This window comes from Lutjanus erythropterus, chromosome 16, assembly GCF_056507025.1.
Source record: "Lutjanus erythropterus isolate fLutEry1 chromosome 16, fLutEry1.hap2, whole genome shotgun sequence".
NCBI lineage: Eukaryota > Metazoa > Chordata > Actinopteri > Lutjaniformes > Lutjanidae > Lutjanus > Lutjanus erythropterus.
Window position 1 is genome coordinate 7,653,601 of NC_139332.1, and position 72,089 is coordinate 7,725,689.

Consider the following 72,089-nt stretch of genomic DNA (forward strand, 5'->3'; position numbering starts at 1 on the left):
TTTAGGGTGTTTACAAGGTTCATTATTAAAAAGTAGGTCAACTCAATTTATGTGAATTATTAATGTTATAATATCCTCTGCTGCTGGCGATGTTTTATGGTTGGACCATATTTTTCCACAGTAAAAAACTTAAGTTCCACCATCACTATGATTTTTCTGATTTGCTTCGATCGACGTACTCAGCCGGCACACACCATTTACTCAGTGACATCATTAGCTATCCCGTGATGGAGTGTTTGCCACAGACGTACGCGTATCGACTGTCACAGTTTACCATCCATCCTCTCTGTGGATGGCCCGAGGCCACACATCTCTTTGGCGTTTGGGGAAGTAAAGGCGTTTCAAAAGCTGTAAGATGATCTGTCAAGCACTTGGTCTGAAATACTCTGAAGCACGCAATCAATATTCCTGGAATGAGACGTCAAACTCTCTCAAAGTGTCTGGAGAGTCCACCGACTTTGAGTCAAACTTCAATCAATGCGAAAGTGGTTGGATCAATTTGTGTTCAACAGCGAATACGTCTTCCTTCCCTTCCTTGCTGATAAAAATGGGGGATGAAATTTGGTCTTGCTGCACCTCTTTCCTGTAACATTTCAGTGACAGAAGTATAATCACGACCAAACAACTTCTCCACTGCTTGCTGCTGAATCATTTGTAACAGTGATCTAGACATAGTGACTCATCCGTAAGGGGAGTGCACTGCAGTCTGCCAAGGACAAAGTGGGGAATAAACATGAATCTACTTAACATCTCTAATAGGAGTCTAAGTGCTGTGCTCTGACACCATGATTGCGTTGACCCTTTGCAATGGTGTGTCAGCAGAGATAAGCCATTATTTGTTCTGGATAAGAAATCATCTGCCATTACTGTGTTCATTTTAGTAACGCTGCAGTGGGCTTTTATGATTTAAACCTGTCCGACCTGCTCCAATGCACTGACACCAGTAATTGCTATTGATGTCTGGTGGGTGTCTAAATGAGGCCAAATTGAAGGCAACACACTGCTCTTTATCCTAACCCACTGAGGACTCTCTGTCCTCTCACATCATTGCCTCAATCTGTCTGTTTCCACTCTATGGAACCTTAAAGTCCACATGAAATAGAAAGCAGTGTCTATATTGACACATTTCCTGTAAAAACAGGAAGCAAGGGAGGGGCTTGTTACTGTACCCAATAGTGCTGAATGGGTGTAAACACTAAACACACCCCAGCCATGCAGCTGACTCCCGGACTCGGACTGAACAGTGCCTCCAAGATCGACAGACGTTTGAAGACAGGGAATGCAGGCTTACTTAGCTGCATGTTTAACCAAGCTAACATCAGTTGGTGGGTAACTACTGCAGCAACAAATAAAGCTGTCTTTCTATCAAGAAACTTTTTAAATGGCCTCAGCACTTTATTCCCCGTCGGTCCCCACGGCTATGGTCAGTCCCAGTCTGGCTGTTTTCACTGGGAAGCTGTTGAACCCAAACCATTTCCAGTTAATGGCTGCTAATTTCAAAAGAAACTCTGACCCAGACATAAAGCTGAGCAACAGGAGGCTATCAGAGAGAAAACCAAAAAGCATTTTCTCTATAAATATGATTATACTTTCACCGTGGACTCCGACTTGCATTGTTACATGATGTGATGTGGTGAGGAGCAGGGATTAATACTTTTCCCAAAAATGAGACATTTTTGTTTATTTCCAAACTTGACCACTTTAGTGTATTATCTGGTGGTATTAATAATTATTGAGGCAGAATGCCACTTCAACATTAATCAACATTATAATGAACATAATATAAACTGAATTTGAACTTCGCTAGAGCTGCAAGGATGAAATGCCAAGTTTATTGGCTGTGATTTATCACTGTCTGAACAGCCTTGTAAAAGAAATTTGTTAAAAGCAAGTATTTTGGTATTTTTAAAGTCATGACATTACGCTGAGACAGTTTCCATATTCTGTTCGCATTGATAGGCAACTGCTGCGCAATGCCAGCAGAATGCTCTCGCTGTGCGTGCCATAATGTTAGATATAGTGATATATAGTGATCACTCAGGACTTTATCTTAACCAGTCTAAAGTGAATGGTTCAAAGCACATGGTGCAAGGGTTTTAATTTATTCAAGGCGTGTCCAAATCCACCTTTGACATCTTGGGAGCACAGTGGGATACACCTTGTCAGCTGCACACAAGTGCCTTGATTAATTCATGGGTGTGTTTGTGCATAACATGCAATAAGCCAATCAGAAAGTCAGCTCTCATCGCAAGCAGATGCGCCTGGAGTGCAAGCGTTAGCAGCGTAATGGCGGAATTACTGGGAAGAGACAAAGAGAAAATATTTTCAAGCGAGGAGACAGATCTCCTTGTCATGTTCATTTTGTATTTTATAAATCATAATTGTTTAATTCATGTTTTTCTGGATCCAAATTGACATGCAGGCACAAACACTACAGCTGCTCAAGCTGTCATGCTGACTGATCTGTTAGAGATGACGTGACAGCTGTGATCTCGTCCTGTGCACACTTTGCATGTCTACTGAGATTTATTAGGCTTTATAATTCTAATAATAATTCCTTATTTGAGTGAGAATAATTTTAGACTCATACTGTTTATTTCAACATTTACATTTTATTTCTGATGGAAAATGTTTTCAAAGGACACTTTCCTAATCCACACTACTATGTGAGAAAAAAAAAAGGCCAAATACTACTGCACCACAGCCTTTACGCTTTGACCAGGTTTTAGCAGGTCTGTGGGGCAAGTGGTTTCAACTACAATGATCTGTGCACAAGATGCCAAATGCATCTGACCACACCTTTATTCCAGGATCTCCCAATCTTGGGTGCACAGACAGGCGTAAGTTCATTTGCTATCTTGCAAATGTGGGGAAAATGACAACTGTGCCAGTAGAACATCAATATCACCTTCGTCACTGGAACCATCTACTGTGCGCCGGGTGTAAGACGGGGTTAAAGTAAAGTTAAAAAGCTAAACTCTCAAAAAGCTCTCACTCACTTGGTGTGAGATTTCAGATGGATTCTTCAGGGGACTTTGTCAGTCTTTGTTTGTAAATCCATCATATGACGCCATCTGTGCCAGTATTTCACCCAGAAGTGTTTTGGATAAAGTATGAATCCAGTGGTCCATGTAGATGATGTGTCTGGCTTTCACTTGGAGTTTTGACTAAGATTCCAGATGTGGCAGCAAACCTCAATCCAGCATCCAGGTGGATGTCATATTGGTTAAAAGTGGTTGGTTCTAGCTTACATAAGCACACATATTTTGTTTTACAGTCAGAAAGCATGCATGGATTTTCCATGATTTTGACCAAAAAATACAAAGAAACTGACTTTTTCTATATTATTGGTCATACATTGACATACAGAGCTTTGCTTTTTCCTTTGTCAATTTGTTGTGTGTTTCAATAACCCTATGATAATTTTCTCCCTCTTTGTTTGCACGTGGGAATAGGATTGGTTGTGGAGAAACGACCACTCCCTATTTAAGATGGCTTCTCATGAACAAAAAACTGCCTGATGAAGGTCTAGTACCAAAACCTCACAAATAAATGATATATTGTGGGTTGGACAGTGTGCAGGAGTCCTTTTGCAACTTTTTGGTCATATATTGTGGAATAGATGCACAAGATTACTGTGGAATGTGATTAAAAAGGGTTTAAAAAAGGCCTTTTTCATTTAATCTCAACAGTAAATTAAAATATAATTTGTTTGGATAAATCCAGTAAACTTTATTGCAAAGATCCTCTGCACTCCTTCTGGTTCCTCCAGTGTTGCTTGCTCTGATTTTGCAGCCTGACAGGCAGCTGCTGCTGCTACAAAGATGTGAAGTTGAGAGACAGAATCTTAACAGTTTCTTCCCCACAGGGGAATTTAATTTGCCATACCCGAGAGAGATTCTCAGTCCACTACAATGTCACTGCCCTCCTGCGAAAGACCAGAGTGGGCTCTCTGACATGATATCAAAGACTTCTCTGGGCTCTCGAGTCTGCCAACTAAAACCCTTCGTTTTCGAGCCAGTGCATGACATGAAAAGCATCGAACAGTCACATTTCAGATGGAGACTACAGAGAAGGAGCATGTGCTGCACATGAAAACCAGAAGCTTGGAGCATAGCTGGCAAGAAAAAGAAGACTGGAATAACTGAAAATGCTATGTTTTTCTATTAACTTTGTCTTGGATTATGTCATTTACTGCACAGTACAGGCTTTAGTATCCTCAAAGCTTTTAAAGTGTTAAGTGTTTTTCCTATATTTCATGCTTCAGCTGTGACACAATTCCCACCTCAACTGATTTTGCACTGCCTACTTTAAGTTTCCATTTTAATAAATGTAACGCTTATTGCTCTCACTCATGTAATTTATTTTCCTTTAAATTCCATACATGCTGATGAAGTGTATTTTATAGGGTCACACATGGTGACCATGAGCTAATCTGTAATAACTTTTCAAAGAGTGACTTAGTAACTGTTGCCTTGACCTCAGAGGACTGCTACCAAGCAGCTTTGTAATATCACTGCTTTCATTACCATGATGGGCAGTGTGGGAGATGCCTGTGAGAGTTGCTGACAGACTTTAAAATAACTGCCGGTGCAATGGAGGATACACTATTTCAACGTGCCAGATCTCGGGGGAGGGATTTACAGACACATGCTAGTAGCAGGGAAGCTAAGGCAAAAGTGCGGATGCCATCCAGGGCAATTTCTGAATCAAAACTGTATCATATGCACTATTGTGTGTGTCACCTAAGGTCAAAAGTCGTGTCCACAGTGGCAATGTGTGAGGGCACATTAGTTACCTCTCTCCTGAAACACACTGATTGGATCAAAGGTTGGTTCACACTATACCGTGTTCCATCAGGGTGGATAGAGTGGCTTATATTTTAGATGTTCACTGGATATTGAACCGTGCAGCTTTGCCTTTAAATCTGTAGTTTCTCTTGTATCCTTTGGACCAGTGAGATTATGTGAAAAAACACAGATTCCTCATTTATTTCAGCAGCGTTGCGACTGTCACAGACGATTAAAAAAAAATGCAGCATTGTCTGTAAAACTGTAAGATTAAGGCTTCCATTTAATTACACGTTCCCATATGCACCCGTATGTATCTATACGCATCAATGCTGCCTCGCTTATCCTGCATCCATTTTGCATATTTAAACCACAGAAACTTTGATGTGATGATGGTGTTGGAGGAAAAGTCTATGTAAAGCAATAATAGTGTGTTTTGAGTTTGTCACTCCAGAGAAACCAGCCAGACAAATTTGAATGAATGAAAAGAAATCACAGTGTAGTGTAGCATATAAAATTAGGTCTCAAAATCATGAAAAAATGAGCAGTTTTCTGTCTAACTGTCAAACACCACTTCAACCTGAAAATTAAATTAATTAAAAACACTGATGATCCGTCTTGCATCTTTATTGGACATGTCCAGACATGTTTGAGCCACCAGAACCAGAGGACGGTGACAGGATGGTATTATTTTTCTTCTGTGTCCGGTTGTTGAAGCTTAAGTGAACTGCTGAGGTGTGTTCGTAACCGACTGTTACGGAGGATGAGGTGGTGTTGTTCTTATCTGTTTGTGATGCTTATATCATGTTGGGGGACCATGGCTCCGGCACATCACCGAGCCATGGTTCAGGTCCGCCTGAAAAATCCTGAACACAAATGCTGAATAACAGTTTAACGGTCTTAAGGTGAAAATGCACTAAAATTATTTGACTTTCCTCTACAGAGACTATAAGACCAACTCAGTTGTCATTTTGTTCCCATGTTGAGTAAGTGGCAAATGAACTTTTGCTCATCTTTCAGCCTGTGGATGTGACTTCCTTCTCGCTCTGCGCTGTATACATAATGGTGCTTTTGCTCATATGCAGTCAAATGGAGACATGTTGACATGACAGAGGATTGGGAGGCAGATGGTCCACTGGCCAAGGACCACATACCCGTCCTTCTGTGAAGACGAATGCTGCTGTAAACTTTGCTCATGCACCAGGCTGTAACAGACATCTGTAATCTCTTGTCAGCTGATCTGGAGACTAATGCTAACTGGTCAGTGTTAGTTTTTGTTTAGTTTTAGTCCTAGTCTTTTGACTAAATGGCATTTAGTTGTAGTCATATTTTAGTCATCCTGAATAGCTTTAGTCAACTAAATATCATACGATTTTAGTGAACTAAATGTACAGTAGATAGCTGATAAAATAATACAAACTCCACACTGTCACAAGATCATTATGAGTGTACTTTTAGTACATCATAGAATTTTATTGCATTTATGTTCAGCATTAATCTGAACAAAATTTATTTTCTTTAAGATAGAATCTATGTTCTATAATTACTGGATGTGTCTACTCTGACCGGACTGGTGTTCTTTAACCTGAGCTTGGTTACCGACCAAGATATTGGTTGGTTTTTAGCTGTTTTGTTATGCACAACTTGATGCTCAGGTTCAGTTCATGGTTATTTTTAAATGTAATTTATGCAGAAATTGCTCCTTTTCCCTTTCAATGTCTTTTTTTTCAGTCAAATTCAATTTCAGAAACAATTTTGTGAGTGAAAATTACAGAAAATAGTATTGTGTACCTTTTCTCCCAGAGTTATGTTCACAGAGTGCGCAGCCAGCGTGATTGTATGAACACACCGAGTACAACAATACAAGGGTCTGTGCTGGTGTGGTAATGTTGGCGCTAAATACCAAGAGAGCAGTTCATTTGACCCCAGACTGTACGACTCAATATGTTTTTTCTCCGTCTTGATGAGGCAATTTAATCATTCATTTAATCTAACTTTTATGTTCTCTTGTTTGTGTTGCATGTAATTACCCAGCTTGTTGCTGGATGAAGTCAACAACATTTTTTTTTTTTTTTGCTGCACTGTCCTCCTTTTTCTTCCAGATCCACAAACACAGCTCTCTAACTCAAACGAGTGATGGCTGTGTTTCTTCTGCAGGCTGTTGTTGGTGTGAATAAACCCTTAGAAGTTGGCATGTTGTTTGAATTTACCAAAAGTAATCCCTGTGTTGGCAGAACATGAAATAGTGTGATAAAATTTCATAATCCCTGTAATATTAACTTTTTTCTTTTGCCCCAGTATGTATTTTCATGTTTTGGCATCCGAGCAGCTGAGGTGAAATCTCAAAGAAAGTCGGTCTGACTGAGTCATCAAGCAGCAGAGTGATGTTAGCCACTGGCCATAGAATATTTAAAGCTGTTTATGTGGCATCCATTACACTGAATGAACAATGTAGCTATCAATAACATACAGATTTTTATTCTCACCAGGTATAGCCAGGAGGGGATTATGTGATTGCTTCATTGTGTGTATGTGTTAGTGTGTTTGTGCCTGTCTGTCACTACAACGCTTTGGTCAACAATAAAAATATATCAACAACCAGCCCAGAGACATATTTGTCCCCAAAAAAGGAAGAAAAATCTGTCTGGAGCTGCAAAACTATTAAATTCTCTCTTTTCCTTTAAGGCTTTTTTTTTTAAATTTGGCATCCATAGCCAGTTTATGGAGACTCAAGAACACAAGCCATTGTCAAAATTTATAGGAAAAGGCACTGAGCCATGGACATAGGCTTTGATGAACATTTTGGTTGATAAAATATTAAAGCTTTTTTGAAATCTGGTGATAAATTTGACGAAATCACTTTGCAATGTAAAAAAAAGTTTTGAGACAAACTCAAACTCTTCTGCTTTGAAATAAACTTTAAAAAGTTTTGCCAACCTATAATCTTTAGTAAGGATTATTTACTATTCTTCATCGGATACACTTGAATCTTTAAGTTTTAGAAACTAAAACTAAAAACAGAACCTGATTTGTCATGATTTTGGTGTCTGTCTCTAAACTCAAATATTTAAGTTTATCTAAAGAAGAAAAGTAAAGATTAGTAGTTGGTAAAACTTTAGAAGTTTAAGTTGGGCTCAAAACTTAAAAATCTATTGCAGTGCTTTACCTTGAAATTTTGAGTCATCTCAACTTTTTCATAGACTACAATGAAAAATGACAAGTAAAATGTTTTAAAAAAAATTAGCATTAGGGATTTCCATTAAATTTTTTGTCAAAGTCGCAGTGATCTACTGGAGAGGTGTTGAAGGGCTGTATGTGGCACCAGAGCCGCAGATTGCAGACCCCTGATCTAGCCCATAACATTGACTGCCATGAAACATCGATGGTCCCCAAACGATGAATCTTAATGACTCTCTTGATCTACTGACTTTTTCTCTAGCACTACTATGAGGTTGATATTTGTGGTTTTGAGGGAAATGTCTCAACTACTGCCATGAAGTTTGTGGCACAAATTCATGTTCCCGTAAGGATGAATTGAATAAGTTTGATGATCACCTGACTTTTTATCTAGTGCCACCATACCATCAGATCAAAATTTTTTAATTTGTCAGATAGTGTATGACCAAAATACCTGCAAAAATCATAGACATATATACTCAGACACCACACTGGCCTTTGGATTGCACGCCAAGTCACCACCATTGTGGCCTGTTCAAGACTGGACAAATGTGGGCCAAGAGTTTGAGCAGCCACCCTCACCCTAGTCAGTGCTGTCTGAAAACTGCGGCTGTAAGTCTTGACGTCACAAGGTGGCACTGTTGCGCCGTTTATTCCACAGCAAATTTTCCAATTCACTCTGTCACCTCCTGTCCACCACTGTTTTGAGATTTACTCCAAGTGGGATGCCATGTTTCTTAAATTTTTCTTTCACTTGCCCCACAAGGTTAGCATCGTAACGGCGTTCTGCATTATGTTTAAAATGTCAGCACTAAAACCACCTATTCTTTTAACTTGTTCATCTGTGCTGTTTATTTACATGTCAGGTGAAAATTAGCCAATTAGCCTTGAGTGATAATTAACTGTTTTTTACCGTTTGTCAAGTTTAGTGCGGTGTAGCTATGTGCGTAACTAGAATGCTGTATACAAGTAGACAATTGATTCTGTGTAAACTGGACAAGATGGCACGTTCACTTTTGTGTTTACTTGGTATTTTATTACTTTATTTTTTAATGTTAATTATTTTATGAGTAATAGATTTTTTATTTTTTGAGTAAAAGGTTTATTTCTTAAAGTTTATTTTCACTTGCCCCACAAGTTGATGAAGCCAGCAGCCACTGTGACAGCAGGCAGCCGAGATTAAGAGTGTCACTGTGAAATAAAGGGCAGCCAAGGTCTCAAATCAGGTCATAACAGTGTTTGACACTGAGACAGCGTGGCGGACACGCCCCCAGCGTTTCAGAGCAAACCGCTTATTACTTCATGATTTTATATGCCCAAGGATTTTTTAAAAATTATTCAAATTTGGTTGGGTGGTTAATAGCACGTTTCTGTGGTGTGGCGAACTCAAAACACATTTATTTCAGGCACCTAAACAGACAAGAAAATACATATTCATATAGAGAAAAAACAAACTCTAAATTTCTCACATGAGGCTTTCTGGGGAGCTCTTTTCTCTTTCAGGATTTCTATGTTGAGCAAACTACTCTGGAACACAAAAATGACAAATAACATGTGTTTTTTTCCTCTCAGCAGCAACAAAGCTCTTGTCAGATTAGGCTACTGTGTAGACATTAAACAGCGCTGGTGTTTGTGCCTCTGTAATGAAGCAGCAACTGAGGAGTGAAGGGTCCAAATGAGAGAAGTGGAATGGCAACATCAGGACGCTAATTAGGTAGCTTGTTTTGGCTGTAGAGTTTGGAAATGAGAATGCCGAAGGGGGTCTCCGCGGTCCAGAGTCAGCACTGCTTTGACAAAACCGAGCCTCACATCCTGCCAGGACCTAATCAGCCTCTCCTCCATCTTCCCCCCCTCAGTGTTCTTTTACTACAAAGTCTGGATGGGAGAAGACAGCTAGAGATGTGATATAAAAGATTCAATTTATTGTGCATTCTTTGTGCGGATATGGATTCAGCTGTGGTTCAGACGGAAACTGAAAAGACTAAATAATTGGAGTAGAGAGGATTGCATGTTTAAAGTTTACACAGGATGGACAGTGCTCCCTCCCAGGAAAATAAATCACACAGGGTGGGTAGTAATGAGATGTAAGTAATGCAAAGAGCACAAAAGTAGATTTTTTGGGGCTGAGCACTTTTCATGTTCCCCCCTTTTTTTTTGTACTTTTACTCAAGTATATTTTTCAGCTAGTAATATTATTTGTCACATATATATTTTCGTTACAACTATTTCGCTCCGAACACAGAGCACCTTTACAAATTGCTGCTGCCTCAAAGAAAAATAAGTCCCACCTGTCTTTTGACTATGATGATGATGGAGCCAAACACAGAACAAGAGGCAGCTTCTAGAGACAATCCCTGACCACATCTGTTCACAGTGCTGCTCTGCCTCCCAGAAAACACTGAAACCTCCAGTTTTAAGCTATAATATCTAACATTTCTGTATTAACATGTCCAAAAATGTTACGTATTCTGTTGAGTTGTGTACTTACATTATCCCAAATGTTTCCAACAATGTTCAAACAAAGAGAAAACCCTAATTTATTCACGGTAATGCAGTGTTTTCTAGTTGCTAGTTGTTACAACTTCTGGGAAAACACAGGATATTTTGGATACATCAGAGAGTGAGGAAGGAAGTCGGCACACGACTAAACATAACATGAGTAAAACTTCAATATTACCTCGTCCATGATAGGTGAGTCACGTCAGGTAGATTTTCATCAGATATGGCAGTTGTTTCAAAATTAAAACTAGCAGAGGTCACTCAGGAGAGTGGAGATAGCGCCAGACAAGAGATGGTGAAGCACCTACTGCAATGCCACCACAACTGCCAGATGCAACCAGCTGAGATTTGCAAAGGTCAGCCAACATTAACATGCCCCCTACATAAGTTGCCCTTAGCTGAAACAAGATTTCAAACTGAGGCAGTTGTTGATCAATTGCGGCCCCTAGTGGCTGGTTAATAAGAATGAGAAGTCAGCTGTCAATGGTCGTATAAAACAGAGCAGTCAAAAAATAGAGTTAGTCTTATATTTGGTTTGTCTCCACCAGCCAGTCAAGTTACTGTTTACATCCATGTCTGTCCACACTCTTATAATGTCTGTAGTGTAATTTGGAACTTACCACTATGTTGACCTGCAACTTTAAAGAAATTTCATAAAAGGTATTGAATGTATTTTTTGGCAAAATGGAAGTTCTCACTATTTGTGATATTTCCACTCTCACACACACACACAAGGTAAGCAATTACATGATCCCCTCCTGACCTCCATCTGATCGGGGTAATAACAACACCCATGATGCTAGCTACCTCAAAATGTCACCAAACTACGCCTTTTGTTAATGTTTTTATGTGAGAGAGACCATTTGTGGCAGAATCTACATACTGTGCATTGAAGTAAGTCGCATATACTGAGGGTGAAAATATAGTTAGCTAGCTAACGTTAGCTATGTTAATTTGTCATGTATAATGGTAATCTTTGGTACAGACATTAACTTATCTTGTAGCTAGTGGCCTGTTGGGTTTGTAAACACCCAAAAAAGATTAAAATTCAAAGTAACTTGTACTTTGTGTAATTTATTAAGCAGGTACTATTTTAGAGCCAGACAGATATATTGGTTGGCTGATATTATTAGACTATCACAGCTGTATCAGTCTATATTGGTGCCTGAAATGTGCCAAAATGAAAAATGAAATGTTCCACTTATGTATTTTAGTATTCACCAGATGTCATTTGGATGTCCACTACATATCTTTGTCACAAGTGGATCATTGCAACATCTGCTTTTTTTCATCCTAATGTCATTATCTGCATCTGTCCAAGAAATCCACCATCAGTCTGGCCTCAACTTTTTCACTTTTACTTGAGTTGGTTTCTGTAAAAGGACTTTTCACTTTTACTGGAGGCATTTTTTATGTTAGTAATTGTACTTTTAATTGAGTATAGATTTTCAGTACCCACCTGTGAAAACACTTTAATCTGCAGTCCTGCAGTAAATAATGTTTGATTTAGCCAAATGACAGCCAGCAAATATATTGAGTCACGATTCACAGTAGAGAAAACATCACCTAAATGCTGCTTTGTGAATTTGGTTGGCGCATGCTTCCCTCCCGTGCATCTATCTGCCGCTCTCACATAAGGTCAAAAGGCTACTTCACCATTTGAATGTATGAATCTGAAGGAGGGAGTAGCCCCGGGCTCAGATCTCATCTCCCGCTCACTTGCCAATCCAGACTTACACTTATCAGGCCTGTCACTCCAGTAATTGAAATGCATGACCAATTTCATTGCCCATATCTGTAATCTTTTTTCATTAGAGCAAATTGCTTTTTGATGGAACAGGCAATTTCATCATGTAAGCCCCGTCCCATGTGAACTGTAGGGGAAAAGTTGAAGAGGAAGAGGAAGAAAGACATCAATATGGATGCTGTATGCATTGTAAAGCTATTGGTAAAGTGGTCATGTGTGTGACCTCTTGACATGTAATAAACAGAGTCCAGAGGGACAGGCCTGAAGCTACAGACGAGTATATATAAAAAATACAGTAATGCTGTGTGCTGACTGCTCTTCTTTTTTTATCATTCAAGGAAATTTACTTGCTCACACGCAGCAGTGGATCAGACTGACAGCTCCTCAAACAAGCCATGAAAAGAAAATGTCACATGTAGGTTAATACTGGCTGGAGGCACAGCAGCGCTGCGTGATTTATATTTGTAGTTGTTTGGGCTCAGGGACAAACGTGAATCCTTTACTGTCACAAAGCCGACATACATGTTGGTGATCCCTTTTTAAAGTCTTCAGTCCACCTGTCAGGACAATTATATAGCCTACAGACGCTCTGAGAGGCAAGTGAGAAAACAAAAATCAGGTGATACATTTTCTAAGTCTGATCTAAATGTTTTTCTTCCCTTTGTTTATGAAAAAAGCTGTGTCTAGCAGGCATTTTTTTTTGCCAGAATCATTCTAAGTGTTTGTTATTGTAATACTTGTTTTGGCCACAAGAGGCTGGAGTGTATGGAGCCTCTAAAGGGACATGAGGGAGAGGAAAAAATTAATGGATGAAAATATATAGAAATAAATGGGTGGTGAAAAAACAAATCAATGGGGGAAAAAATCTTTAAAAAAAAATCCTGCCTTGAACAGGTTGTATAAAGGAAAAGTCAAAGTCAAATTAAAACAACCGATACAGATGCAAATATCAGTTAATGTAAGCTAGTTAAAATGCCATAAAAGACATAGCAAAAGTAAAGTTACCGAAGCTAGAAGTAGCTAAAGTATAGAACATGCCAAGCCTAGGAAAATTTAAACTTTTCCCACGTATTCTTTAATCACAAACACAGGAGATAAACCAATCAGGAAATGGGTCAACAGGATTTTTTGCCTCTTGGGGCTTCCATAGTTGTATGCTTTTAAATCAGAGACACAACATCTGCATCATTCATTAGACAAAGATAAACAGATTGTTAGTGACACATTTGTATAAAGGAGTATTAATTAAAAAAAATAACTAAATTAACATTAAAGCTATTGATACAGACACACATATTACTATACTAGTGTAAGCTAGTTATCATGCTCAGCTCATAAAGGTTGCTAATAAAATAAACAGACTTTGAAAAGTAAAATTCAAGTAAAAGCAACATAAATGTAAAATTACCAAAGCTGTAACGTTAAAGTGGTTAAATAACTTACATTTAATTACCTCTGTAATGTTGTAACATTGTGAATTTTGTGGTTTGTTCTTTCCTCTCCCTTCCGTTTTGTCCCGGAAGTGGAAGTTCACTTTCTTAGGAGAAAGCAAAAGTTGTTTTTTTTTTTTTATTTGGGTGCTCTGTAGAAGTGCAATTCTATTAAAACATGAATTATTTTACTCCTATTTAGAATGTGAGCTAGTGGTGCACTTAAAAATCCTTTAAAAAAAAATCACCTGCCAAACTTTTTTCTCCTGTTCTCACAGACGTAAAAAAGGAAAAAAGTAGAAAACTTACCCTAACAAAACTTTTTTTTAATCATCTATTTTTACATCATAAACACAAGAGAGAAAGGAATTAGAAAATGGATCACTATCGTATGCTTTTAAATCAGACACATGACGTCTGAGTCATTCATCCATTAGACAAAGATAAACTGGAGGAAAACTAACAGATTGTTAATGAGCTGTCAGTTTGAGTGAACCCTATGAAATGACACTGTGCTGCTGCCACCTAGTGGTGCCTAAACATATCATCTTCCTTCCATCTTTTAATTTTTTTGCAAGGCAGCTTGGGTGAGGAAAAATCCCTTATCCATCCATCATCTCTGCTTTGGAGGCATAAAATCCTAAATTAAATGAAGTGCAACTGAGCATCATAAAGAAATCCACATCATATAAAGCTTACATGTAATATAAACTGGACTGAGACTCTTAAATGTCTTACACTCTACAGCTACCAAATAAAAATGACTGGAAGAAATAAAAAAGGGAATTAGATAATAAAAGGCAGTTGGAACAAACATTTATAAGCAGCACCAGCAGGGGGCAGTGATGCCACATCAGTGAATATTTGGCTGGGTCAGACAGCAGGAGGATGAGGGGGGATGGAAAACTCATACAGTATACTGTATAAGTCACATTTCTTCTCCTCTGCATTAGTCAGTTCTCAGGTAAATCTCATTTCTGCCGCGGTCCAGAAAAGTGGCATCCTCCTACCCTGAGGAATGTGAAAATGAAGACTGTATCACACTTATTATGCCTCGGAGGTAAATCCAGGACAGAAAAGGTTCCATCCCCTCCTGGACTGTCTTATTTAACAAGCCTCCGAGACAGATGGTTTCTATAACCTGCAGCCAGAAAAGAATTTCTTCTTATTTCATTCAAGAACAAATTCAGTCATCTCAGGCAGATGTCTCTTTTGATGTCTAATTGAAAATGAATAATTGTTCTGTCCAAAATGAGAGGACAGGGGGAAGTTATGGTTTATGGCTTCATCCGGAGGCAAGAGGCAGGGCTGGATTAACCCACTAAGAGGCCCTAAGACAAAAATGAGTTGATATCTTGCACCACTACTGCCACCATCAACTTTCTGTGCATTATACTCTGTCACCTTCAAGTAAACAAATTTAAATAAGAATGTGCACCATGTGAGCAGGGTGTACATTTAAATGATGAAGGTATGGAGACTAGTTTTTCATTTTCATTTCATTTTCAATTGATATAGTCATAGTTGTGCATATTTGTAACTGATTGAATAAACATTAAGCATACCTAGAATGAACCTGGAGCTTCTGGGGACCCCGAGGGTCTAAAGGCCTGATTACACTCCCAAATGGGCAGCACACAGACAGCTGAGGACACCACGGCTTATAAACAGCCACAGTACAAGAGATTGGGAGTTTTGAATGTGTCTTTGTAATGTTGGATATTGTTATGCAGCAACACGGCTGTTGCTGTTAGCCTTCATGTATTTCTTTCTAACACCATCACATTTGTATTTTTAGATGTTTTTTATGTGTGTGAAACAGTGCATTATATGTATTTGTTTTTGTATACTTGCTGGCCTCAAATTGCCCTTTGAGGAACAAATAATGTGTTATAAATTGAATGGAAAATACAGAGCATCCAGCAGCGATTCATAGTGGAGGCACCTCACCTGAAACAAACAGCACCTCTGATAGTGTCAGAGGATGTTATTGCATTTTTATGAAATGGGAAAACCAGTGGGGCCACATAACATTCAAAGTGAGGTGATTGTTGAAACACTTCAGTATCATTTTGCATTTGTGTTTACTTGTTCTAGTTGTATGTAATGCCAGTGATGCAAGAGAAAATGACCAATTAAAATCAGTTAATGTATCATAATCAGGTACATGACTACTACTAATTCTGCAACAAATATTTTTTTATGTATGCACACATAAATGAAACAAAGGAACAACTACATTTACCCTTCTGCTACTATATTTACTGGGGATTAATAGTTCATATTAATACTAAAATTTATCCCCTTTCACATTATATATGGAACTGATGTAGAGTTTGTGATGCTACAGAAATTTCCAAGCAACAAACACGTAACTAAACCAGCTTAGACATGTCTTCAGTTTTTAATAACACAGTCAGATTTAATGGACTCATACAAATATCTAACTAAATAACTAGCAGTTACTATTGACTTTAGGTAACACTTTATTTGAAGATGTGTGCATAAGACTAAGATGATCATAATTTACATGACACCTGTCATGAACATGAAGGAGTCTTAATGAATATTTATGACTTGTCCTTAAGTTTCATTCTGTCAATTATGCCATTTCCAATGTAAAGCTTGTACTGTTTGAGATGTTATGAGATGTTATGACAAGTTTATGAAAAGTTTATATTAATCAAACAATGTCTTTTGTTATGACAGTTAACCAAGGCAAAATGTCTTTGTTATGACAATTTGACATTAATCAAGCCAACAATACCTTTGTTGTAACAACTTGACATTAATAAATACAAAATGACTTTGTTATGACTACTTGACATCAATCAATACAGCAATGTCTTTGCCATAACAAAAATGGCTCTATTATAGCAAACTGACATCAAGCGAGGAAGCATAAACTGTCATAAACATGCCATAGCAGGCCTAATTATCAAACTTAAATCAACTATTAAGCTTTATGCATGACATTTCATTACATTAAACTGTCATATGTGGTTTCATGTTCATGGCAGGAGTCATGACATAGTTATGATGGTGTTATGTCAGTCTTATGCACACCCCTTCAGACAAATTGTTACCGAACTTTCCATTCAAACTCAATGACGGACTTAGGAACAGCTGGTGCGACCCAAAATTGAAAAGCTGAACATATTTAGTATTTCAAGAGAAATGCTTTATTCCTTTTTTGTTCTCTTAATGAACAACTGACCCCTTAGATTTTTCTCATGTCTCCTTTGATGTCCCAACCAATAAATAATAAACAATAAAGTTATCAGTGTTTTTTCATCAGCGTATAGTAAAAAAAAAAAAAAAAGCATCTTTTGTTGCAGAATATTCCTGTTAACTATATTGTATCTAACCCCAGACTGTTGCTCTCGATTTCATTGGTCGGCATGCAGACTGGGCTGTTGTTTTCTGTTGTGGCTGGCACCAGAGCTCTCTGCGGGCTGACAGCTGATGTGCATTGGAGTGACAGGCCTGGTCTGGGGTCAGCAGCGGGCCAGTCATCTGGGTCCGTGAGAGACTCTTGACCTCGCGGGTCGCTCTTTGTCAGAGACGGCCCCTCACATGCCACGCACTCTGCATTTCATAACCTTCAATCTGTCCCTGTCCTTTGTTGCAGAGGAACTTCTGGTGGACCCCGTACCGTATACATTGAAGGACAGCTACGCGATGTTAAACAGAAGGAGCTGTGGCTCTTAATAACAGGTTACAGAATGTGTTGTGGCAAGCCATATAGCGTTTTATTTGGGCACCCCTGTGGATATATTTGAGAAAGTAATTGAAGGCAATCATAGTAATTCTCTCTGAAGAAGGTCCAAATACAATGTACCATTCAATATTAACCCCCTCTACATTCAGTCACTTCACCAGCTCTTGACTATGGAGTCAAAATGGGCAGTTTATCCTAAAATGCTTTAATTGGTCTCTTCTGATCATGTGATAAGAACATTGTAGGGCAGAAACAAGAGGGGTCAAGTTGCAGAGTCAAACCCCTCATGACTGAGTTACTTTTCCTTGTAACATCTAAAGCATGATCTCAGTTTCATGTGCCTTTGTCTTTTTTTCTAATTCAAACTATAGATCTTCCTGTTTGACGCTATCTCCGAGTTGGGGAATTTAAGGATTTGAGACTTGCATTGAGAAAAGACTTGGTATTTGTGACTTGAGACTTGACTTGGATTGGAGACAAATGACTCAAATGTACGTTTTTTTAAATTAAATATTTGCATTTTTAAGATATTGATAAGTTACATTTTGTTTTAAAAGATGGAGGGGGCTAGTAACAAAATAAAAAATAACTGGATTTAAGGATTTATGTTGTTAACTGGACTTGAGACACAAACATCTGTAAGCAAGGTCTGCATCTTAAAAATCAGCCACATGACCACCACGATGTGCAACTTCATTGGTCACGACAAAACCCACCAAAAGGTACGTGGATGTAAATTAACTATTGCTAACTTATTGGCTGGTCAAACCTTAGCTAGGAAGCTAATCTTAAGGGGTTTTTTTTATTTAAAAAATATGTTATTAATGTAAAATACATTTGGGGAACTGATTTGGTGCCATACGATAGAGGGTATGCACTGATGTTGCGTTCTCATTGGATCATGCCCCCTCAGGCAGACTGAGTGGCAAAACATCCTGCGACATGGCTGCCTTTAGACAGGACACTGCCTTTAGAAGTAAAACAAATGATTAACTATGTAAATTAAAGCCAGTCGGACCAGGTGATCCTCACAACTTACCAAAGACACGGTGGTCCATGGACGTCAACATGTAGCCAGGAATCAGGTGTTCTGACATTTATATGTACCTGATTTCAATATTGGGTAAATTCACAAAGCAAAGACAGGAAACAAAAGCCTGGATGTTTGATCATAATTTTACTTCAAAGTGGAATTTGTTGGAAAAATTAGTGACCACCAACACCAAAAGATATGTTGTTTGCATGTGGAAAAGTCTGTACAGATATTATTATTGTATTACAGTCATTTATTTGTTAAGTGATAGGTAACCTTAGTAGAGCTGATGATTAAATTAATCACCAACTATTTTGATAATCCATTAATGGATTACAGTATTTTTCTTAAGAAAAAAAGTCAAAATTCTCAGATTCCAGCTTGTAAAATGGGAATATTTTTTGGTTTCTTTACTCCTCTATGACATTAAATTAAATATCTTTGGGTTGTGAGTAAAACAAGACAATTATAGATGTCATCTTAGAATTCTGAAAACACGAATTGACATTTTTCACCATTTTCTGACTCAAGAAAACAATCAACCTAATAATCAACTATGAAAATAATCATTTGTTGCAGCCCTGAATCTTAAGGTACTATACGGTTTTACCCAAAAATCAACACTTGACTTGTGACTTGCTTGACCTGAGAAATGACTTGATTTGTCTTGAGTTATATCAGGGACTCAACTTGAATTATTCGCTTCTCACCACAATGACGTGGAACTTGCTCGACACTTGAAGATTAAGACTTCAGACTTGCACATGTGTGACTTACTCTCACCTCCAAGTTGTAGGTTTAAATTAACGAAATATTGAACGTTAGCACCAAAAATGAGGATACAGGATATTTATCCTACACGATGAAGCTATTAAACTAAGTTTTCATAACATGAATTTATGTCCAAAAACCTAACAAGTCCCTGAACGAGCATCATGACCCGAACAGAATCACTAATAAGGAAAATTTAGATCCACTGGCAGAGAAACACAGCAGGTCTCATTTATTAGTAGCTTAAATTGGATTTCAGGAGTTATATTTTGAAAAAAGTCCAAATGATCAGTGAAGTCATCAGTTCCATTTACACAGAGAGAGAGAGATTGACTTTAAAGGATGCCATATGTTCCTTCATCTCTCCCTGCCATCGGTCCCGCAGAAGTCACCGGGGCCAGATTGGACCGGCCGCTCCAATCACAGAGCAGAAACGGGGCTGATTATAGGGCAATCACTTGGATGGTGGAGATGACATCAGCAAACCAGAAACTGGCTGACTTTATTTGGTCTCGCGGGGACGGCAGTGAGAAAGGCCTGGCTAGGAGCACAATGACAGACCAGGGTAAACTGGGCTCAGAGAAGTTTTTGGTGATAGCAGATGTAATTTCAAACAGGGCTGGAGGAGTGCTTCAAATGAAAGGATGAAAATTGAAATTATGCACTGGCCATTTTGCAAGTATTATAGTGTGAATCTCTTTCCATGGACATAAAAGCTCCATCTGACAGTAGAAGCAGAGACGGGAAGTACAAGTATCTGTACTTTACTTGACTATTTATTTTATTTTTCTGAGGGGGCTGTTTCTTTTTTTATTTGCTCCCTACATTTTAGCATAAATATGTGTACTTTCTACTCCTTATATTTTCAAAACAGCCTCAATACTTACAAAACATCTTCAAGAACCTAATCAAGTCCAGTGGCCTACGATAAACCTTAGTGGAAGCGTTCTTACTTACTTTTAATGCATGGAGGGGAATTATTGATTATTTTCTTTTTTACGTCATTGTTTGCTGCCTTCTAAAAATCAAGACTGATTTCAATCCAAACTGAGGAGACAATAACACAGAGAAAAGATGAACAAGATCAAAACAATGTGAAAAGACAAAGACCCCATAACAAGACAAAAAAGACATACAAGGCGTATGAAAAAGAAAACAAAAAACAAAAGCATTTTAGACAATAGTGTTATACAAGACGTAACAAGATGAAAATGACGCACAAGACAAAAATGACATAATAAGACGTAACATGACAAAAACTATTTAAAATACTTAAGATGAAAATGACATAAATGATGTAACAAGACAAAAACAAGCTAAAAGACAAAACAAAAGCCGCAAAAAGATGAAAATATAACAATAAGAAACAAGACAAAAACAGCATAAAAGATGATACAAAATGAAAACAACATAAAAGATGTAGCAAGACGAAAATGATGAAACTGACGTAATGAGACAAAAACTACATATTAAGACAAACAAACAATGTAACAAGATGAAAATGGCATACCAAGACGTAATAAGACAAGATGAACATGACAAGACGCAAACAACATAACAATACAAAAAAATGCTGTTAAAACACAAAAACAATGTAACAATTTGCAACAAGACCAAAACAACATAAAAGATGATACAAGATATAAACAACATAAAAGACGTAACATGACGAAAAAAACATAACAAGATGTAAAATGAGAGAAGATGAACACGACAAGATGAAAACGACATAACAATACAAAAATTATGAAAAAGACATAACACGAAAAACACTGTTAAAAACTTAACAAGGCAATAATGTCATAAAAGATGTAATAAGACAATAGACAGAGGGAGGGAGACTCAACCGTGGAGAAAAGGTGAGAGAAACGAGACGAGAAACTAACAAGATGAAGGAGACGTAACAACGCTAAAAACTACGTAAAGGACATAAGAAGATGGGAGAGGCCTCAGATTAACGGTAAGATTCAGTTAGCTTTGCACAGTAGAACATTTCAGAACCTGTATTTTTCACTTTTACTTGAGTAAAGAATTTGAATCAGTACTACTTGAACAAACAATGTGAGTTGTTTATCCGTGGCCAGTGCTCTATTGTACTATATTTCTATACTTTTTGAAACTGAAATTATATAGGCTTCCTTCTTCTGGCTTGAACTATTCACCTCATCTGTGTTTATGGCTTGTTAGGCTGAAGTACATCTTCCTCTCCTCCTCTTCTTTGTCCTGTCTCTCCTCCATCTCCATCTCTGTCCCCCTGTGCCGCCGCAACGCTGTCCTCCTCTCTCTTTCCTCGCCAAAACCACAAGCCTGTACTAGAGCTGCAGACAAAGACACAAACACAAATTGGCAACCTCTGGGTCAAGCCCGCATGATAGAGACAGTCTCAGTGGCTGGGAGGAGGAATTCAAGAAAACGGACAAATACAGTTTTATTGCTACCTACCTAAAACAGTTAATTACATATGGTCACTGATGTGGAATCTTTTCTGTAGGCTGTCTGTGAACAAACTCTGTGGTTCTTTGCAAGCTGCCTATTTGACCTTCTCTGTGCATTTTCCTCACACTGGTAGCACTACATTGACACGTGCTGTGAGCCAGAGGTGGGAAGTAACTATACTCTGTTACTGTACTTAAAGAGATTTTTCAGGCGTGTCTACTTTACTTGAGTACCTGTTTTCAAAACAGGCTTGTTACTTTGGTTTCAATACATCTGAATGAAATTACTGAGTATTTTTATTTTGTGTCATTGCACGCTGCCCAACATCAAAACTGATTTAAACCTAAGTGGATGGGACAATAACACACTGAGAAGATTATTTTTTGGTGTATCCATTGGTGCGGAGCATATTAATTAGACAGACAAAAAAGATATAAAATAAAAAGACATAATGAAACCAAAAAATACATAACAAGACAAAAAAGATGTATCTAGACAAACAAGACATAACAAGGTGAAAAATAACATAAGAGACATGACAAGACAAAAAACGATGTAAAAGACATAACAAGATTAAAGAGATGTAACAAGACAAAAAACAACATAAGACAAAAAACAATATAACAAGAAGAAAAAAGACAAACAAATAAAGACATAATTAGACAAAAAAGTAAAAGACGTACAAGACAAAAGACACAACTAGACAAATTAAGATGTAATTAGATACCTAGATAACTAGATGGAAAACCACGTAACAAGACAAAAAAGACGTAATAACATTTAAAATGTTAGAAGATGCGAGAAGGAGACACGACCACGGAGAAAAGGTGAGGTTTAGTTGGCTTTGCACAGATACAGCTGGTAGAAATGTCCTTTCGTGTACTGCTTTTCACTTTTATACTTGAAGTACATTTCAGGGCCTGTACTTTTTCACTTTTACTTGAGTAAAGAAGTTAAATTTGTCTTTTTCACACGAGCATCTGTAGAACGTGTGTGCTTTTGCCTCCTCAGCTGTGAGCTGAGGATATTCACAGGCGCAGGGACACAAGGAGCTTCCAGTTTAAGGCAACAAAAGACTCCTTGATCATATTCACAACAGCCCCCTCAAACGTTTAGTGTCAGCAGCTGGTGAAGAGCACCACTCTTCTTGACACCGTGCATGGCCCTCTTATGCTCCCTCTTCACTTCACATGCTGCATGAGCCGGTGCCAAACTAAAAATACCGTGTGTTTGTAGTTCCACTATACAGGGTGTCAAAACAGAGAGCTGCACATAGGATCCATGTGTTTTCTGTTAAGGCACAAGACAACTCTACTGTGTGTGTGAGGAGCAGGGTATAAATGGAAAAGAGTACATCAACATAAACATCCACACACATATATGCATGCAAATAGAAACAAGACTAAAGCCTCATTCGCACGGGACTAGTATTTCCAGGACCTCATGTGATTTAGAAAGTACCCTCCCAGACTTCGTGCGGCGAGTTCGCACGGCATAAACAAAGTCTGTATTTCACTCATAGTTACTGACATTATCCCCAGGATATGATGTCAAACCTGTTGAAAAATGTTCCTTACTGCATGCTGCCACACATGTCATCCATGTCATCATCTTTCAACATTTCACACCTCTGATGGATCTGAGGACACTCCTCCTGTGAGCGGGTCTCCATGCTGAGTAAAGAGATGAGCTTCTAGAATTTGCACCCAAAACACTGTCAAAACTTTCATCTGAAATTATTCAAATTACCGCAGTGCAAATGTGCATGGGATTAATGTCAGCACATGACCTCAGCTAAATGTGGTGGAATTTTTTACCTTTCAAATTAAGGGCATGGCTGATTCTCATGGGATTAAAGGGACAGTCAAAAACACATATTTTCCCTCTTACCTGTACTGCTATTTTCCCATTTCCCCACTGTTTTGGTGTGAGTTGCAGAGATATCAGCTGTAGAGATGTGTGCTTTCTCTCCAGTATGACAGGACCCAATGGCACTTGGCTTGTGGAGCTCAAAACACCCAAAAAAAAAAAAGAAAAGGAGGGTTTGGGGGGATAGAAAAACTCAACAGCAATGTGTCTTTCCAGAAATCATGACCCACTTACTCAAGATAATTCACAGACCAGTTTCATGTTAGGACTTCTTTCCCAACCTTTTTTCCTTGGAGCCCCCCCATACTTGAAAAGCTAACTTCAGACAAAAATTTTGACAACCTCAGAGCAGACAAAGCTTTAGGGAGCTGTAGTTTTTGTTATCACCCTTAGAGGGGCCCGTACCCATGGTTGGGAACCAATGGAATAGAAAGTAGTTTCAGTAAATTCTAGTACAAAAAGAAACTAGTTCCTACTTTAAACTGCTCACAACATGCTTTCTGGATTATTCTGAATAATGGATTCATGATCTCTGTAAAGAGATATTGCTGTTGAGTTTTTCACATGAATTTGACATTCAAGCACCACAAACTGAGTGCATTTTAATCCCATTATATTGGAGAGATGGCAGACATCTGGCAAAAATCTGCAACTCACACCAAAACTATCTAGATGGATTAATAGCACAACAGGTAAGAGGAAAAACATGTGGTTTTGATTCTGGGGTGAACTGTCCCTTTATCTCAGCATTTGACTCTACATCCTGCTGCTTTTTCCTCTGTGAAACTCTGTCGACTTTCTCCTGCTGCTATACATACATGTGAGCAAAAAACTGGCTAAGTAGCTTTGCTAACATTGTCAATAGGCCTATACAGTATGTCACTTATACAGGTCCCACAGCAACATCTTTTAATTATCTTAAAAATTTGGTTTTCTTTTGAATATGAGTCTTGCATATAGTCTAAGTATGGGAAACAGTGAAGTTGAAAGAGGTACCAAGCTCGCTCATAAGGCTGGGTACTGGTACTCAACCCAGTAGTAGTATCGAAAATTCTCCAGTTAAAGGATACCTGCATTCAATCTTTTGGGTACTGTGTCCAGATCTAGAAAAAATTACTATTTGTCCTGCATGATTTGGCTCGCACCCAATCACAGCAAGCTGTCTTCTTAAAATAAAACATTCAAAAAATCAAATGAAGTGCCCCATTGATATTGGTAACACTTCAAGAGAAGTGGTATTGGCACTGGTATAATTTTATTTAATGATGCTGAGGCCTACTTGCTCAACTGTTGGAGGACGAAGCAAAAAGGGGTTGGACTTAGGAAAGGTCAGGTCCACAAGGTAGACTAACACGTGTTCCATGCAAATAGGACTTAAGAGTCAAGAGTGACATTAGTGGCTGTGTGAGGCTGTACTCAGGCACAGCTATGCTTTGAGTTTTGTAAATGGTATCATCAGCATGCTAACATGCTCACAAAGACAGTGCTAATATGCTGATGTTTAGCATGTATGAGGATTAGTTTAGTGTGTTAGCACTAGGGCTGGGTGTTGTTTAGACAGTTACCATACCTATACCAATACCCTTGAACTGATACCAGTACCACACTTTTCACAGGTTCTTCTTTGTAAAGAACGCTTGCAGTGATTGGCTGCAGGCAAAACCAAACAAATAGTATTGTCTTTTTCTAATCTGGGTACAAGAGGGATTTATTGCAGGTATCATTTGACTGGAGACGTTTCAATACTATTTGGTACTGGGTTATTTCAATCAATACCTTAAAGGTAGTGAGCACTGATACCCAAGTCTAGATAGCATGCTAACATTTGCTACTGTAGTTAGCTTAAACACAATGTCCAGCTGAGGCTGATGGGAACATTTTTTGTTGTGCAGGTGTCTGATCATAAACCAAGTTTTGAAAAAAAAAATATTTTAATCTGACAACTTCCTGAAACCAGCAATCCCACAAGCCTGCACTGTTAACACAATACTCTGCTGGGTGCATGAGGAGACATTAGCAAGGTTCTCTCTCATGTTTCTGTATTTTTTTTTTCATTCTTTGCAGTACTTCCCTCACTTTTTGTGTGTAAAATGTGTAACAACAGCCTTTGAGGAAGGACTGTCAAGAGCAACAATGATCCATGTTCTCCCCCTGAATGACGACAGGCTTTTTGTCACACCTCTGAGTGTAGTCATTCAGTTCTATTCAATTGCAACACTCCAACAAACTCTTGAAATCTGATTCTGATATAGTAGTAACATCTTAAGTTCCATCAATACAGTTACAAAAACAAGGATCATGCAGCCACAGCCACAATAGTTGCATTGATAAGGGGCAATTGATAGGTTCAAGGTCTGTATTGCAGAGGGGAAAAACGCTTTGTCCTGGATTGCAGCGACTGGAGCACAAGGTGATCTGGGTGAGTGGTTCCAGAATGGTTTTATTTGCTCTCTTACGTGTGTTTGGAACAGGTATAATCTCTTCTGCCTTTCAATATCTTTAGATGAAAACAAACCTCCGTGGCTTGAACACGGCATTTGATTGTGTGGTGACTAATCTCTAGAAATGAGAAGCATCTTTCTGTAATCAGAGCTCTGCTGGGAATTTGCCTCTGAACAGCCTCTGTTACCCTCTCATGTCAAAGTTGAATATCTTTTACCCTTTCAAAGAGCGGGGAAGGCCGTTTACTGGAAACAAATGCTGTTTTGGCCGAGGCAGCTGAAGTGTCTGTAGCTGCATTTCAGGCTTGGCTGCTCTTTAAGAAATAAGGGTTCCAGAAGGGTTCTTCCCGAAGGGCTGAGGTTCTACCCAGAAGTATTTGCTTCTAAAGAACCTTTGTTCAAGAACTGGTTTGTCAAGGGTGCTTTTTAAGACCTAGGGTTCCATTAAGAACCCCTTTCATCCAAATAATGCTTTGTGGTTTCATCAAGGGTTCTTTGTAACATAATATAAAAGAGTTCCCTGTAGAACCCCTTAGGTAGGTTGTTGATAAAACCCATGCAATATAAGAAGGTTCTTGGTAGAATCCATTGGTTCTCAGAAACACTTGGAATGTAGAAGGGTTTTCTGCAGAACCCCTTGGGTTGGTTCTTGTTAGCACCTTAAGAGGTGGAAAGGTTCTGGACTGAACCCCCAGAGAGCAGGTTGTTGAATTCCTTTAAGATTTCTGTTGTCAAGCATTCTACCGTGATATAAAAGGGTTCTCAGTGTGACCCCCTGAGTGAATTCCTGATAAAACCCTTGGAATATAGAATGGTTCTCAGTAGAACCCTTGGTTACAGATAAAACACTTGGAATAGAGAAGGGTTTTCAGGAAAACACCCTGGATGGGTTCTAGGTAAAAACCTTGGAATATAAAAAGGTTCACAGTCGAACCCCATGGGATGGGTCTAAATGGAGCCTTTGGAACATACATAGGTTGTCTGTAGAACCCCCTGGGTGGTTCTTGTTAGCACCTTAAGAAGGGGAAAGATTCTGGACAGAAACCCCAGAGAGAAGGTTGTTGAATTCCTTGAAGAACTCTTTTGCCAATCATTCTATCATGATATAAGAGAGTTCTCAGTGTAACCTCGCGAGTGAACTCTTGAAAAAACACTTGCAATAGAGAAGGGTTTTCAGGAGAATGCCTTGGATGGGTTCTAGAGAAAAACCTTGGACTATAAAAACGTCCACAGTAGAACCTCTTGGGTTGAGTCTAAATAGAGCCATTGGAATATAAAAGGGTTTTCTGTAGAACCCGCTGGGTGGGTTCTTGTTAGCATCTTTAGAGGTGGAAAGATTCTTCGTCCAGCATTCTACCATAACATAATAGGCTTCTCAGGAGAACTCCAGAGTGGGTTCTTGATAAAGCCCTTTGAATATAGAGGGGTTCTGAGTAGAGCCCCTGATTATAGATAAAACCCTTGGAGTATCAAAAGGGTTATGATAGAACCCCCTGGGTTGGTTCAAGATGGAACCATTGTAATATAAAGGGATTCTTGGTAGAAAAACTTGGTGGGTTCTTGTTAGCACCATTAGAAGGTGGAAAGGTTTTGGACAGAACCCCCAGAGAGGGTTCTGGGTGGAACCTTTACTCCATTGAAGGATATTCCTTTAGAAGCTCTGATACAGGGTTCTGGGTTGAACATTAAACAGATTATTCTAGATGGAACCTTCTGAAAAGGTTTCAAGTGTAACTTTTATGTAAAGTACTAACAGAAATCCAAAAGGGTTCTCCTATTGGGAAAAGCTGAAGAACGCTTTATAGTTCTTTAGCCCCTTTATTTCAAAGAGTGTGGGTTTCCAGATGTATCAGGAAAAACATTAGGAAAAATGAACCTGAGATACATCAGACAAACATTTCCTTGTACACAGATTTGTGGTTTGTGGTTACTGAAACAATACTAATGTAGACACAGATGTGCTACCCTCAATTTCAAGACTTGGCATTTTATCAAGAACCCTGTTGTTAAAAATATGTTGATTAGATGGGTTTACCGGACACAGGATGCATGTGCAGCCTTCATCAGCCCAGTCATAATCTTCAGTATTTAGGAATTAAGCAACTTGCTGGGAATAAAAATAATGATTCAGAGCTAGCTAACACAACACACATTCCAGAAAGAAACCATTGCTAGTTAGCATTAATAACACCAACCCAGACTACACAAAGTTAGCTCTATAGTTAGTAGGAAATTACCTGTGTGTGTTCCAAACCACTGGCAGACAGGCAGCACTGGTTAAAACACAGAGGCCCCCTTCACACAAGTAGCATTAGCATAAAAAAATAAAAACAGTAGGTTAGCATGAGCAATTTGCAAGCACAGAAACATGCATTCTGGATATATGTGTAACATTCCAGCATATATGTAAATCTTGCTGTTTCCTCAAAATATACCACACACTGGATATATGCCAGATGTCAGTGCAAAACCTCATAAAATAACCGCAGTATTTACAGGCAAAGTTTTACTCCTCACAAAGTGTGTTGAAGGTCCAGTGTGTTGGATTTACAAAGATCTATTGGAAGAATGTTACAGAAATGGAAAATAATATTCATTAAGTAGCGGTGTGTAATCACCTAAATATAAAAATCACTGTAGAGGTGAAACCAAATCATTGTTTGAGGAGTTACAAGTAAGTCTTTGCACTTAAGTCCCAAGTCCTAAACTTTCCTAAGGGTAAAGTCATAATCCACATCATATGTAGTGATATTTTAATATCAGAGCTTTGACTGACTGTTCTTTGTGCAACTTAAATTGTTGAACTAAGTTGGAGGTTGATGTTGTGTCATTTTCAACCTGCATTTTTTGCATAGCCTACTTTTGTTGATGACCTCATAGTTTTTGTACGCAAACAAAATTATTGTCGAGTTTCAAGTCATCAAACAGAGGGCTTGGATCCTCTTCCAGGGAGTCTGCCATGCTTCACAGCCATGTTTCTACAGTGGACCAGAACAGACAAACCAAACACTGGCATGCTTGGAAGGGGGTGGGGTGTTTGCAACTGGTCCTTTTATACAGGACTCATTCCACAAGATTTGTCAGGGTTTTTGGGGGGATTGTTGTGGCCTAAAATTCCTGATTTCATGGCAGCTTCTCTAAAACATTGTGACGCATGTTGCAATGTTTTTAGGTATTTTTTGTAATTAAATTGCAGGAGCAAGTGAACATTGAAAAACAGGTTAGGATTTTTATTTATTTATTGTAGGCTTTTATGCCTTAATTTATAGGATAGCTGAAGATATGACAGGGAAGGAGGAGAGGGAGTAGAGGAATGACATGCAGCAAAGGGCCACATGAGGGGCTTGAATCCATGGCTGAAAACTCACAGCCACAGAGCATTCTAAAAAATTCTACCAGCTGAGCTACCAGGCCACCTGTTTTATTTTATTTTTCTGTATAATTCATTAAAAATCAAAGGCATCTTGTTCCAGAAAGAATAAAACCATGCTCTGATCCGATTGTTCCAAGTAACCTTACCAAGAAGGACTGCAAAATATCTAAAAATATGTTTATTTGTAAATGAAGGAGAGCACCTGGGGGTATTACACATAGAAGAAAAATCTATTCAGAGCTCAAACTCAGTCAAAACAGCAAGAACAAATCCTGAATTATAAAAGTGCAGAGTATTGATAAATGTCAACCATTCACTCAGTTAACTGACATTTACATGCATGTTGTTTGTATGGGGAACTGCTGTGATTGGTGGAACTCAGAGGAAGCTACAACGATTGGTTAAATTTGTGATAAAGTTGCTGTCTTTGAAGAAAATTGCGAGGTCATGCAGAATTCACAGATGGGTTGAATCTCTGTGAACTGCTGCGGCTGCAACATCGCGACTTCCTGGAGGGACTGAAAAAGTATTATCGATCAGCCACAAGGAATCATGGAGAGAGACTCAACAAAAACCACGTTTCATTCTCCGGTTGCATGAAAGTCCCTGCGTTATCACGGAGACATTCAGACTCACTTAATCTGGGTCTATGTTTGCGGAGACCGGGAGGCTCCAGCCAGTGTTCTGTGTAAGCCAGGGGAGAGGAGATGGAGCTGTGTCACTGTGTTAATACCTACTTGTGCTCATTTCCCAAGGCGACTAATCTTGCCCAGGGGGAAACGGACCCTGATCCACTTAGCAGGCTGTGAGGAAGCTTGTTTTGTCTCGTCTTTACTCGTCATCACTTTCTCCGTCTGCTTCTTTGTTCTTTATTAACTGTGGAGAATGTACATTTATTCTGTTTGATAGCAGGTATTGATCATTTACTGTTGTCAGAAAGCATAAGAAGATAACAAGTGCATGAGGTTGAATCATTATCGCCTCTTTGCAAAAGTCCAGGATTCATTCATCTATTTTTGGTGAAGGATCTTGTGGATTTAGTTGGAAGCTAAAAACATAATTCAAGCCAACAACCTAGAACAAGCTGACACAGTGACACAGCAGTGAAAACTGATAGAGATCAGGTTAAAGATCACCAAAACCCCGGAGTGCAGAGCAAGGATAATGTTTCTTCCTGTTTGAATGGGACGTGCAGCTTAAGAGGTCCCGGGACCGACGACACCACTACAGGCCCCAGGGTGTCCTTGAGACATGACATCCATGTACCAGTGCACGTCCACATCCGCCTCGGCACAGACAGACATTAGATCATGAAGTTCAGATGCATGACGATCGTGCTCATGTAACCAGTAGGAATTACTGTATCACAGTAAAATCCCAGCAAGCACTTACTGGAAAGTATTGCTCTCAAATATTTTCACACATTATATTATGACATAATATATTCTTTTGAAGGCTTTTAGAGTAATCCTTTCCCCTAATTTGAAAGGAAAACAGGTAGCAGCTATTTCAGTCAGAGACACTTAATGTCAAGTAATTGACCATTTATGCAATATGCAATTTGAGCAAATGGTTTTACAGCTTGGGTGGAGAAAATTCAGTTTAACTCAAGGAGGCAACTTGTGCTACAGCAAGCATAAAAACACAGCAAAAAGCATGAAAAAAACATTCAGTATAACATAGAAATGTACAGTTGTAGCTGGCATAAACACACAGGGTGGCTTACATCTATGCACAGTGAATGGTTTAAGCTCCTCTGGAGCAGGTTATAAGCGTCCACTTAAACCTCACTTGGCCTATCATATAATGAATGCTGATCATTGTCAACATCACTTAGCAACGAGGTATACATCACCGTCAACAAAACATGACTCATCTAAATTTTCTGGACATCAGCATCACCATGCATGGCAAACACTACAAATAAGAGGTCCATTCATTCATTCATTCATTCATTCAACTGCTTATCCTTGATAGGTAGCAGGGGGGTTAAAGCCCATCCCAGCTGACACTGGGCAGGAGGCGGGATACACCCTGGACAAGTCGCCAATTCATCACAAGGAAATAAGAGATACTGCAAAATAAATTAGGCCGCTGAAAGAACTAAGCCCCCCCAAATAAAGAAAGGAAAAAAAACATCTTTGTCATGATGGATCAGCAGAGTAATAGCAAGAAGTCTCAGTTTATATTGGCTGCATAGTATAGAGCATTAATATGATTGGATGTGACTATTCAGCTGGTGAATAAGCAATTGATTTTGAAGCATGAATGAAACATATGATACTGATCAGCTGTCCTCAGTGCTCTGCCTGAACTAGGAGGGTATGATTTCAACTTTTATTTTGTGAATTTCTAAATGCGAATGGTTTGTATGGAGCCAAGCAGGTGCCAGGGGAAAATATGATGTGTACAAATGACTCATTTGTGTTCTTATGTGCAGGTTTTTTTAATAAGAGTAAATTTGCTAAAAAAAAAAAAAAAAAAGAAAAAGAAAAAAAAAGGAAATGGACTGCTTTCCCATTGCCTATAGACAAGTTTGCCTGTACTGTTTTCTTTTTTTTTTTTTTTTTTAGTTTATTTTGTTTCTTGCTGACGTGTCATGTTTAATGTCACAAATGTGCTGGAAAACAGATTTAGGAAACTTTTTCAAACTCAGCGCTGACTGATTTTGAACAACGTTCAAGCGCTGCTTGAATGGAGACTTATGGAATTTGTGACAGAGATGACAAAGAGTTGCATTAGTTACTGATGGTGGTGACAAGCCCTCATAGCATCGAGGCGGAAAGGGGCCGAAAATTAGCACGTCCACTCGGGATGTTCCTTCTCGTACTGTCAATTGGGGCTGGAGCAAATAAATACCCATGCCTACCGCAGAATCATCTGGCCTGAGAATGAATGTTGATTGTATCCTTTCCCACTGAAGAAAAAAGCCAGATGTTCATGGATGTTAGTCATTTTTTTGTCCAGGGTAAAAGGGCCTATAATGTGACATTCGAAGTGGATACAATGATTACTTTTTAACATTAAAAATTTATCGTTTTTGTCTGCACCAAGCAGCTGTTTTCAGTGAAAAGCACACTGTAAACGTCCTTCACAGCACCGAACAGCAGACAGAAAGAGTTGACAACTAGCTGGTGAGGAAAGTGGAGCATTTCAGAATCAGAATCTGAAATATTTTTATCAATCCACAGGGAGAATTTGTTGAACTTAGCAGCTGAAAAGCCAGATATTTTTTCTCAGGAACTGGTAAAGACCAAAACTGAGCAAAAAGAGAGTGAATATTACATTGCAGCTTTAGCAGATATCAATGATAACACAAAATCTTAAGTACCCGCATATCTCGAGTCCAGAGTTAAAAATTAAGTGGCTCATTGCTCTTTCTTGAGTTATGTTTGACATCCCTTAAAATATTTGAATAGGAAAATTATGTTCTGTAAAACAAATTATGAATTCATGCACATGAATAAGTAAGTTACATGCATGTTTTCTTTTTTTTGACACTTGCTTCACAGCTTTATAACATTAGTATCAAATGCTTTGGTAAAACAATATGGTGCTTGAAGGCCAAACTCAGCAGACACAACAACTATCACGAAAAAGCAAACAACAAATCTGAGGCGATGCCATGAAATAGAAAAAATATGTGCTTTTGTGAACACAATGGAACTATTGCGCTACATTCTTTACAGTCATGATGGTTCGTTCTAACTGAATAAAGTGGAAATAGGCGGATTTGTCCCAGAGACAGACCTAACAGACTGTTCAGACATCTGAACTTCTTTAGGCTGACTTACTATTAAGCCAAAGCTAATAGCCTCATCATTCTTTAAAAGAAAAGACCCAGCAGACACTCTGTGCTTACAGCAGCAATTCCATGCTGGCTATAGGTTGAACCGCTCTCATGTTATGTCAATCAACATTTCAAAATGTCGCCTATTACCACACGAACTGGCTTAATCATAGCCTTGTGCTGGCAGGCGTGACACCGCTTAAAGTCACAACCGCTGGGACAGCCAGTGAAAGCAAACCCCCTCTCATGAGCATATCATGCTGTTCTGTCCTCTGACTCAACACCAGCCGACTGAATTCCCCCTTTCATTTTCACGTAAATACCTAAATCGAAACTGACACTTTATATTTGGTCCGTATTAATCCAGGAAACCAGGACCAGGAACTTTCCACCATAATATATCCCATGTCCCTGTCGTACGGTGCCAAAGCAGTAAATAAAAGGACTCAGACTGCAAGCGTGTCTTTTGTGGGCATTCATGCGCTGGCAAATGCAAGCAGTGTGATTTCATGCTTGTGTGTAAAATGAAGCTGAAAGTAACTTTAAAGAATACAAGAGGCTATTTGGCAAGTTATATAGTTTTAATACCCATGTTTCTCAGCGTGTATCCTCTCTCCTTCCTTATTTCTTTCAGTAGGCCCACTAGAGAAACATATATCACATCAATCAGAGTGTTTTGACGGTCCTTTGCTCAACATGCCACCATCATGTTTTGGCTCACCCTCAGCGAGCCATGCCTAATCAGGGAAAACACGAGAGGCCTCTCAGCCAAACCAGCCTCACGAGAAGTGTGAGAAAAACATCCGGCAGGCTTATCCTCGTGGCGCGGCGTAACGTGAGTCAAATTGTGATCTGTGATTTTTCTGAAGGCGCTGTAGCAGAAAGTGTTAATGTGCTCTCTGGTGCAGAGTCAAGGGAAACAAGCAGACGTATCAAATGAGACCACCTTGGCTTATACGTCTCATTTGTGGCCACAGAATAAGGATAGAGTGATATTTTGGTGGTTCTGGTGATCTGATCAGTCATATGGTACCAAACCTCCGATGAGTCATCTCGCATAGCAAAAATAGCAGATAAACCGAGATAAGCCGATACTAATAAGTCAGGGTTTTTCCCTGCCTGTCAAGCTCAAAGGCGGGTCTTGTTTGTATTACTGGCCACCGCCTTTGTTGTTTGTTTTTTTAACACCAAAACTATTGTACTTTTTATCAGCACCTGCTTTGGTGCACAAACATGTTATGGAACTTGAGGCAATGATTTCTGCAAGATCAAGGTAACTGTGTGGCAAACGAAAGTGAGGAGTTTTTCCTTTAAAAACATTATACGTGTAAGAACATAGTTGCTGAGAACATGAAAAGACTGAAAACTTGTGCTGAACCAAACACTGTTTGTCATGATTTTTGTGTTCAGGATTTTTTGGGTTGGGCCTGAAACATGGCACGGTGACATGTCGGAGCCATGATCCCCACGAACCGATACACGAACAGTGCCTCCCTTCACCTTCCCTCGGTTTCAAACGTACCTTCAGCGACTCTCTCAGTCTAAATCAGTCCAGCAGTTCACATCAGCTCACTTTAGTTCCAACAACCCAACACAGGAGACAAAAAAACCCCATACCATCCTGTCACCGTCCTCTGGCTCTGGTGGCTCAAACATGTCTGGACATTTTCAATAAAGCTTCTAGCCAGAAAGTCCATGTTTCAGGTTGTTTTCAGTTCATTAGCCCTAGCTTTAGATTTTTTTAATCATTCAAATTTGGCTGGGTGGTTAATAACACATTTCTGTGGTGTGAAAAGCTTATTGTTGCTTTACAGTACCTCTAAGGTTCAGAAATAAATAGGACTGGATACTGAACCTCAATAGCCAAATTTCTGAGCACTGGTACTTGACAGATCATTTAGAAAACACAAATGCTTATTAGCATGGATATTTTCCTGGATTAACCGCTCAACTGCTAAATATCGCAGAGCTTTTGCCGAGTGTTGTGTGGAGCGGAGCTAAGGCACAGAGCTGACAGACAGCTGCTGACAGACGGGGAGCTTTGGGGTAGAGAGACAGGGACAGACCGGAGCCTCTGGCTAAAGAAATACTGGAGTTGCACTGATTTTGCTCTGATACCGACTCCTTTACTGACACAAAGAAAGAAAACTCAGTTTATGTTTCAGACTTTTGGGATTAAAAATCAGATTTATATTCACTCTTACTTGTCAACCTGTCTGCAACAGTGACCCACGGAGGAGCCGACCGTGTGCAACTGTTTATTTTACGCTAATTAATCTCTCTGGCCATGCTGACTGTTTCCAGGTCATGTGACCCACTCAATCCAAATCAATACCAAATTGTACTTTACTCCACTAGACAAATAAGACACTCCTCTTCTTACTGAATTTTAGTGCTTCTTCCATTTTATATTAATCAGAATTACTGAAGATATCAGCTGTAGATATGTCTCACAAATATAATGGAACTAAATGGCACACAGCTTGTGGTGTTCAAAGCACAAAGAATATATTTAAACTCAAAAGCAGCATCTCTTTCCAGAAATCATGACCCGGTTACTCACGATAATCCACAGACCTTGTAATGAGCAGTATGGAGGAGCTATTTTCTTTCTACTAAACTACACCCGCCAACGGTATCACTGCAAAAAGACAGAGAAGACATTGCTCCATGCAAAACCTCACAAAGAGTAGGTACTTCAAAATGAAAAACCAGTGAAAACTGTGTCAATCAATTGTTTGCACTGAGAGCACCTACATTTCTCATTATATGCCAGTTAGATGGTTTGGCTCACCTTTAAAAAGCAGCCGACTAACACGTGCTAAGTGAATCAAGATGTGTGCTTTACAGTCCATCAGTCAGCTGCAACACTTAGACCATTGATTTGGTCAATGCAGAATGTGCACCCAGCCATTACTACAGTATATAATCAAAGCAACAATGTCAACTATGCACTGTAGTGTCAATAAAGCTTCCCACATTGCATTGTCTTTTATGGTGAATGGTTACTTTACTTAAATTACAAGTAAAAATAGAGAATTTTTCCTGCTGCGGTACCTTGCAGATAGTTTTTCATGGATAAAAGTAAGTATCTGTACGGCGGCACAGGAAGTGAATGGAATTTTGTTTGCGGTGCTGAAAGAACTGAGAAAAGTTATCTGGAAAACTTAGCAGCAGTATGTCTTTCCTGAAACGGTCATGGTTACACAAGATAGTCAACAGAGCCTGTCATGGTTTTCATTTGGACTTCCTTTATCTGAATGACGGATCCAAGTGTATGGTGAAGCGTGTCATATTTTGGACACATTTTAAAGGCCGTTTGAGGCAAATTTGTGATTTCAGCCAGATGATGACTGCAGTTCACCTCGGCTCCACAATATACATATTTTAGCATCTTTTTGCTCTTTTTGTTGTTGTTTTGCAGGGCCTTGTTTTATTGTCTGCAACTTTATAGTTTTGGTTCAGTCTTACCACCACTGACAATCTTCTTTACAGCTGCAACAGGCAGCTGTTTAAATCTCATACGTGACCTGCCCAGCACAAAGCAGCTTAGTAACCAAGGTTAGTGAAAATAATGAAACATTTAGCAGATAGGCCCTGTTTACACATGGTGTCAACATGTGTGTTTGGTGATCCAATCACAAGTGGACAGCTTGTGTCGCTGTGAATGCACTGAAATCCAATCCAGATCTGAGGTGTCCTGGGCATGTGTAACCATGTTATTTCAGGAGTGTGTAGGCAATGTCTCCTGAGCCGCATTTAAGGGCCGCCTACTCAGCTGATGTCCTCTAAGAACACACAAATCAGTAAACCATTTGTTCTATTGAACTAGCAACAAATATCCCCAGAAAGGAGTTGTTGGAATGAGGGGAAAAGTAATAAACTTTGTGAAGTGTACACCTGAAGGACTGCCTACTCAACTGACATCCTATAAAAACATGCAGGAAAGTGGACCATTTAGGCCATTATCTTAGTAAGTACATACTCACATTTTCTGCCTTTAAATGGGTATTAATATCACTGTTGTTTCTTGTTGTTGCTATCAAACATATGTTGTTACTATTAGTTTGCTATCACATGTATTACTTTTATATTGTTCTGTATTTTTCTTAATAACTTTGAGAAAATTTTATTTAAGTGGAGGCTTTAAATAAGCCCTCTGGGGCTTTTGCCTCTCCCTGCACTAAATATTATTTGTCATTTGCCTTTTTTTGTGGAATTGTGCCACGTAAAATTAATCCTAAAAGTCCCCAGATTTTCTTGAAAAATCATGCAATTTTAAATGTTGTTGAGTGAGAAGAAATTTTATAAACTTTTTGAAATGCATTCTACAACAGATTCTTAATGATTTGGGCCTCCTTGTAAATTCAGCAAATGTTACACATCCAAGCGTAGAGTCATATTTTGGACATCTGGATTTTTTTTTTTTTATTGCCTGCAACTTTATTGTTTTGGTTCAGTTTCACCACCGCTGTCAACCTTCTTTCCAGCTGCAACAGGCAGCTGTTTAAATCTCATACATGACCTGCCCAGCACAAAGCAGCTTAGTAAGCAATGTTAGTAAAAACAGTAACACATTTAACAGTTAAAGAGGCAGATAGGCCATGTTTACACCTGGCATTAACGGCTGTCTGGGGTGATCACAAGTGGACAGCTCGTATAGGTGTGAATGCATTAAGATCCAATCCAATTCAGAGGTGGTCTTGGCTGTGTGTGGCCACATTATTTCAAGAGTGTGTATGCAGTGTGTCCTGGGATGCATTGAAGCACAGCCTACATCAACTAATATCTCGTAAGAAGACCAGAAACATTAAACCATTTGGCCCATTGAACTAGTAAACACAATATCCCTAGACTTCCTTTAAAAATTCTGCAATTTTGAGAGTTGCTTTGTACCTTCTTGTAAATTCAGCAATAAATTGAGCATATTAATTTGTTTCTTTCCTGCGTCTGCCATTTCGTAGCTCTTTGGACACACTGTTTCAGCTGATTTCAATTTTTACACTAAATAGTTGAAAGAATATAATATTTTATTGATGGCAAACATGCCAAATTGTACAAATATAGTCAACAGCAACCAATATGGGCTGCGTCTTTGTCACCCCTGCAGAAAGGCCTCAGACCTTAAAAAAAAAAAAGAAATCACACAATTTAGGCAGTTGTTGCATGACAAATAACGTAATAACCTTTAAGAAACAGCTACCGTAAACTCTTAAGCATTCATGCCTTGTAAATTTGGCATAAAATGCAATATATTAAGTGTCAGTTTGTTGTGGCATCACTGTACCAACAGCTGTTTCATGTCTGAAGTGTATCTACCTGCTAACATTTAGCAACTAGGTGTTTGAACATGCGTCAGCTGGTTTCACCATTTACACTGTAAATGTATGAAAGAAGACAACTTTTAGTATTACTATAGTGGAAGTGGTGAGCATAAGGCTGTCATTACACTGTCATTACCCTGTCAATGACACCTGCCATTTATATTAAGAAGTCTTTATGAATGTTTATGACTGTTGTTGTTTTGTGCCCATCTGCCATTTATGTCATCTTTAATGCAAGGTTAGCATTGTTTGACATGTCTTTGATGTCACATTACCCAAGACAACATAATTTGTCAATGTCTTTGTCATAACAACTCAACATTACCAAAGTTATGTAGTCACAGGCCTTCAAATAAACACCCACCATTTTATCGATGGTAAACATGACAAATTATATGAATACAGTCAACAGTAACCAAGAAAGTCCCCAAACTTCCTTTAAAAAAGCACCTAATTTTGTGAGTTATTAAGTTAGGAAAAACTTTATAAACTTTGTGAACCAGAGTCTACAACAGACTCTTAATTATTTGGCCCTTCTTGTAAATTCAGCAAATGTTAAACATTAAATCAGAGGGTAAAGCATGTCATAATTTGGCCAAATTGTAAAGGCCATTTGAGGCAAATGTGATGTGATTTTGGCCTGTTAAAATAAAACTCCCTTTACCATTTTCTTTTGACAGCAGACACAAGTGAAACGTGTTGAGAGGGAGGTCTGTGGATTATCTTCACGAACCACAACATCTCTTCTGGAAAGTTTTTCCAATGTTTTCCGAGGCTTTGAGCACCACAAATTCCTTTCACCTCCATTATTGGGGAGCTGCCAGAAATCTGAACGGCCGATATCTCAGAACCTGGCAAAACAATTGACGCACCACTAAGTATGTGGGGGGAAAGATATGGTTTTGTGATCTAGGTGCAGTGACCCTTTACAGTCTGTCAGTCCATGCAATAGTTAGCAGACTGGCAGAAGGGAACTATAAATGATAACATACGGTGCATATTTCTGCAACGTGACTAACGCAGTCATCATCTGTTATAAATCATGTCATCAGATCAGCTCTACAGCTGCGGGAGACGGAGACAGATTTAAGAGTCTCTGTGGTTCTACATTAGTCATTTTCCTCCTCATGGACATGGAGTATAGCAGTGCCACTGTTGCCACTGTTTCCACTGCCATGTCCCCTCCACATGAGGTCACATCTGTCCCACCTGCAATATTTCAAAGTGGAATTTCTGTCATTGGGATTGACGAGAGGGGGTCACGGGCGCACCCGCGAGCGGGGACACAAACGGACATAAAATCAGTGCTAAGTGGAGATAAGTGGCGAACCATATTCACCTTAGAAAACTGCTCTGCTCTCCTTATGTCAACCATATGAGCGTGTTCCTGCTGTCAGCCTGAGTGAACGCTTCCAAGTTTGGCTCACGTAGAAAAATCCATGGAATGTTAATGAAAGGCCTGCTGAATGAAGGCGAACGGGGAAAAGTAAAAATGACGGAAACGGTGAGACGTTAAAGTCAGGTCATGTGGATATTTGACAGGTCACACACAAATTCTGTGCCATGAGTTTTTTTTCCCCCCTATTTTTTGGCTTTTGCATACAGCCAGTTCAGACTTTCATGGTACACTAAAGGTCCAGTTCTTGATTAACTGCTTCCCTGATTGACAAGAGTATTAGCAGATTATTAAAGATGTAAACAGATGGAGATATTCCCTGACTCCCTAGTTTCATACAGCCATAAAATGCTGTGCAAGCTCAAACCTGCTGTGCTATTACATAAGCTCTGTAGCAAATTATTACTATCTTCTTCTTTTTCACCTCCAAAAAGCATAAAACACACCAAGTAAAAACACCCTTTGCCAACTGTAAATGCCCAATAATGCAAACTAAAAACTGTTATTTATATTATACAGCTTGTTAAGAGGCCTGCCTGCATGTTGTTAATGACAGATTGTTGTGTGTGAGTGACAGAGATGGAGGACTGAGGGGTGTATTCAGAGATGATTCATGTCAGAAGACATATGAGATCCAGATGAGACCATGAAGAAGCCAAACAACACACAGAATACCCAGTGAAAGAGGTTTAGTGAGACCATACGACCAAACACCTTTGCACTTAACCTATAATATATAAAAGAATAGTAGGGGAGACCTGGGGTAATTTTACCAGGGGGCTAGAAGGAATCATTTTTAAACTTGATTAAATCATTTAGGTTGTGTTGCTCCAAACTTTTAAAATAGCTTAAAGCCTTAACCTTAACCAAAACCTTTAAGTCCAATTTAAAATGTGACCCAGTATTAAGTTTAAACTTACGTTTGAAGAGGTTTAACTTTTAAAATGGCTGCCTGAGTTGGACAGAGCAGAATAATGAAAGTTGTCAAAGACAATTAAGGGACAAACTCAAACCATCTCAGTTTCATGATGCATCTCTTCTTTCTTTCACTCCAGTTGAAAAAGGACTAGAAGAATCAGTTGAAGCTTCTCTACTGAGCCATCAAGAGTAGGCTAACAAACTTCTTAGCTAGCTAACAAACAATCCAACTTAATACTTTTATATCTTAGCTTGCAAGCAAACAATGCAACATTTTGTTAACTTTTTAGCTATCAACCAAACAAACTAGCTTACTACTTTGATTTTTTAGCTAGCAAGCTAGCAATACAATGTTTTAAGTTTTTAGCAAATTAGCAAACAATCTAACTACTTTTAGCTAGCAAGAGGACAACATTTTGTTAACTTTTTAGCAATCTTGCAAACAATATAATGCTTTGTTAACTTTAGCTAGGTAACAAACAAATGCAGCATCTCCATTCTGATTAAACGCTATTTAGTTTTGGTTTAAATCACTAAAACTGGATTTACTCAACTGAGATTAGTCTTTAATGTAATTCAGTTTTTCATTTTTTAACCTTGTTTTGCTAAACTTGGATTAGAAATTCATGAAAGTTACTTTTTGGCTGTATAGTGTTTTTTCTCTGCTGTCTAAAGTTTAGATGATTGCAGACTTAATCTTGCATCAATTTGATCTCTAGGTTATTCGTTAATAATTGAAATTAACAAACGCTGCTAGCTGCTAGCTAGCATACAGGATTTTATCATGGCTGCAAGATCGGTACAGTTGCCCCCAACCAATAATGTCCAATGTAAGCACTTCCTTTTTCAATTTTTTTAACTAAATTCAAATAATTAAAATCTAGTAATAGTTGCTTAGTAGTCTACAAAAATAGAAATAGACTTTTGCATTGAATGCATTTGATACCTGACATTTCAGAGAATGGAAAACTAGACACAAAAACATTAGATGCTGCTAAATTAATGTGATTACTTTGAGCTTTTATTTGAAATACAGTGGGTTACATATATTTCCTGTTACAGTTGCCCCACACCAGTTAAAACTGGCCCTAACAGTCTTGTCCTTATTAGTGAAATTATATCAATTGTATTACTGATTAGTGCACACATATGTGTTTCTTAAATCAAAAGATGATTAGTGTATTCCAAACAGTCTGTGAGTTGTAAAGGGAAATGTAAATATCCCCTCTCTCACATATGAAAACAACAGAAGCCTTGCACGTATTACCTTTCATTCAGAAACAGCTCCATCCCCTCCCCCAAAGGTACAGTAGGTTAATTACGTTAACACGGATTACACTGTATTCTAATGCATATGGATAGTGAGGAGGATGTACCTACAAGCAGGAGCTGTGAGCCCAGCAGGGCTAATCTGTTCTGTACCACGGCGTACTACTAATACTCTGCTTATATATATAAGAGCATTTAAGAGAAGAGAATGGCAGTAACCAGTTACACTAGCAGATGTCCAGTGGTGAATGGCTAATGGCTAACTAGCTCATTCACAAGAAGGTAAGATTCAAATCAGAGTCGAAAGAGAAGTGCCCTCATAAGTTCTCTGTCTTTTGAACCAGAGGCTACAAAATGTTAAAAATAGACATCATGAGAAGCAGGTTTATTAGTTTATTTGCTTTCTCTCACTGCTGTGTGATGCACAATATATAAGTTCTGCTGCCTGGGGTCTCTGTCACATTGAATGAGTAACAAAAGATGTTGTCTGATGGTATAGTGAAGTAGCATGGGATCATGGGAGTTGTTGTCATCGTTAATCAACCACAATTGCTGATTAAAATATATCTGACGTGGCTCAGGCAGAAATCATGTTCATGTGATATATTAAAGATTTCTTTACATTACATTTAGTCACATTTGCTAACTTCTTTCCTCACTGTCTAATGTATCCAACATATGTAATGTTTTCCTGGAAGTTAACTAGCTAGTAGGACAGACACTGATACCTTGAATTAATTATGGCTTCCTTTGGGTTTGACCTTGGAAGAAATATTTGGGATAATGTAAGTACACAACTCAACTAAATATAACAAGTGTTTCTTGACCTTTTATTGCAGAAATGTTACATATTATAGTTTCAGGTAACATGTTAATTTTATAGATAACATAAATTGATTTTGGTATAAGAATACAAAGAAATAGATTGTATATTTTGGTATATTGTCAATAGGTGCACAATAAGGGTTTTAAAGGCATGTTTTCATTTCATTCCAACTTTAAATATAGTCCAGTGAGGTAATTATTGCCCATAATTGTGTTAAAAGTGAAAAAGATGGACATTAATATGTTATACTGTAAAAGAAAGAGTTACAAGCCCTGCTTTCCAACAGGTTTTATTGACTTCACTGAATTTTGGACTTCTGCTAATCTGTCGCTACCTTTGGCTACAGTCAACCTGGAAGAAGTTATGCAGCTTCCATTTTTCACTTGAGGAGTTATTGAATTTAACGCCAGCACGGCATTTGTTTTCTCCAATCCTGGCTGCGAGAACCACTTCGTACAATGGATCCTGTGTTTCTCATTTTCCAAAAGGATATTTATCATAGTTTTTGAAGGCCAAAGCAATTGCTCCATTACAGTGTGCTGAACACCAGAGTGGTTATTTTCTCGGTAGCAAAAGCTCTGCTTTGCTCTGGACGATTATAAATAATAGGAATCAATATTTGAATAAGGTCTGGGTTGAGTTCCTGGCACAGCTATGAAGATGTGGATGGTGGAAAGGAATGAGGTACACTCACCCGTCCCTGAGTAGCTACTGTTGAGATACTTGTCACCAAGTTTATTTCAATAATATATCTTTTGTGAAGCTGCTTAAAGGTCAGTGGAATTATCTAAAATATAGCATAGATTTTTTATTGCATGTATTATGATGCCAACTCATTTTGCCAACTTATATTCTTTGCTGTAAATAAGACATACAGTACAAGCCTGTTTGTTGTTAAAAACATTCATTTTAGCATCAAATGAAAAAAATGGTGCTAACAAAACAAGCTAATCTCTTGCTGTAATAAAAGTGAATGAGCCCTGATAAATTAGAACCTTTACCTGTGTTAGCCTGTGTTCTTGTGGAACACAGGAAAACCATTTTTGACTCCATGTTTACATTGCAGACGTCTCTACACTGTAAAATGTCGCCATCCATGAAACCAACATTGTAGCCGTGCTAGTGGCGTGGATCTTGACATGGCAAGTTATCCAGTGGGTCAGTCAGTTCACCATTTTTACCCACACTGAAATCTCTCAACAACCACTGGATGGAGTGGCATAAACCTTGTACAGACATTCATGGACTTTGGTGATCCTCTGAATTTCCTGTAGCGCTACCTGCAGCTGCACCATGAGGTTCATTTAAATGGTTTTGAGTGAAATGTCTCAACAATTATTGTATAAACTGCCATGAGATTTGGTATAGACCTTCATGTTCCCCTGAAGGCTGAATATACTCCCGAACCACACGTGTACACAGACAACTACACACACCATGTTCTGTTTATGCTAATTTCTAGAGTCAACTTGGGAGACGTCTCTCCACAGTAATCAGTATTGGAGAAGGGTTTGGCTCCACAATTACACATTTTGCTATAGAAGAAAAAATGTGCTGCCTTTTTTGCATTTCTTTAAACTAATCATGAACACTGGCTGGTGCTAAATCCAGGATGTAGTGACGGTGCTGCTGCAAAATAGCACTGAGGGGGAGATGGTTTTGGTAGAACATTTGCATCTTGGGAGGTGAGCCCTGACATTTAAATGATACATCACTGCAAAAGAAACAGTAATAGCGTTTAGCGTGTTAATTTTTGTACCATTAGCATCCCAGATGCTAATTTGCCATCTTTGGTGTGTAGGTTGCAGCTCAGAAGTTGTTCTTGTTTCCCAGGGACTCTGATCAGAGCGGACGCCATGATACTACTTGAAACAACAAGTGACCAATAGCAGACTTATACCCGCAGCGTGCATCCGATAATTCAGACTATATATGCACAGACAGTATATGTACTTATGTTACGTTACATTACATAACATTATGTTATGTTGCGCGATGTGACATGACATGATGTGACATGTCGTGACATAAGTGATGTAACGTTACACAACTTAAAACTGTATAGAGCTTCGACTTTTTGGGACACGAACCCCAGCCTCCTGGCTGAAAGTCCTATTTTTGGTTGACGCATCCATCCACCCCATCCATACATGGACTTTTTCGCTGTTTATACTAATACTATATGTTACTAATACTATAGTACTGACATGACATAAACTAAAACAATATATACCATATTGAAGATAGGTATCCACTTCATTTTCATCTTTACAGAGAACAAAGTCACACTGGGGATGTGTTCATGTCATATTACAGTCACGTTTTGAAACAGGAAGTTTGAAAGCTCCAGGGCAAGACCTTATGCTCCCTCGTGTTGTGTACCGCATCAACAAGTCGCCTCCAGACAAAACCTCAGAACCTCCCCTGCACTGTGCCCTTCTGTGTGTGTCCAACTCCTTTGTTCAGAGGCCCAATATGAAAATGTATAGCTGTTTGGTGGTTGCTGTAAGTTATAATATGCGATGTTTAAGCGTAGCTGCTGTATGTCACCGCCCACCAGTGGTCTGGCCAGACATTCTACGAGATATTCCATCACTCCAAACTCATTTCAGTTTTCCACTCCTCCCTGACTTCCCAGGCCTGTGACACTGTAAATAGTAATCCGTGAGGCTTCCGTCAGCCTGAAGATTGTGATTCCTGGAGCTTTCCTCTCTGTTTCCGAGCATTCCTCCTTTTGATGGTCGCATTGGCGTTTATGAGCACGGAAAGTTCCTACCTAATTAGGGGTGCGATGGGGGAAAAGTCTTTGGGAAAAGTGCAGGCCCGTCCACATCTCAAGAGCGGCCGGTGCACCGCAGGACGAGAGAAAAAAGTTGACATTTTCTTGCGAGCCGTTGATCCGTATCATGGCTGTATAAACCTGACTGGCGCATGGCTCTGTCTTGTTTTCTCAAGGGGCCGAGACTGTGTGCCAGTTCAATATGAGGGGAATTCAGAAGATGACCTCAGATGGGAGAGTGCCAGGCAGACATCACTGCCACTTTGGATCTCTTTGTCCTCACCAAAAGGCCAAAGGCGTTTAATAATGTGAGCGTTGTACCAACAAGCACCAAGCACTCCTTCTCAGCCGAGACGGGCTCCGACAGTCATTGATAAAGTGAAAATGCCTCCAACCGAGAGTTTATTAGCCAGCGGCCGTGTGCAAAGGCCTGGCCGCCCTGAATGGAAATGATTAACTCGGCTGGCCCCGGGTGATGCTCGCCCATGCATCCAGTCTCATTAGTCGGCACCATCTTCCTGTCAGAGACGCCGTCGGCTAACAGGCACAGCTCGAGATGCAGAACGAGCTGTTGCCGGGAAACAGTAACCCTGTTAAACACCTACAGTACGAATTAGGAGTCAGCAGAGAGCAGGAGAACAAACAGCTCTGTGGAGGAGATAAAGTGTCCACATATTCTCACAGGATGTAGAGTATGAGATTGTCTCCCCACTGTTTCTTTCCAGTGGATGAGCAGTGACTTATTCAATTTTACTGAATATATGATGTGTAAAGCCACCTAAAATCACCGTTATTCACAGAAATTAGTCTTTTATATATGGTTGTCTATTTAAAGGAATAGTTCACCTCAGTTTTTATTGGTACTTTCTACTAAAAAAAAAAATATTATTCTCATTATTTGAGTTTATATTAAATTTTAGTGCTGAGTATTCCTAAACAGATTCAAAAATAATGAAATGACCACACATTGAACACAACACCATCAACCCAGGGCCTGCTTTGCCCAGTTTACAGTCCAGCCTTGGTATGTTATGCCTGGAGGGGATCATGTGATCGCTTGCATATATGTGTGCACATGATCAATGTACCTTGAACTTGTCCGTGGCTAATCTTGCATTCTGCTGAACCCACATCTGAGTCACAATTTTTGAAAAACTTTTCCACATTACTTAAAGCCATGGGCAGAGGCATTTCGGTTTTGGGTCATCTGATTCTTGGGAACGCGATATCTCAAGAACGCCTTGAGGGAATTTCTTCAAACTTGGCACAAATGGCCAGCTGGACTCAAAGGTTAACTGATTAAACTTTGGTGGTCAAAGGTCAAAGGTCACTCCGATTCATGTTCATTCCAACGCAATATCTCAGGAACGCTTGGAGGAAATTTCTTCAAATTTGGTACAAACCTCCACTTGGACTCAAGGATGAATTGCTTTGATTTTGTTGGTCACTGTCTAATAGGATACTAGCAGTATAAATCCAAATGTAATCTAACTGTAATCCATTACAGTTACTGATAAAAGAAATATGCTATTAACTTACAGTTACTAATCAAAATGCTGGTGATTACGAAGGGGTTACATCCAAATATTCTTTTCAGCTACCTTGCAGAGATCTGCACCCTCCTGAAAGCACTCATCTAGTCAACACTGTGAGCAGATTCTACTTGTCCCAGCTGTACAGTGGAGGAAGACAGAGACAGACCTGGAGCTTGAACTGTGGACCATTATGTTGGGCCTTGGTTGCATCTCTCTGACCCTGATGTCCTGTCGCCTCTCCGCATTCTCTAATGAGGCTGACATTTAATGATAGGGTTTAAAATGCACATAGTATGCTTTTCTGAAATTAAAGTGGTTTGTATTTCCACTTATGAGCAACAACATGCACTCATAATGTACCTTCTTATATTTTCTACTAACCAACATGAGCAATGCTTTTGTAATTCAGATTCCACTTTCAGAAATCCAGTATGAATATTATCATTTGTCATATAAGTAGATTATTATTGATGTGAGATCAGGATTTGTAGTTGGTTGAAGTTGAATTGGACTGCAACTAATCTTTTTATTATTATTATTATTATTATTATTATTATTATTATTATTATTATTATTATGGATTAATCTGGAGTCCAAAGTAACACCTTCACAGTGCTTGTTTTGTTCAGCCAATATTCCAAACCTCACAATTATGAAAAATAACTTTAAATTATTAAAAGGAAAAGCCAGAAATTCCCACACTGAAGCTGGAGCCATTAATTGTCACTTTTGCATTAAACATTACTAAACAATTTTAGAAATATAGTTTAATTCTGTCAATAAATTAACCAACTTATTGTTTTTCTTTGTGTGCAAAAATCTTAATTTGTAAAGTCACCAGTAGCTAAAGCTGTCAGATCATTTTAGTGGAGTATAAAGTACAGTTTCCCTCTCACTGTCAGAAATAATGTGTTATGAGACTAACTTAAACTTTTTGAAAAAGTTTGCCAACTCATACTGTTTTGTAAGATAATTTACTCAACCCCCAGAAAAAAAAAGTATTTCAAAAACTGTTGCGTGAACTCAATGAAGTGAAAGTGGATAATGGTGAATAATTTAATATTTTCAATTGCAAACATTTAATTTTCAAGCACCTAGATAAATACAAATCATGTTCACAGTACACTGTGAAAATACAAATTTTGGGGGTTTCTAAAACTCAAAGATTCAAGTTTATCTAAAGAAAATAAAGACAATAGGTTGGTAAAACTTTATTAAAAAAAATCTAGAATGCAACTTCCCTTGAATTTATGAGTTTTCTTAACTTTTTTTTTTTTTACAGTGTATACTAATGCAGAATAGTAGTTTGTTTTCCTTGCAATTTGTCTTGCTTCCAGCAGTTTCTAAAAATCCGATTTCACTTTCTTTCTTACTATTCTTGCTCTGAGATAAAGACGTTCTTTTCTTTTTTCACTAATTTCTTTAAAGCTGATTTGCTTGTTTTGCATAAAACTAATCTGATTTCACAGTTTTTCACCATGGAAACCAGCTTTCTACACTACTCTACCTCTGGTCTGTGTAGTTCAGAAGTATAGAGTAAATGTGTGTCTGTGTGTGCTGAGGTGAGCGCGGGGTCACGTGTTAAACTGCTGCCTCCACCGTGTGATTAATGGATCAGAAAGGCAAACAGTGGCAGATCTTAGGGATGGCACTGAACAGGAGGGATGTTGTTCCCTCACTTTCGGCTTCCACTGATCTCCCTGTGGATCATACGACTGTTGCTGAAGGAATTTAACACGGCGGTGATGTTCCTTCCTCTAGGGAAAAAAAACCTCATAATTAATGCTCTAGTTCCTTCTAAAAGTTGTCAGGCTCGCTGATCATCTATCACCCCCCCCCCCCTTTCTTTTTTGTCTCAGATCAGATTCCCAGACCAAGCAGAGTCGAAAGTCATGATTTCCTTTTGGTCTCCATGACAGATGTGTGTGTTGTGGCTGCAGGGGTCAGAGTGGAGGTGTTGAGAAATGGGCCGGGTTTGAAGGGGCAAAGGTCACTCACATGTACGCTGCTGTCTGAGGGCGACACATCAATCAAAGTCTAAAGAAAGTGAAAAACACCTGCAGTTATACCTGCTTCACACTTAAGTACTCTGCCACAATATCCTGCAGACACTGTGTTATTAATGGGGTTGTTTTCACCTGCTAAATGTTACTGCTCACGTCTGTCTACAGATGGTCAACCTGAGGACACAGTCCCTGAATCACACGTTACCAACAAGGTAATGTCTCTGTTTCTGATGCTTGGTTTAAAGGAAAAATATATATAATACATGTATAAAATGACCATGATATGCCATTAGAGATTAAGGAACTATTTGTGTGATTGCTGCCAATTCCAGTGATCATCTTTACTCTTTGTTTTTACAACTTTTTACGACTTGCACAACTTATTTTACCACCATTTTGGATTTTTTAGTAAACACATTTTTTATTTCTGTTGGCCCATATTTGCCCGATCTTCATCAAATTTAGTACGTGCAATGTTTAGAGAACCCAAAACAAAACTTATTAGTTTATTTTTAGTATGACATCCTGTTAGTCAACAATTGGTTATCAAACTTTTGGAGGCGTGGCCTGATGAACTTAACATGCCATAACTCTTCAACTGTAAATTTGATTGCAATCAAATTTATGAATGTTTAACATACAGCAACTTTGCACAAGTGTTTAAAATATTTTACAATTCTACTCACAGGGAGCGCTACAGTAATGTTGAAATGTGATATTTCTGTAATTCTCAGTTACAACAAATTTTGTGAGGCATCTTCAGGCACGAATCACCTACACTTTCAGAAGGTGGGCCAACGAGTGGCAGCTGTAATCATGTGCCTTTCTGCAGGAAATGCAAATATTTTGGTCTTAAGTTGAAATACCGGCTTCTCTGACAACAACACTACAGCTAGCCTGTTCTTAGAAATTTCCATTCTGCTACAGAATGTCTGTTTTTGTTTTTTGTCCTTCAAACACTACCTATTTCACATTTATTCATATTACATACAGTTCAGATTAATTAATAGATTACTTTTGTTTCAACTCAGAACATAAAGTTAGGAGAAATAAAGCTGATTAAAGTGCAATGTTCTAGTTGTCTCAACATTGCTTTTTAAATTGTCAACAAAGTTTTCAGTCTTTATACTGTGAGTTAAAATAAATAGTTATCTTACATTATCAATGAGAAAACTTCTTCTGCATTATAGTAACTCACTGTTTAAAGTTTAAATAATTATTTATATGACTATTCAGTTAGGAGGATTTAAATTCCAAATTTGTCTCAACTGAAATATATAGTCAGAATCAGAAATACTTTGTTGATCCTCGGGGGAAATTGTTAGAGTTACAGTTGCTCCCATTCAAGGATAGAGGTATATAGACAGAAGTTCTTTGACTCTTTGGACTGCAGCACTCTTTTTTGAACACTCTTACTCTTAATTAATGAGTGTGAATTAAAATAATCAAAGAGAATAATGTTCATGCATGTGGTCAAAAGACATGAACACTTCCAGGTTCACTCCTCTGGGGGTATTTCACTGTATGAGACTTTAACGTAGCTGCAGACTGTAATGTGTACTGTCACCGCAGTACACGCTGCCAGTTCACTGACGCTGCATGTTAGTGCAAATGACAAAATAACGAAACGGCAGTAACTGTTTGAAATAAGAAAATTGAACACAGAACATCAGTTTGTGTATTCTGGCAGGCAGCGGTTCCAGTTTCCAGTCACAGTGGAGCTATAGAACCGTGCAGCAGCATAATTTCATCTCCTATCAAGATGATTTAACATTCATGTTAATAAAGTGAGTTTCATATTCATGTATGACGTTATGCACATACACTGTTCAAGCATTCTTCTGGTTTATAACAATTTGGGTCTTAGAATTGTATCTAATTTTCAAAGAGGTTTTCAATGATACTTGCACAGTTTTAACATTTTTGTAGGTCTGATCATCATTTCTATTCGTTATAATAACACTGTACTGAAATATTTCCATTTTATACAATTTTATTTATACCTCTACTCCTCTACATCTCAGGGACAAACACTGAATTCTGCTTTTTACTGCACCACATCTGTCTGAGAGCTTTAGTTACTAGTTACCTTACAGATTACAATTTTTCAATCCTTTCCTGTCCAGTGAAAAACATGTGTCCGTAGGTGATTTTCATTTTGAATGTTTGTGATAAACTGTAGGACGAGGTGTTTGTTTATGGGTTGAGACACTTCAACTCCTTCATAAAAAGAAATTGACTGTTAAAAACTCTTTTGGATCAGACTCCTGCATGCGTCCCTTTTGCTGCAAGTCATCCCTCCACTCTCTCCCCACCCTTTCCTGTCCTCACTTATAATAATAAAGTCGTAAAAGCCCATATATATGCATGTATATAGACATATAAATATGTAAAAAGCATCATCACAAAGATGAAAACAGGGCTGTTTTTCTGACACCATGACAAAGTGACCTTTGACCTTTAAAGATATGTGGGTCTGTGACAGTGAAGCCATAAACACATGATGATCTTATAAAATATGATGTACTGCTAAAGGTTGAACTACTCAGCAGCATATGAAGGAGTTAAAAAGAGTTCAATTATAAACATCTGCAGCATCTGCAGAATGAGTACCTGAAAACTTAACCAACTAAGGCATGCTGGGAAATGAGGGCTGTATTTTAGACCAGGAAATAGTTTTTAGATTGTACTGCCTGTATCACTGATACAGTAGATTGATACCTGAGTTCTGATTTGACACATACACACACACAAAAAAAAACTTTTTATGCCACACTATTGTCCAACAGCAACAAGGTGCTGGTCTTGCCAGCAGAACCCCAAACTCCCACCTAGCTGACTTAACTACAGTATGGATTTTTTTTTTTTTTTTTGTAGACCTCGCAAACACTAACCTGATTATTCCGGGAGGTCTCAACTCAAAAACGCTGAGGTAATAGTTTCACCGTTCCTTTTTTTTCACGCGTTTCCTTTCCTTCTTTTTCTCCTCCTCCTCTGGAAGTGTGTTTAACATCTGTGTGATCATCTGGCAGCTAATGTTTCTTCCGCCATATGACTTTTCTTACATTTACATCTCCTAAAACGTAGTGTAACTTTGCCTATGAATACTGGGTAACGCTTTAGATTACAGTCTGCAACTTACTGCGTAGTTACTCCAGGGTACACCTTTATACAAATGTCTGTATACAAAACTATTTAAAAGATAAAATTTTTCCTCATTTGAAAATTATAGTGCATGTAACTTCACTCTGTTGGGTTCTTGAAAGAAAAAATCTTAGAGCAGAGACATTTAACAACGGTAAACTGCTAACTGAATGTTAAAGTTTGGAAATAACCACTTATTCTTTTACTGAATGTACGCATATGCTTCTCATAGATTAACATAGGGGAGTCTCCTAGGAAAAAAAGGTTGGGAACCACTGCTTTAAAGTGATACACAGTGCTGTAAAGTTTGCTAACATTAGCCACCATTAGCTTCTGTTTATACCAGACCATGCAGTACAAGGCTGTGGCAGTAAACGTGCATTACGTGCTTTGAATTTTATCGGTAATGAGTTTAACTTTGCATTTATAAGACTAAGACTGCATTGTTTCTCCTTTCAGAAGTTCCATCGTCCCACATTAACATGTGTGTTTTAAACTTGACCTTTGACCTGTTTGATCTACAGATAGAGTAGGCTGAGACAATGGTATCATTTAGTCTCAGCCACGAGATTTCTGTGCCAAAAACTGCAATGCAAACAGTTCTGGTCAAACCACCTACTTTTATGGGATTTATGATTCTGAATATTGTATTTCAACAGTAGTCTCAGTCTTGGGGGATTCTTTAGGGCAACAATAAGGCAGTGGAAAAGATGAAAAGAGGGAGAAAGAAACACAAAGAGACAGCGGAGGAAAAACAGAGAGGCTCATCAGGGTCTCATCACTCTCGACTATAATGACTGACATGTGTGAGCTATTAGACTCTGGTTTCCCTGACAGGAAAAGTGTTGCTGGAGTGGATTGGGGGGTTGGGGGTGATGCTCACCACCAGCAGCAGCAGCAGCAGCAGCAGCAGCAGACCAAATGTAACAGGGTGGGCCGCACACATCGCACACATCCTCCATGACAGGCTGGCGGAGGAAGCCGATTCTCCCCCGAGGTCACGATCGATGCCTCATCCTGTCACATTCTGGAAACTCCAATCAGGCGCCAAAGGAATGTTTCCTGACCGACAGCCCGACGCAGACACTTCATGTGGCCCCGCTCTGCAAATCAGGCCCACTGGGATGAAAGGGTCATCACGCCATTTTTATTAAGTGTCTGTTATTTATGAAGAGATATCAATCACAAAGTGGAAAACAGGAGATGGGAGGAAAAGCAAGTGTTTTTGTCCAAATCAAATGATTATTTAGACAGACTCTGTGACCCTGAAACGATGGATTTTGTGTTTGCTTTTCCACTGCACCAGGAAATAATGCGATCGCAAAATATCGTCTGTTGGTTGGAAGCCTACAAGGATACGCTTATTTCGTTTCTTTGTAAAGCCAGGAAATTTATGTCAGGACGTTTTCTTGGCGTATAAATGAAGAAGAAGCCACCCGTGACGAACAAAACAGGCCTTTCAGCTAGCTCAAATCTGTAAATATGTACCCAGCAACAATATTTGAATTGAATTGAATTCAGCTTAACTGTTACAGCTTTTGCTGAGTTGTGAGCAGTAACATTCAAACAGCAATTTGTGCAGCTAGCCGATGTGGGTTCTCTTACTTAAGTGATCATAAAGACAAAAAGGCAGAACTTGCCTATCTTCATCGTGGATTGTTTAAATTTGGATCAGACCAAAAAAAGACATCTTATTACAATCCTCCAATAAATAATTGTCTTCAGATTAGACAAAACATCAATACATTCTAAGAAGTATTTGGTAATAAAATAACACTGGGCTCATGAAGAACCACTCGTACAAACAGATTTGTTCTTGAGTAGTACGTACGAGAGATTTAAGAGAACTTGTGGCATTCACCAATTTTCTTATAATTTGAATTTACGAGGTCCAGACCTGTCGTACAGTCATGTGCAGTCAGTCTGCTGGTATCCAAACCCAAGTTTTTCCACTAATGTCTGTATATTTCATTAGTTTGAAGACATTTTGAGTTTGAAAAATTAATTACACTTCATAATTATGCTGACATTATCCTGTTTGACTATATTTCAAATTGTAATATAACTAGAAATTTACATATATAGTCTATCATCATTCATTCAATGATCTATTATTACCTGCTGTCAGGTGTATTGGTTGTATATCTGCACATGCAGGTTTATGAAGTCTCTGTCCAGGCTTATTCTGTCCTCTGTCTCTGTGATGAAAACTTCCCTTTAACCCTGTCCTCTCGCTGCAGTTATAGATCGTCCCTTACCGTGGGTAAGTCATTTTCATATCGAGACATTTTATCTTTATTTCAGTGACGGACAGCATTACAGCATTCACCTTTCCCGTTTCTTTGCTTTAGCAGGTCTTTTAATTCCACTGCTGACGCTGTTAAAATGACAAATTTTCCTTTATGGATCTCTGAAAGGAGGACGTCAAACTCCAAACTCAAACTCTTCTTTTTTTCTCTTTGATGCCATTTTCATGCACGAACACTTCTTGACATATGGAGCAGGAAGCGCAGCCTTATATGGTGTTACTGGAGTGTTAATTACGCTAATTTCATGCTCGTGCAATCAAATACACACAAACGGATAATTTACATGGTTTTCTTAAGTTACAAGCGTTTGTTAGATGTGACATGGCGAGTTCGTACAAAAAAAGGTAAGAGAAATGTAAGACAAGAATACAAAAATGTTCTTGCATGAGGCCTATCATCTTTAAACACAACATCTTTATGGTGTTTAACATACAGATTACATTTTACTTTATTTTTTCTTATTCCTGTGTTTAAAATTTGTATTTCAAAGCATAATAGTCCCACTAATCACAATACAAATATAATATAAAGCTTCCATACTTTATTTTTTACATCTTCTGAAGAGTCCTAAATTCATCCTCCACCTTTATCCTTAATTATTTATTATTTAAATCATTTATTACTTTATTCAGTGGGCTAAATTAACCTTGTAAAAGATTAAAAGTAGGCTGCATACAAAAGTAAACAATGCATATTTAAAAATACTCATCAAACAGTTGGTTGAAACTAATTCCCTGCCTCTCACTGTAGGAATAACCAATTACACTTGCAGATAATTGGGATGGTACTTGGGGTTACCAATTAGATTTCCATGTTTTTTTTTCCCAGCTTCACCTATGCTCCCCACCGTCGCAGCCTGAATGCAGGACACCTATTCAAAATGAACAGGACATGTCAAGGCCTGATTTGTGTTGAACACAGCCTGAGAGTGGTATCAATCTGACAACTAGTAGTTGTGCAGCAGTGCTAAAATCCGTTCACGTCACTTATCATGCATCAGAGAAAGATATCCATGCACGAAACACACAGTAGGCTGCTTTGTTACTTTGTTGAAGCTGCAATCCATTATTTCCATTTTCTGACAGCGCAAATCCTCAACCTCACTTATGTCAGATTACCCTGCACTGCCAAGTGTGTGTGTCAGCAGTAACACCGATGACAGGCGCACACATTTTCCTTAATGGGAGCCTCAGCAGCGGTCATGATTAGCAGCCCTGTCAGAAAATCTCCTCACTGTACTGTGGTGTTTTTAGGACTCGAGAACAGCCAGCTTAAACCCACTTGTTAGGTTAAGCGCTCGTAGCAGAAACTATTTTCCAGTGTAAACACCACCTCCCAAAAGCCTGGCTCCGAGGCAAGAAGATAAGCGGCTGTAATGATAAAATGTCCTAAAGCTCTTTGTTCTCGCTGGGAATGCAAGCGCACAGGTCACAGCGTGGAATTTACAGAGGGCTCGCGCTTAATGAGAAAAAAGACTGTTGTAAATCCTTTGGCAAACTCACTCATGAAACACAGATTAGGGTGTTAATCAGCCATTATCACTCAAAAGGCAGATTATTAAGCTCCAACAAAAATCACCAAAGGCTCTTATGCTGTTAATGAAAATTGCAACAAACTGGTTATTGTTCCATATTTAGCAAGTTGCAGCTTTTAAGTGCAAAATGAGGGGAATTATATTTCTACTGTACACTTCAAAAGGCCGTCACAGCATGCAGGACACGCTCACTCAACACTTTTTAAATTAAACTTCAGATAAAGTGACTATTAAGCACCATTACCTAAAGGCACTAGGTAATTACCACTTTCACTTCCCCCCTCAGGCCTCCTACAACTTGTCCCACTCATGGCCCCTCGCTCTGTAAACACTTTGAAGAGAAAAAAAAAAGATGATATACAGCTGGATCCACAGCTGCATGTACCCTCCCCTTCGTTTTTTTTTTGTTTTTTTCTGTAGAAGCAGCTTCCAGTTCTCGCTTTCCGCCCCCAGAGCCTTCCGACCCTCGCTCCCTGACCCCAGTAGGGAGCTTGGAGCACCGCTGGTAGGACTGAGCACGAAGGGGGGATTTAACAGCCACGGGCCTGGAAGGCAGAGAGGTGTTTCATATAAAATTGTCCCACATGGCCATTATAACGTCTCCCCCCCGGTGGGTGCTGGGAACTCAGGGGAGCTGACAGCCTGGCAGGGGAGGCCCAAAAAAGTGCGTGTTGACAAAAATTCTCGGCTTCACAATAGCTCCCAATGTTTGCCCAGACTGGAAGCTATATCACAGGGTTTACACAAACAACGGGGGGGTGATTGAGATTTTACAAAGAGGCCTACTGTACTGTATTTAGTGGTACCCGATGCCATGCAGCTCCTGGACGTGCTGTATATGAGCTTGGGTTGACGTGGTAGTCGGTGCCACAGTGTTCTGGCATGGATGATTACATTACGTACTTACAATACCTTATTAAAATGATGTACATATAGCTCTATGCCTTACCTTCATTTAGTGTTCAATGACTCATGAATATGCAAATAGTCCCCACCCTCTCCACGCCCCCTAGCCCTAACCCCACCCCTACTCCGGCTTCTCCGCTGTTTTGCCAGCTAATCACAGTAACCAGCTACATCCGGCTCCTGACTCCATTTTTTTGCGACTATTTCTGCTCATTGACGTTTCAATGCAAGAAATGTTCAGAAATTGCAATTTGCAATGGAAGGGCTCTTTAAATATGCTATGTGCTAGGCTCATCTATGAAAACCAAATTCTTAGGACGGTTAAAACACGTTGCTGGGGGACCTATAAAAGCGAAATACTCACATCTTAAATTAGAAAAGGTTAGCTAGACGCTAGCTAACTAGCTAACTAATGTACATCAATAATTAGCTACCTATTTAGGAGAAAGGTGACCAAGGTACCAAATTTGCTTGACTGTTATTGGAAGCCAGAGCAAAAAAGGGCAGGATATGGAGGGGTCATTACTTGAAATTACACAGAGCCCCAGCATTGCCAAACAGTTGTGGGGTGCAGGCAGACATTAAAGTCAATATTCTGTATTATACTTTACCATGAGGGTGTTAGCTGATGCTAATTTATCAAAACTAAGGCTAACTTGGCTAAACCAAGCTACCCTTGAACATAGACAGTTGAATAAGTAGACAGAGCTTCCAGGTCTGGAAAGTGAAGTGCCTTCAACCTGCATTCTCTGTAATGGCCAGCAGGGGGTGACTCAAAAAAAGTCTCATTGTATGTAGTCTTATGAGAAAATTACCTCACTTTTCATCTGATTTATGATCTCAGTGAACAGTTTCCTAATGAGTTCATGCTCTCAATTGCTAGTTTCAGGTCTTCTTCCATACAGCATGATGTTCTTTCTGTAAATTATGGTACATTTAGAGTAAAATAAAATTAGGCATTGTCTATTTCTTGCTTAAAATATTTTCAGAAATGAGAAACATCATAACCAGGCAGGCCACCATTATTTCCTGACGGACAAGCCAAGACCAAACAGCATCCAAGACCAGCTCAACACTCGTCCATACTGCACCCGCCTCGGTTGCAAAAAACACAAGACAGTGACCCCAAGTCAACGCTTCAAAATGGTAACCCACAAACTAACAGGTGATGTCACAGTGGGTCCACTTATTCTGCTGTCTTGAAAAGGAGCTAACATGAAAACTGACATGCATTTATGTTAGTGTTACTTTAAAATTCCTATGCAGATGTTAGCTACAGTTGTTGGGGTCCGTGTAGGGGATGTTTGATAGACCTGGCAAATCGAAACATGACCCAATCTAAGCATCAGAGCAGGCATAAACCATACTCTTTATAATATTATTTATAGAGAACTAATAGTTCCCAACAAGAGCAAGCACTGGTGGGGAAAAACCTTTTAACAGGCAGAAACATTCAGTGGATCCAAACTCTTCCACCAAACTCTTCCACCAGGACTGGATGGACTCATCTTTCCCTGTAATATGTCCAGCATAATCAGCCACACATTGTCACAAGTTTATTAACTGGTGGGAAAATTACCTCACCATGGCATCCCTAGTATGAGCACACTTCCTCCATGTAAAAGCTTAAATAACAAAACATCCAGCTAAATAAGAGCCTGGTACTTTCCCCCAAGATCTATCGACATTTTCCACAATTAAAGCCTCTAAGTCTCTGTAATGTAATCACATCACTGCCCAAAGTTTCTGTCCTTGATTGCACTAAACATTTTCCCAAACATACTAATGTCAGCTGGCTGAAGTTCTCAGAATCTCGCTTGCTTTTACACAGAATCACTTTGCCTACTGAGTGTTGCACCTTTAAAAGCAGTTCCTCCTCAGGTATTTCTGTAGATGAAATAACCCTCTTTCCTCTGAGCACACCAATAAAATGTAAAGTGATGATATACAGTCCATCAGCCTATATTTGGAAGAAGTCTTTGATGAGGCCCTAGAAGAGATTTAAAAACTCAAACAGGGCGAAAAGGAGGATTTGTCCGGTCACTTAGGGTGATGAATTCCCTCACTGTGATCATTTTTTCAGTGCTCTCCGACATGTGTTATCCTCAGCCTTCTGTCAGCACCTGCCTGCCCTTCTTTTCCACCAAACCCAGTCCGCCGTGATGCCACACGGAAACACCTTCTCCGCTCTGACGTCTACTGTTATTTCACATGGAGACGAAATGTGTTCGGAAAGGGGAAAAAAAAAAGAGCGAGGAAGAAACGAAGGCAGCATCACAAAGGCCTCATTGTTTAAGCGGTGTAATTGTCTCTTCAAGTATTGCCACGGTGAATCTCAGAGACGGATGGCTCACCTGTTCTTTCCATTTGAGCCCTCTCCTTGGATCTCCTCCGGTAGACCGCATCCACAGCAGCTCTGTTGGGTGGGAGGAGGACATGGAAACAGAAAGTTCTGGACGGTCACTCAGTATTCAAAACCTTCCACACTGCTCCATTTAAATCCTTCAGTTGTCGTCATCAGTATAAATCCAAAGTTTTGTATTCATCAGGTAGGAATATGTGGAATCCTGACAAGTTGGAAAAACTGATTAAGAACAACTTCTCATACCAGACTTCAATACATCTTTATGAATGTTGTCATGAGTCATTTGGTCAATAATGTCACGTATAATGTGAAGTTGTTTGAGATGTCTTTGTGATGAAACTTGACATTAACCATAACAACATAACCTGTCATCAACATGCCATAGCAGGCTTAATTGATCCTTCGCTAAGCCCCACCTCCAAACAGCAAATGTCCAATCATAGCTTAGCAACCAAAACTAGTGCTGTCAAGCTTTGCATTTCTCTCCATGTTGAAGGTGTGCAGGAGGCTCTGAGAAGAGCGATACTCAGCGTTTCATGAGACTGGACAGTGGCATCTTTTTTGTAGTCTCTCAAAAATGTGAAACACAAGAGCACAGCCGGCTAACTAACGCTAGTGTACTAGCTGCAGTAACTTCACCTCCAGCCAAACTTGTTAGATACCATACCATAGATAAACTAAAGGGGAAAGGGCCTTTTCAGTCACAGAAATCAGTCCGACCGAGTCTTTTAAATCCCTTCTGAAAACATACTTTTATCAGAGAGCCTTTCCTGATTTTTCCACATTTTTGATTGTTTTGAACTGTTTTTCTTAAAATGTTTTTATTTTCATGTTCTTGCCAGTTTACACTTCATTATTTTATGTTTTCTTTCAAGATTTAATGACTTTCCAACCTGTCTGTTTTATTTGCTGCCCTTGTGAAGGAAGTGGCACCATGCAATTTTATTTTGTTGCCTTTGTGAAGCACTTTGTAATATGGATTTTGAAAGTGCTTTAAAAGTAAATATTATTTTATTGTGAGCAGTTTCATGTAGGAACTACTTTCTTTCTAGTACTTTAATTATCCTAGAAAGAAAATAGTTCCTACATGAAACTGCTCACAGCAAGGTCTGTGGATTATCTTGAGTAACCGAGTCATGATTTCTGGAAAGAGACACTGGTTTGGAATTTTCAAATGTATTTTTTTGGTGCTTTGAGCACCACAAGCTGAGTGCCATTTAGTTCCACTATATTGGAGAGAAGGCAGACATCTCTACAGCCGTTATCTCAAAAACTCTGCAATTCGCACCAAAATAATTTAGATGGATAAAGAGCACTACAGGCCAGGGGAAAAATATGTATTTTTGATTTTAGGGTGGAGTGACCCTTTAAGACAGACTTGAAAAACAATACAAATCTAACTCTTCAGTCACATAACAACCATCTTGAAGGTACCATTTTTATCCAAAATTTAGTCTCCTTGTCATAAAAATGACAACCTGGCCTGTCAGAGGATCTCAAGTGCACAAAGTGTTCTTTCCCGTCTAAAGCCAAACTTTTCTTATAAGGGAACTCCAGCCATTGTGCAGATAAACATCAGTTTACATGTCATGCAGAACATTCCTCAGCAACTGAAAACAGTTGAACGACGTCTGTTGTGACTCTGCACACGTCTGCCAAAACAACCCTGATAATGTCATTATGGTTATGAGTTCTGATCTGATGATGACATCATTGGGGTTACCTCAGTCTGGGTTTGGAGAATACGAAATTTTGAAACAGAGCTTGCATTTCAAACTAGAGTTGATTAAACAAAGATGGAATTTACCACAAAGGGAAAGTCTAACCCCGGACTTGACCGCGAGCGAGTCAGGGACGTTTTTTGCTTGCACACCTCAGACAACAGAAACGCTTTCATTTTTTATCAGTGCAGCTATCTGCAACATCCCTGTGTGTCTCACGTCCCAGCTGCATCTGACGGGTGTAAACATGTGCTAAAGCATTTCATATTTATTATAGACTTGAAGTCTATTTTTTTTTTTTTTTGACAATACATGCATAAACACAAGGCTGGTGCCCAGTAAACATGCACTGAAAATGTATTCATCTTGCTCCGGTTTAATCCCACAGACTACCTTCACTTTACCCTGCAGCTGGTAAGCAAGACACAAGAACTTCTTTTTTCTGCACAAATGAACAAATGCATGAACAAAATGTACATTTACTGCCACAAGACAACTTTATTGTTAATCTTTAATCTCTCTAGTCCACATCCAATGTGGCATGAACCCTGTTGTTAAGCGATCATTATGCTGACATGATGTTTGCAGTCTAGTCAAGGGATAACAAAGAATAGCTACATGTTGCATTATGGGAAATGTAGGATCAAGCTTGACCTATACTAGGGACTTAACGTCACAATGCCTTATCTTCTGTTGCATCAATTTTGGCCACTCTTTTCAATATCTTTTGAGAGTCCTCCAACTTTTTATTCACAAAATACTAAATAGCTGATTTTCCACTTTAATAATTAAATTTAGTGCTTCACAAATATATTGTCCTTGGGTCAGTTAAGGAAATTTTGGCCAAAAAACTGTCAGACATTATTAAAGCAATTTTCTAAATGTCATCCATTCTGACAAATGTTTATTCATCTTAAGCAACACTGGAATACACAAGCTCTTAATGCTATTGTTGTCTCCTTCCTTCCTTCTTTCACAGGGAATGAATTTGGGACACATTTCCCTTGAGATATTAAACTTGATTTGGCTTTTATTTTGTAATCCTTATATCCTTATCAAACATTTTGATTTGTTTAAACTGTCAATGACTCCCTTCGGAGATGTTCTCTTGATTTTCCCACAGAAAAGCATCAGATGGAGTGCCAGATAAGGGAGGGGGGAGAATGATTAAAAGTGTGTGAGACAAATGAGGACTTGAGCTCCAGTACTGGAGGGACCTTCGACTAAAATCCTTAAAAGAGCAGCAATAACCACAGATATAATTCTGTAGAGATGGAGCTCCACGATGTTGGGCTCCAGTCTCAATTTGTGATGCTGCTTGAATGTTTGGTTTATTCTTTTTACAAGAAGCCAAGTTCAACAGCCTTTGGTGCTGGAAAACAAACCCAAGAGGAACTGTTGAACAGGCGTGTTAATCACTGCTTCATCTGTTTCCTTTGCAGTGTGAAGCACATGGAGTACAAGTCTGCACAGAAGGCTAATTTACTTCTGTTGACAGTACATTGTGTACATTTACAGAAAACACCTAAAAAGAGTGAGAAGGATGGATTGAGCCTATGACAATTTAAATCATAAATTTAATTGCATTCATCTCCCATCAAGATATGTCTGGAAATTAAAAAAAATGCGAAACCAAAACCATCAATGTATCCTAACAAGTACTGTCTTTGTGTCCAAATCCTGGTACAGCCTCTGTGCAATTGTTAGCCAGGAAGACAGGTATGCTAGTGATGTTTCACAGTCATAATGTTCACCGCTTCAAGTACTTAGAATGTTAGCATGCAAAGATTTGCTAATTAGCACTTGAAAACAAAGTTCACTGAAGCTGATGTCATTAGTTTTCTGTAGGAAAATAATCCCTTCAAGCCTAAAAATGGCTTAGATCTGATATACTGTATCTAATCACCTAATCTAAGATCATGCATATGAACGTTAGAAAGGCCTGAAGGCAAACTTCCCATACATTTCAAATCCACTTTTTTAAGAAAAACGTTATCTTGTTAATGCCATACTAGCAGCTCATGGGGATGATCTTTATCTTCGTCCTGTTTAGGAGCATAGCTATCCGCTACCAAACTGTTTTGAGTAACATTTGCCTTAACTTTCTCCATCACAATCAACAAAGCCAAATAAAAATGTCCTGTCAGCATCTGACATGAGCGTTCATGTAACTTGGCAAGCTAATGTTGGCTAAAGTCATCCAGCAGCAACACTGCTAGATTTGTTGGACACAGTCAACAGATAAAACAAGAAATATGTTCAGCTTCACCAACATGCTGGCTCGTATTTGCTGTGTCCCCAGGATTAAATGGGTAGAACAGTATCAGGCTTCATCGGTTTGTAGAATTTCAACAGCTTTCTGAAGAATGACAACTGCAAACCCGAGTTTTCTTTGGAAGCTTAGCTGGGACATTACGATAATTCCAAATAAACTGCAGATCGGGTCATACAAGGCTCACTATTTCTCCTTTTCCAACTTCCCAACCAAAAGCTGAACACATCGTAGCCATTGAAAATGGTCCAATTTACCTTGCAAAGTATCAACATGTAGCTATGAAAAACCTCACCTCACAAGTTGACGGGATTGGTTTTGTATGTTACATATGAAACTCTGGCTGTCTGCGTCTGTTTTTAAGAATGTTATTGGTACGTTGCAGTTCCAAGGAAGAAATGCCTCGCCATGGTGTTGACTGCTTATTTTGCTCATGATTTTTTTCTAGCAAACTGATTCCCGAAGTGTGGACCGTGGCCTGTGGGACCTACAGGTGGGCCTTAAGAAGTCAGAGAAGCTTAAAAATATTACGTTGGAGCTTACCATAAAATATATATGATTAATGTTTTAAAAAAGTCATTAGAACTGCTTAAAAAGGCCATGGCATTTAAATTACTTGTTCTTCTTTATTTATCGGACCTATTTTAGCTGATACTAGGAAGCAACAATCATTGACACCCAAGGAATTAAACAATTAATCTACTGCAGTGGTTCCAACCTTTTTTCCTTGGAGCCTCCCCTACCTGTATCTAAGGAAAGCTGACCCTGCCCCAGCTCAAACACATACTTGTGTATAAATTGCAGGGTTCATAAAGGTGCTGGAAAACCTTGAAAACACTTGAATTTTAATACAGTGCTTAAGTGCATGTATTTTGAATACAGAGCTTGAAAATACTTGAAATTTTAATCACATTACTTAGATAATAAATCGCTGCCTGACTGAATTAGTTATTTAACTTTTTAGATAAAGAAATAAAATTAGTCAGATTTTTGCTGAGCCAGATTGTACAGGACGTTAATGATTAAGCATCAATTGATTAATAGCCAAATAAGAATTTAACAGATTGAGTATGCATTAATTGATAATCAATCATTAGCATAGAAATGGCATTAATTGCACCTCATTTGACACTGTTTGACAGCTGTCCATGGAAAATGCACAAAATGAGTTACCCTAATAGGAAGCCAAGTCTACTTACAGACAGGTGACACATTTTGACATAAAACTTTCTGTCACAAAACATAATTTTGGTTAATAATAGCATAATAACACATCATTTCATGTGATGAAGAGTATAAATATTTCGTAATATGATGGAAAACCTTAAAAAAGCACCTTGAAAATGCTTGAAAAGAGCTCTAGTTTGATTCTGGAAAAGGATTATGAACCCTGAAACTGTGATTTTAGTTGACATGTGCAAATCTGATTTTGATTACCTCAGAACAGACAAAGTTTTGGGGACCCCCTGTGATTTCTGGCACCCCCCTTAGTGGAGGCTGGACCCCAGGTTGGGAACCAGTGAGCTGTTGGATTACTCCAAAAATCATCAACCTGTAAATACTGTAAATACACCTTCAAAGTCCTCCCAAATCAGTGATCCATATTAATTACTATTTTAAAAGAAACTGAATTATTGCATGCTGATTAGTCAAACATCAATAAACTGCATTTAGGCTGCTAGAAATTTTGCTTATTGGTGGTTTGATGCCTGAGGTGCACCTGCCATATCACAGGTGTAAACCCTGCCTGGGATCCTACCTGATGTTATCCACTGTAAAGCTATCCATTAAACAAAAAAAGACATGTTTAAAGCCCTGAATATTAATGTCAGCGCTGATGTTCAAAACCTCAGATTGCTTGAACCTCAAAGTGCACATTTTCTTGGCAATCAGAGGAAATTTTCTTCAATTTAAGTGAATGTTCAAAATGAAAAGGTTCCTTTTGAACATGGGCACTTAAACCTGAAGCATGAAACACTTGAACTCCTCACTCAGACTGGCTCTCTGCTGTCTATATTTGTAACCCGTTCTCTGCAGCCTGCCAAGGAATGTGCCAGTATCAACACGCTTAAATTCCACTAAAAATTCCATCTAAATGGCCCATTCACAAACAAATCCAGCCTGTCCCGGCCTGATGGGAGCCTCCTCCTTGGCCCTGGAGCTAACGCAGCAGCGAGGCAGCACACTGAGTTGCTCAGGTGGACTTACACCTTGTTTGGTAACTGTATCTGCTGGTGTTTTGTGGTGTCCTGTGAGCCACGGTGCCATAAAGGAGCTTGTTTCCCGGCAGCGCTCTGACCGAGCGGGACAATGGAGAAGCCTGGGAACTGAAACACAGTAGGCAGCCACTAGTGGAAACCCAAGAGCTGTGATCTGCTCCCAAGTCACTGCCTTGTTTTTGTCATTATACAACCCTATAATGTACACAGGCCTTCCCACTAACAGTACTGTATGATCTCGCTGTGCCTGCGAGGGGTAAAAACAGGACACAGCTTTTTCTCAGTGGCAAGGCTGGGATGGTAACTTTAACTTCATTACTTTCCTTCACTTTTAGATTACCTCAGTATAAATTATGGCTAAATTTTTCAGCCTATTGTAGTGTTTTTTGGGCTGCAGCTAACAATCATTGATTAATCAGTTGATTATTTTGGTCTATGATATGTCAGAAAATGGGGCAAAATGTTAAATTGTCTTGTTTTGTCCACAAATCATCAGTTTACTGTCAAAGAGGAGTAATGAAACCAAAAACATTCACATTTAAGAAGCTGACACCTGACAATTTTGACTTTTCTTTCTTAAAAAATACATCCAAATGATTAATTGATTATCAAATTGATTGATTGATTATCAAAACAGAAACTAAAACTAAAACTCAAAGAAAGCTCAAATGAGACCTTAAATTTGTCTCAGTGGTCAGATAAAAGTCTGGGATATCACTCTTTATTCTAAAAATTGTAATCCAGCTAATAATCCCCATTTTTTACTAAATGTACCTGTAATCTGATTATGTCTCTTTTTGATCTAATTTAACTATAATGGACTACTTTTTGTGTCCAGATTACATAATCCTGTTACATGTAATCCATTGGTCTCCAGGCTAGCTCAGTGGTTTGCCTGGACATGACTGACTGACTGACTGACTGACTGACTGACTGACTGACTGACTGACTGACTGACTGACAGACAAACTAACTGACTGATAATGTGCAGCTTCATGGAGCAGCGAGCCAGAACTTAGATATGTAAAGGTGTTTATTCTTTTGCCAAAAAAAGAAGAAAATGAACCGTGCTTTTATTTTAGCGGAGTTTACAGACCGTATTTTGTCAGTTGTCAGTTCAAAGGCTGGAGGTTCAACTCGAGCATGCCTGCGTCCATGTGTGTTCACTTACACAGGTCGTACTCAATTGAAAACAGTTCGAGGGATCAACCCTACACAGCTGACTGTCAAAACTCACATGAACAAACCCTGTGGACGAACAAGACACTCTCTCGTTCCACAGCAAGGATGATTTGGCAGTTATTATTGATAACTCTGGTTTATTAAAGCTTGGATCTTTTTTCCAGAGGTCTGGCCTGCAAACCCAAGTGGGACGAACAAGGTCATAGTCCTGAAGTACATCCCTTTTAGCACCGACATGAATCATAGAAATTTATCATTCATCAGTGATTCCACAGAATACAACTGAATCACCAGTGATTCTGAGAAACTGTTAATCTTGTCAGCTACTTATGAGGCCAGAATGAGCTCAGCTTCTCTCATGTTTGGATCTGATCCTTTTCTCTGTTTTATATCACCTTTTTTTCTTGTCTGTTTGTCAAACAAAGCAAGTAATATGAAGATTGTTTTGGCTTTGGGGCATTTTACACTATTTATTAGTTAATATGAGATATGTTTTGCTGTTTCCTTGCATTTTATCAACCAAACAATTAATTGTATTAATTTTCTTTTTTTTTTTTTCTTTTTTTAGGACTTCAAGAGCTTGGTGCTGGTTCTCAGCTGTGCAAGTCTATCTTAGCACTTTGTCTTCTTCGACCACTTTTCTCCTCTGCACAGACAGAACAGGTAATCAAGGTATGGTAGCCCAATCTGGGGGGCATAAGCAATAAAATTGTTGTTTTTCTGGGGATTTAACATGCATCAAGTCAATTGAGTGTGTGAGGTTGCCTAGAAAATAAAAGGTGAGGGTCCTGCTAAAGTGCTTGAGGGGAAAAACACATAGGAAATCAACAGGGACGAACTTGAGTCTGCAATCAAGAAAGAATGAAGCCAAGGCAAGAGTTCTAAAAACTGCGGTTCCACAAATGGCCACTTGAGGCTTCTTCAACAACGAGTCGATCATCAGAAACCCCCATATTAAAATGCTCAACTTTACAGCAGAAATATAGCTAATTTAACTGTAGACAGTGATTTTTTTTTATAACTAACATATTTATTTATTTTTTTAAAGGCTTTTAAGTTATGCATAATTAAGGACGGGCCCACTTTGAGTGACAGGTGGGTGCCATCGCATATCAACGTTATGTCATCGCCCCTCAGTCACTCATAAAGGCGACTCATAAAGGTGTCAACTTGATTTATTTTAGGTTTTAAGTAATATGTATTGAACTTATGTCACCTGACACTTGTTGCTCAAGCCTGTGTTCTCTTTGTAAATCTACCCAAGTAGTTTTGGTACCTAAACATAACCAATTGGTAACTGTTTCAGACATGACTTTGCTAGTTCAGGCGGTCAACTCAAGCTGCACCGCAATCACACATGACACTCCTCACACTCTGTAGTACATACCAAACCAAACGCACCCTTCCAATCTGGCGGTCTGTTTAAACCACTAAAACCTCTCATCTGCCTCTGCCTGTCGAGGCCATTGCTGTCTTGTTTCAGCACCACTGCCTGTTCATTCAGCCTCACCATCACCAAACCCCAGCATCCACCTGCAGGCTCTAACAGGAAGTCCAAAATATGTGTTCATCACTCCTCAATATCTCGATGTAAACTTAATCTGTGAGGAGTGATGAGGTTGGAGCCTAGACACTAACTATGTTCTGATGCAGCAATAAAAAGTCTTAGACTTGAGTTGTCTGACTGAACTACAGGAAAGGCCATAAATTTTCATTTTGACCTTTGGCTTATCTCTCATAATAACAACCAGACTAAGAGATTAATGCATTTATCCTGTTAGTTTATGTTATAAAATGTGAAATAACATCAAAATGTAAGTTTTTAAAAATTCATTTGTATATTTATCAATATGCATGCCATCATGTGTAGTAAACCGTAATGATTGCATATATTCACAGCACTATTTTTCTGTAGGATAATAACCATCAGGGACCTGATTCAAATTTTAGATTAATCTAGAATTACTCAGAGTGAGAAACAGTTAGACATATTTAATAAGATTATAAATTAGTTATGTTTTTTACATTAATAATGTATTTCCACCTAGGACCATCACAAAAAGTAATCATAGCCTATGGGAAAAGGCTGTAAACGAGTACATAAACAAAAACCAAAAAAAGTCATAAACATTACCATTTGTAATAAGTAAGTGTACTCTGTGTCAAAATTTGAGAGCATTGACACAAAAATTCAGTGAGTTATAGGTGATGAGACAAAAAGTGTTACAACTGTCCCTGGTCTCCCCTACTTTATTTTCAGTTGAGTGTAATTAATTAATTAATTAATTATATTTTAATGTTGGGAAATTGGAAACTGAGACCAAGTTTCAGTTGTCAAGTTTTACTGACTGAGACAGTGACAGCTGGTAAGCAACCAAGATGCATCTTCAACTGTGCAAAAACTAACATAATAGTGGCAATTTTTGTGTGATTAATGTGAGCGCCTGTGACTGAAACAGGTAATAATGACCACATTTTCTTTGCCTTTTCTGTAATATATATAATATATAGACATTTTAAATAAAAATACAGACACTTTTAGGAAAAGTCAGGTACCAGCAGAATTGTGTTTTGTAATTTAACAAAGTTATTGCACATATAAATTTGAAAAGGGTTAAAATGACTGCCTTAGCTGTTCTAGTGTACTAGGTTACTCACAGGTACACGATCATATGTTGTTTTGTTAGTCAGTGGCAATCAACCTGTTCTGTCATATTGTTATGAGGATGTGATGATAAGCATTGACGTGATGGTTACACTATGAAAATAAAGCAAGTTATAATAAAGCTGAATTATCCTTTAACTCTCATTTTCTCTTCAGTAGAAACAGTACCCACTCTTTATTGATGAAGTCTTCTGTCAACTCAGCAGACCAGCAATGAGCTGAAATGATATTTTTCTATGTGCCTGGATGGCAGGGCCTGCCCGGTGCTCTGGTCCTCATCATCCATGTGCTGAGCAGGGAGGAATCCCTGGTATGACAAAGTGACACTCGTGTTTGGCCGAGCAGCTCTCTATCCCTCCGAGCTCTCTGTCATCTGTCATATTGATGATATTGGCAGGAGAATAAACAGACCGAGTGCTGCAAACCAGACTTTCCTCCAGTGTAAATCACTCTCGCTGTTTGACTCCAGCGAGGATACCAAACATGCACATGTGGATGTGCACATACACACATGAAAAACACATAGACGAGCTGTGTGATTGAGGATCTGGGACTGAGACCGGGGTATTTCCTGAGGCTGTGGTGGAGGAGTGGCCTGGCTGTCTCTCTGCTTGGCAGCTCTCCGTCCGTTTGTCTCAGTCTGTTTGCTAAACTCCCATCGGCACTTCTCTTTTCTACAGCTCATGACACCTTTCCAGCATGACAGAGAGGAGATCTCTGGGGAGATTAAAGCTGCAATGCCTCAGACATTAGCATTTCTCTTCTTTGTTGATCCCCTGCACTGTTAGAAATAAGGCTTCTTCTTGAAAGACTGGGGAATTCAGAACCATTTGCGTCTGATGAACCCTTTTTTGAAGAAAGGGTTTGTCAAGGGTTCTTTGTAAGTCTAAGGGTTCCATTAACATCCCTTTTCATCTAAAGAACCCTATTTAGAAGAAAGAGTGTCTCAAAGATTGTTGAAATCCTGGGAGAAGTTTTTTTTTGTACCAAAATATAAAGAGGTTCTCAGTAGAACCCCCTGGAATATGAAAAGATTACAGGTAGAACCCTCTGGGTCAGTTCTAGATAACATCCTTGGAAATTAAAAAGGTTCTCAGTAGAAGAATCCTTGGAATATGAAAAGTTTCTCAATGGAACCCCCTGAGTCAGTTCTAGATAAAACCCTCAGAATATGAAAAGTTTCTCAGTAGAACCCTCTGGGTCAGTTCTAGATAAAACCTTTAGAATATAAAAAGGTTCTCAGTTGAACCCCCTGGGTGGGTTTCACAATGAAACCCTTAGGATATGAAAAGGTTTTTGGTAGAACCCTCTGGATCAGTTATAGATAAAATCCTCGGAAATTACAAAGGTTCTCAGTAGAAGAACTCTTGGAATATGAAAAGGCTCTCGGTAGAACCCCCTGAGTCAGTTCTACATAAAACCATATGAATATAAAAAAGTTCTCAGTAGAACCTTGTGAGTAGGTTCCAGATAAAACCCTTGGAATATGAAAATGTTCTGGATAAAACCTCCAGAGAGGGTTCTGGGTGGAACCATCACACCATAGAAGGGTTCTCTGTAGATCCTCACATAGTGGATTCTAGGTGATACATTTCACAGATGTAAGTAACCCTTTATGTTGGATTCTAGGTAGGACTCAAGGGTTCCAAATGGTACCTTTATAAAAAAAAAAGTTCTACCAGGAACCAAAAAGAATTCTCCTATGAGAACAAACCAAAGAACCCTCTCTGGTTCTAGTTAGCACCTTTATTTCTGAGTGTATGTCAGCCTTGGCTTTCTTTCCTTCCCATCACCACCAGCTCTCCGTCTCTTTTTCTCTCACTGTCTCTCTTTCAGCTCCATCTGAACAAGTGCCACACTCCCACACACTGAATGCTGTGAGCCACACATACACACATACCCTGTGACCCCGCCCGGCCACTGTGCTATAAAAAGCCCGTCAGTTTTCATCCAAACCCATGGAAATCAGTAGCAGCGCCAGCCACCACCCTTACTTAACCCTCCAGTCTACTTCCTGCCAAGGACCTGCCATTTGTGCCACTGTGCGAGCTCCACAGAGTACAGAGTGTTGTGAAACTTTGCATCTATTATGATTTTTATACAGTGTTGTTTTTAGCCGAGGCTGGACTCTAGATAGCTGAGCAAACAGCCTGTGTAGTCACTTTTTTTTTCTTGCAAAGTAAACAGGCTGCAGTCTTCATGGAACAGTGGTGATCTTCTGTTCTTTAACTGAGTCCATCTTGAAAAAAGAAAACGTTCTAGTTATGCATCTTTCATTTCTCCTATTGGCGTTAAAATAATTTTAATAAAACCTAATGCCACCTTAAGAGTTTCCAGAAGGTCTCTTTCCTCAAACACAAAGGAACATGTTTGTTTTCCAAGAAGTGGAATAAGTGTTTTAATCCATTTCTTTGGTAAAAGTAGCAGTACCGCTCTGTAAATATACTAAAATAGTAAAAGTACTTGATGGGCAGAGAGGCACTTTCATGTATTGCTGATACATGGAAGAGAACATGTCATAATATGGTGAATGAATCCCTTAACATTGCTGTCGATTTCCTCATCCATCTCACAGCATTTTTTTTTTAAACATGTATTCACATATTTTTACAAGTATTTTTACAACATGAACACAGACTTCA